We start from the raw sequence: 72,089 nt of genomic DNA on the forward strand, positions 1-72,089 counted from the left end.
CTCAAATCTCATTACAAACTCTACCAAATAACTAAAGAACAAGTGTAATCAGTAGTTACATGATATAACTCACAATGTACCGCTTTTGATACTTGAACTTCACCAATTCGACCATCTTAATACATACTAAAACCGTCTCATCAACTTCCCCACACTTAGATCTTTACTTGTCCTCGAGTAAACTCAAAGGACCCAATAAAATCAAACCAACACCGATCCATAGAAGTATGGAAAAATCAACAAGAGTTACAATGAAACTTTTAAAGACTCCAATAATGTAAATGGACATCTTTTTTTTTTTTTTGCCTAGATCCCTCATTTTGCCTAGAGCGCCCGCCCATGCGGGTTTTCGCTCTAGCTATTCATTCTTGTTTTTCAATCTCACCTCTACTCTCAGTGGCACGCAAGTCGATTCTTCATTTTACCCAGAGCGCCCTTTCGGGTTTTCACACCGTCCTCAGCCACATCCCAATCTTGCCTAGGCGCCCTTTCGGGTTTTCGCCTAACCGGAATACTTTTTCTTTTCTTTTTCATTTTCACTTTTTTCCATTTTTTTTATAACAGAAATAAATCACTCCACACAAGTACAAATAAGTTACAATCGGAACGATTCTCCTCCCCACACTTGAATTAAACATTGTCCTCAATGTTGCATAGGACACAATAAAATGAGAAGGAGAAATACCTCGTGGAAAATAGCATCAGCCGACTTCACAAGTAGAATCATCCTGCAATCCTCAAACCACATAAACATGTCTACCACTTACCACACCTCCTCCCCACACTTGGCCATTAGCATCCACCATAAAGCACAAGAACAACATGGCCAACAAAACAAGAGTAATCAAAGAACACTAACGCCCCTTATTACTCCAATCCTAAAAAGTGACCAAGTGAAGTTAACACAATAAAAGCTCAAATGGTTTGTCTTAGTCTCCTATATACTCCAACATCTCACCATAGACCAACAAATCACAATAAGAAGGTTCTCTCAACGTCACACTGCGATTTCTCCTTTCCTTAACCACTAACTTACCCAGCCACCCTTTTATGTTGCCCTTCTTATGACGCCACTCTATTAAATAAGCAATGAATTCTTGAGGTGTTGTCCGATTTTTTTTTTTCCTTTTTTCCTTTTTTTTTCCCGACTTTTTTTTTATTCTTTTTTTTTGGATTTTCGTTTTTTTTCGTTTGTTTGCGAAAATAGCTCACACAAATCTACGAGTTGCCTCGCGAGAGCGCTTTTGTTTAACGTCTTGGCTCGACATCTCGCGGAATGGTATACCACCCGACTTAAGCTGAGAAATGAAGACTTACCTTACCTTACTAATTGGAATGCAAGAAGAAGAACGAAAGCGAGATTTGACTTGGATGATTTGCACACCTTTTCAAGACCCCTTCTGGTGGATTAGCTTATCAAACCAAGCTTTCTTCTTACCTCTAGATGCTTCCACATCCTCACGACGATCCCATAAGATGACATATTTCTGCTCCTTAGGAGAAGATCTCTGCAAAACATTGGACACATTGCTCGGGAGAGGAGGCTCCCGACACTTAGATAACACATGGTTAGAAGAAGTTTCTATAATACACACTGAGTGAATTATAGGAGAACGAGAAGATGGTTTATTGATTTCAAATTTAACAACCGTCCCATCAAATTCCATGGTGAGAGAACCTTTAGGAACATCAATCTTAGTTCCGGCAGTCCTCAAGAATGATCTTCCTAATAAGACTGGTATAGCACCTGCCTCATTTTTCATGTCCATATTAGAAAAGTAAGACCTGTAAGGTTCATATACCTATTATTAAACTCCTCTAATAGTGAACTAATTAACTTCTTAATTATTTGTTATTTAGATCTAGTGCATGCATAACAAAATAAGAGATTTATAAGAAAAACAATGTCCCTTACATTGTAGGATGGTTCGAATTTTTGGGTACAAATAAGATCACCTTCCTGATTTGTTCTTGAGCTTAAAATGTTGGATGATCCTCCAAAATCCCAATGTAGAGATTCTCCTCTTGATTGCACCCAAGATTTAACCCTTATCACTACTAAATGATATTTGCTAGTTATTAATTTAGTAGTCTACCTTAAAATTGATTACTAATACTCATATATTACACTAATACTATTAGTAATCTTATTGAACAATTTGAATCGAAATTTCTCAAGTTTTGATAGAAAAAGATGAACATGTGTGAGAGAGTTTGCATTTGATGTAAATGGTAGTGTGTAGTAGTAGAAAAATGAGAACAACTTCTCATAATAGAGGAGATGGAGCCGGGTAGAAGAGGCTAAAATGGCATCTTCTTTTGCCTTTTTCTCTTACCCAAAATGTAGGCTTGTAAGACTAGTGTAGTTTAGGCATAATTAACTTATTTTATCTCATAAAATAATTCACCCACTAACACCTATCATCCTCAATTTTTCGGTCCATATACATAAAATGGACTACCATTTTATTTTGTTAATTTGTCACTTGTCACACAATATGTCACATGTAGTATGTTACATGTTATTAATTAATTTAATGCATATTTATCAAATATCATTTTATAAATTAATTAAATTACATATAACAAATTGACTAGTGATACTTGATCACATAAATAAAATGGGTCATATAATTATAATTCATAACATATTTTAATTATAATTAATCATTCATTCTCATTTCTATTGTTTCACAAATAATAAACAATTTTAATAAAGCATTTCAATTACTAAAATAAATCTTATTTAATCCCATTACAATAAGATATGAATATACTCTCTCACAAATGAATTGTTCAATTTTAAGAAATTGATCAACTTGTATCGTCATACAATTAATCAATTTTACTGATAAGGGCATCATCCTTTAGGTGTGACCTTAAGGGATCAACTGACCACCACCGTCCTACGACAGTAACGTCAAACTCTAGCAAGCCAATCGTTACCGATTAATGTTGATCAGTTGACTATTTAATTTATCATCCCTTTCGTATTCTTATTATGAGATTTAATTATGATATTAAATCATGTGATCGCACTATTGTTGAGGACACATATTCCAACAATCTCCCACTTGTCCGAGACAAGTGTGCGTCACCAATTCTCTTGTCCTATTACAATTTCCCACTCAATACAAGGTGTCTCGCATGTCGTACTTGCATTTGATCATATCTTGAGTGGTTTTCTCAATCTGGAGAGTAACTGTCTGACCAGCATTATCTACCGGAGATACCTTCCAAGCGTGGCCACGCATTTCCAGTTCACTACTCCTCGAGTGGCCTTGAGATTTCAAACAACCATGACAAGGGGGTGGACAATTCCTATCGCACTATTCCCTTTGTTTAGCCACAGTTCATCATGACCCAAAATATACCTATTTGACCTCAGTTACGACAGTCGTAGAGCATAAATCAAAGCCAATCAGAAATTTGTGCCAACTTGGGCGAATAGTCTCTAGTCAAAAGAATTGACTCGTAAGAATACTATAGTAGCTCTTGTCACGACCAGGCTTTATGAATTACCAGAACTCCATAAGCGGTCACTGCCCGACAGAGTGTTCCATACAGTCTGCCTATGTGATCGACTAGTCATCCCATATGACTCTATGGCACTTGAACTTGCCATCAATCGCATCACACTCTAGTCACTTCGAGACATCATCTCTTCTAAGTGACTAGAGGCGAATACTATGTCAACCCAGTTCACTTTAATGGGGTTCAATTTGTCTCTACAACCCATTTGGATTTAACAAAGTAAAAGTTGAGTTTAAAGAAACTCAAACGATAAATGCGATTATCATATATGAATAGTCAATACACTATTACTACTTCATATCTTATAATATTTAGTGTACCTTTTACACTAGTTGAAATGCAATAAAAGTTTGGCAAGTGGATATATCATATATCCATGTATTCCAACTTTATTAATTGTTATTTCCTTCTTTTCGATGTTATTTCTAATAACATGAATTTATCTAAGTATATGTCTAGTTTTCTTACTAGACCTGGGCTCTTTAACTTGAAAGATGCTCTCACTGTTATCACATAACTTGTGATAAAGTCTTTGGTAGAGGAATCTACTTTCATTCCTTACGTTGACCATCTTATCACAATTTACTTAGATTCCTTTTGTAGAATTTACAATATACAAAACTAAAACACTTCTCTAGTTTCTTACTCCTTAGTCAATAAAATCATCCTAGGATTTCGACAAATCCTTCTCGGTTTGGAAACTAAAGTTTGTGTAACCCTTCAACACATAACTTAGTTTATCATCCAAACAATTGAACAAATCCTCAATTGTTCTTTAAAGGTTTCACAAGACCATCTTATGAATTAAACTGTTATTGACTTATTATGCTCCTAGCATATACTTCATCATGGCATGTGCGTCTGTTGGCATACATGATCATTCTAATGGCGGAAACATTAGCAAACGATTTCATGTAATCAACAACTTAGTAGGTTCAGTGAACGACTATGACTCCATCATAGTAATTCCACTTTCATCACCATGAATAACCTATTCAACCTTGTTGATTTTAAACAGATTTGAAAGATCTTATCATCATAAGACTCTTAATTCTATGCGAATATTCTCTCACATAGATTCAGAATCTTAGAATATATCGCACCTTTTCCTAGTCTCCCAATGACTCTTTTACAGAAGAGAGCATTGGTACATTATTCTCAATAAGTAATATGTTATCAGCATATAAGACATGGAAAAATAATTCTTGCTCCCACTTAACTTCATGTATAATCATGATTCTTCAATCATGTAAATGATTCCATTCTCAATTATCACATGAACGAAAAGTATAATCCTTTAATGCTTGCTTAAGACCATTTTAGGATCACTTAAGAAAGCTACGCATAATATGTTAGGATTCTTAGATCTATCTAAGGTTTTGTGTTCCAAACACATTCCTTTTCTAAATTCCCATTTTAGAAAGGCGAATTTTAATTACCATTTGCCATTCTTCATTAAAATGAATTGTAGCAATTCCTAACATAATTTATCTTGAATCAACATCTTCATGTCAATCTATGCTTTTAAGTACTCTAAAGCTCTATTTACTTTTAAGGAGACCCTCGCCTTAAAGTAAATCTACTCTTGAGTAACAATTTTTGGATTGTAATGCTATGGCTCGTATGTAACAAAGTCGATATGGGATAATACCATTACTTTCGCAAACCAACATTTTAACAACAAGACATGTGTGCTAAACTCCCACTGAGCTATACTCCCACTCTATCTTTATAGATTATAGTTCCATTACTTTGACAAAGTAACACATTAACTATAAGACATGTTTGTGGTGATCTACTCCCACTCTATCTCTTAGAAATACCCCTATTTTCTTAAGAGATAGCTTTGTGAGCCACAAACATATATGGTGGAGTAATAGTAGTTTGTCTAGATTGACATGTTAGTACATAAAAGACCAACTCTTTTATGGCAGTTTGCTTCACGTAATATGCAAATCTGATCCATGTCATTTGTTAAATAGACTCTCTATTTTAGGTATCTCCAGGTTGACCCTCCAGATTAATATAAAATCCCTAAAAGTGAGTTCAACAACTCAAACCGACTCATATTAGTTGATCTTATGGGTAGTGACACAAGATCATAATCCATATATAATAAATCAAATTCATTACTTAGATCTTTGCTACCACGATCGGATCGTAATGCTAATCCCTTTTGTACAATTGATTCTCTACTTCATTTTAGAAATTCTTTAAATTTCCCAAAAGCTTCACTTAATATTTGATCAAGTAAATATACCCATATCTACTTAAATCATCGGTAAAAGTGACGAAGTAGTCATAACTTCTCCTTGCGGTGATGCTCATATGACCACATACATCGACATGTATTAGTCCTAACAAATCACTTGCTCGTGTTCCTTTACCACTAAAGGGAGTACGAATCATTTTTCGAAGGAGACAAGATTCGCATATTCCATATGATTGACAAATCAAATGGTTCAATAAATCTAGTCAACACTAGCCTTTAAATGCGTTTCTCATTTATGTAACCTAATCGAAAAAGGCCAAATGCACAAATCATTTGAATCACTTGTCATGAGTCTTTTGGATTGTATGTTATAGATATCTTTAGATGAGTTGGAAGTGTCTAGAACATGAATACCATTGATAGAAGTGACTTGGCTCACAGCCAAATCATATTCAACAAAATACAACAATTGTTTTTGATTGTAAAAGAACAATCCTTCCATGTCTAACATGGAATAAATGTTTTTAGACAAAGTGGGTACATAATAAACATTATGTAGATTATAACTCAAAGCTATTAGCTAAAACTAGTACATAAGTCCCTCTTGAAGTGGTGGCTACCCTAGCTCCATTTCCTCGTCGGCGATCCACATCACCCTTGTTTCGCTTTTCCACATTTCCAAGTCCCACTTGGAGTGATAAGTCCAACTTTGATATCTTCCAAATACTTGGGGCAATTACGCTTCCAATGGCCCATGACATTAGAATAATGACATTCATGGTAGGATTGGGCACCCTTCTTGGTTTTGGTTGTGGTAGTCTCACTATCAACTTCCAATTCACAATTGGATTTGGGTTTCTTACCCTTCTTTGTCTTTCCTTTATTAATACAATTACCCCTTTCGGTTGCAAGGACATTCTTGCTAGAACTCCCACTCAATTTGATATTTATCCTTGCTTCATCAAACAAGGATACCTTGGAATTTGTGAGATTATCCTCATATGATTCACTTACCAAGGATGTGGTGGGCATGAGTATGGGAGTCGAAGGTGTAGAAGTGGTAAAATAGCAAATATTTCCATCCTTACCAATGCCAATGCGTAGTTCTCTAATCGGGTCATTGTCATACAAGGAGCATTTTTCTTTGAATGATTGAAGCCATGAATTAATGGTGATCGGTGTAGGATTATTAGATGAATACATTGCAAATAAATAACTACAAAAACGGAGATGAAGGAAATAATTAACATCTATCGTTTTAATAATACTTGTAAACATTTTAAACAAGTTTTAACATTTATATAGTGACCTCTACCCAACTATTATAAATGATCCCGAGATCCAAATTCATATTAATTCGGGCACGGTGAGCCGATTCATCCCTTATCAATATAATTCGGTGGATTAACTCTTTAATCGATTCTACTTCTAGAACTCTCGGTCGATAAAAATTACTTTAATATTTATCTTTAGCCCGGAACACATGCGACTACGGTCACGAATACATCTGTTGAGCTCAATCCAAATTTCGATGTAATAACATTTTATTACCCACTTACCTAACGTAACAAGTTTAGTACCCCGGTGAGCTGAGCCTACTTCCTTATGAAATTGGGACTCATGGTTTCTACTATTTGGTAAGGCTAATTCTCAATTATTATTTAGTGAGAGGTCTTGTCAATTTATTATCTATCACGTTTTAACTGAACTAAAGCGGTGAACTACGATAATTATAATTGACACGGTCGATGACTCGATATGATATGCATGTGTTGTTATGGTGATTTGGCAATGCATGCAACATGATACGTGCATTTTATATAGTCTTTTTAGCCTATTTTATGCACGTATTTCTATGCTTTTATCGTGGTTTCATGCTACGAAATGCCCCGAATTGCTACTTTGGGTTATTTTGTCTTATTAGCAGGAATGAACCAGGAAGTAGTGGAATCGAGCCTTTTACCGTCCTTTTAGCATGCATTTGGAGGAAGAGTGAATTTGGAGCGGGAAAGAAGCTATTTTGAGATGCGAATTGGAGTAAGGAAGTTAGGCGAGCCAAGAGAGTGCGTCAATTTGCTAGTTCCTTCTTATAAGAGCCATATCTCGAGTTCTACAACAGTTATTAAGGTGATTCCAGTTGGAGGTGAAAGCTTATCCTCTTAGCTTCCCAACGCCACCAACCACGCCTTATTTGTCCAAGTAACGAAGAAATGGCAGCCGTTTGAAGTTCAGTGCGCGAAGCAGGAATTACGCGCTGAGAAGTGCTCGATCGAGAACTACTTCTATTCGATCGAGAGCCAATTTGCTCCATCGAGAGCCACCTATTCTGGATCGAGTGATTAAAGGGAAAGAAGTCCTCGATCGAGAGGAATTGTTCTCGATCGAGAGGAATGCCAAGGAATATCACTCGATCGAGTGCTTTAGTTAGTCGATCGAGTGGATTTTTGCTTCGGGCTGGGCTTTTTAGGTTTAATTCCGCCATTAGGTTTAATAAGCCCTATTTTCTTATAAATAGGGAGTCAGTATGTCGATGTAAACGATCTCTCACACACACTTCACTACTCTCTTTTCTCCTCTCTTATTTGTTCCAATACACTGTTACCTTGTTCTCTTAATTCCGGATCATTAAATCAGTAACTTATTTCTTCCCTTTTATTCTTCCTTTTTCTTTTATTGCTTTTATTGTTTCTCCTTTTAGTTGCCATGTCTTATGTTATTAGATTAGCAATTGCTAGTGTAGTACCCCGAGCCATGTGTAGCTAATTTCCCCTAGTATGTTAGGATTAGGGAAGCCGTGGTAGCATGCTTTAATTGTATTAAATAGATTAGTCTTGCGATAGGAATTGTATTAGGCAATTTAATTGTTATCCGGTCGAATGAATGCATGCAGGAGACCATAATTCTAGTTAACCCCGACCTAGATCGAAAGATTGGAAGGGAAGGCTTGCTTAATTACAATAGGGTATTGCAGTGAGGGCGAAAGTTAAGCTGTTTACGCTCTAGGGCGGTTTAAGGACCGAAAGGTGACGACCATAGCTCTTCTTGTCAATAGTCTAATCGCCTTAGTATTCCCGATAGTATGAGATCTGATAGCTGCCACGGTGGACCGACTCCTAGCATACTACCCTTCTCCTTTTGTTAATTTCTCTTTTTCATTTCCCTCGCTTTAGTCTCTAGTTAGTTCACAATCAATTCAACCCTCATCGTGACATCAGACGGATAGAATAGACAAATAGATAGTACACCGCCTCCCTGTGGAGATCGACCCTACTTGCCGCTGACTTCTGTTAGCAGTAATCTAGGTATTTTATTTTTGGTACGAAACGACAAAGATCAAATTTTGGCGCCGTTGCCAGGGAGGCAATCTATTTATTTATTTGTTTAATTTTATCTGTTTTTAGCTTCAGGGGATTTTTCCCTTGAGGCCGTTTTAATCTTTTGTTTAGTGCTGTTTTGATAGGCCTTACAGGTACTACCTAGACAGTTCTAGGTGAAAGACCGTCAAAGGGAAGGCTTGAGTACCTTTGACCCATCACCGATGTCCCATTACATGGAACAAGGTGATCTCAGCGGAGATGTGGTTCTGCACGAGCACAATGCACCGTAGTTGTGCCGCCACATCCACCCTATCAATGGCCACCGCAACAAGATCCTCCTGACATACAAGAAGAAGAGATTGCGGAGCTGAAATCCTTATTGCGAACACTTGCATCTCAATTGCAAGATCGTGACCGAGAGAGGCAATATCATGATAGACGCACTTCTTCGCGACTTGAAAAGCTCGAAATCGACATTGCTCGATTAACGGTGAGATACAAGAAGAAGAGGTTGCGAACCGAGGTCTTTAATGGAGATACTTGCGTCTCAAGTGCAGAATTATGATCGAGTGAGGCAAGAGAGTGATAGACGTGCGGATGCTCAAATCCTTGAGCTCGAGTCCGTAGTTGCTCGATTAGCGGTGAGATGCAAGAAGAAGAGGTATACCTTGTTGAGAGCGGTTTCTTCCCTGAGAAAACCGTGTTGCCCAATAATGAGGATGACTTCTATGACTCGGGGCGACGAGTTCCTATCTTATTTCACTACCCCACGCGAAGATTTCAGCTCTATGCAGAAGAATCACTCGATCGAGTGACTTATAATAGTCGATCGAGTGAATTTCCAGAAACAGACATCCTCGATCGAGTAATATCCCTTCTCGATCGAGTGACATGCGGGAGGATAGTTCTCGATCGAGTGATGTTGTTACTCGATCGAGTGAGATGCGGGAGGAAGTTGGTCGATCGAGTGATTACTCGCTCGATCGATCGAAATGGCCATTGGGAGCTTTGGTTCGTCATTTTGGTTTGATTTGGATGACGAGTCCGACGATGATGAAGGTTACGGTAAACCTCCCTTATTCACAGTAAGTCGGATACACTTGAAGTCTGCGATTTACGGGATGGATTCCACTCGAGGAGGTTGATGAAGAAGCGATTGAGACGGCAATTGCTCCTAGCACGGAAGAGGTAATAAACTCTTTTACCTATGATTCCGTCATTGAGAGCGACCAATCCGAGGTAGTAAACGATAATTTTATTATTGTTTGTTCTAATAGTATTTTGCCTCGTTTGACTCATGTTTTTTTTTAAAGTTATACCTCCTCTCATATGGTCGATTAATTTAAAGAATTTCCACCGCCCTTATCATGTCAAAACTGTTAATCTGAATCGAAACCCCCATATATTGACAATTGCTCCCGCGCTCCTATATTTTGTGGATAAATTTAGGAGCGCTCATAGGAAATTTGTTAGACTTAAATGTTTACATATTTTTATTTCCTATTTCTGTATTCCACTTTGGTGCTACTTACTCTTTTGTGTAGCACATGCGCAGCTTTTTGACAGGTTGCTGCGCGCTTTGAGCTGTTTTGATTGTGATCAATTATAGAGGCTCGAAGAAAAAGAAGGTCGAGCTGGGACCTGACTGAAGCTAGCGCTACCCGGGAGGCAACCCGGCGATTTTATTTTGCATTTCATTTAATTTCAGTTGTAATAAATGGTTTTATACCATAGACTATCTCAGTATGCTTGTTTTTGTCAGTTGCGGGCTGTTTTTCATTATGTTTTGCAGGTACACGCTGAGGATCGCTCGATCGAGTGGTTTTTCCACTCGATCGAGTACTTTTTCTGAGAATTCCTCTCGATCGAGCTACCATTCCTTTCGATCGAGTACCTGCAGAAAGAAATCCACTCGATCGATCCCTGTTCAGTCGATCGAGCAGTTTTTGAGCGCCCATGATTACTCGATCAGCTACTATTCCTCTTGATCGAGTATTATTGACTTGTATCGGCTTCCTGAGACGGTTTTCCGGGCCTTTAGCAACCTCCCATGTTCATGGTCGGTTTGGGGAGGTCCCCTTATTCGCGCTATCTTGTAAGTTTTCCGCTTTTACTCTCTTTCTCCTTCAGTTTGCATTTCCTTTCCATGTTTTGGTACAATGGGGGCATTGTACAGTTTGGTTTGGGGAGGTTATGCATCCATATCTGTGTCTGCATATTGTTTTTATTGCATTTCAGTAATCACGTTTATTTTCCGTTTGCATTATTATTTATTTCATAAAAATTCATAAAAATTCCATAAAAATTGAAAAATTGTAAAAATTCAAAAAATTTCACGTTTACTTTAGCATATAGGTTGAGTCGGAACGGTAGATTTCAATGATGATATTGCACTGCAACTGTCTTTTTGCTTAAGCCTTGCATTAAACTATATATTCTTTTAGCATTGTCTTATCGCATAATCTACGAGTTAATGTTGAATTTAGCTGAACATATAGACTTGACCTTAAATTTTGGCAACCTACTTATAATTTCTAAGATTTAGAGCCTTATAAACTGGTGTCATTTATGACCGGTTTCATGTAGGATTGTGAGTAGTTACTCCTTGCATAATATGTAACATTAATTTGCACATATATGAAATTCAATTGCTCTTTGCCTTCATACATTCGGGTTAGTGGTTGGTATCACATGCAGGGAGGTGCTTACAAATTCCCTTTCTTTCATTTTCACCCATAAACTCCACATTAGCCAAATTTGCCTGTTGACCCTTAGCTACATCCAAATTTAGCCTGCCTTGTCAAGCTAGTTTAGATTGTTTTGCGGTATATTTTCTATTGTATCAAATATTGGCGCATAATCTATTGATTTGGAGTTGGTAATTTATGAAGAAAAGGAGGAGGATGAAAAAAAAAAAAAACGTGATGAAAAAGAAAGAAAAAAGAATCGAAAAAAAAAAAAAAAGAAAATGAAAAAAAAAAGAAAAGAAAAGAAGGAAACCGAAAAAAATAGAAAGAAAGAAAAAAAAAGATGTTGTTTGGTTGACGGTTTCTACTCCTATGTTCTATCTTATTTCATATGAGGAGTATGTTTGGTTCGGTTTGGTGAGTTTTATGCCAAGTGAAGGGCATGTGCTTATTCCATAATTGAGTTGAGAATTGGATGTTGTCATATGGTTCTGTTTAGGTACTAGCTTGATCACCTATACCTCCACATTCCCATAAATGTTTTGCCTTTTCTTACCCATTGCCTCACTTTACCATATCTTTGTAAGCCCTCGGCTGTGACGGACCTTGTTTGGTTGGAATGTATGAACGGTAGCTAGAATTGTCTATCATATTAGTTGCATGCATGTTTATGTGGGTCGTAGTCTAGGTGAGTGACTATTTTTCTTCCTCTCTTACATATATATGCTTGCCTTTGCTTCATGAGAGAAGAGTGACCCGTGAGAGTCCATTGTTAAAGGTCTTGCAAGGTCGACGGTTCAGCTTTATTTACAAACATCTTATAACTCGTTTGCATTTGGTCATTTGTCTTGCTATAAGTGTTAGTTTGCTTGCATTAAATTGGCTTAAGTGGGCATTTGTAGCTAGCTCTGAGTTATCTTTTTCCGTTCCATTAGCGTATAGTTTTGAGTTTACTCGGGGACGAGTAAAGGTTTGGTTTGGGGAGATTTGATACGTGCATTTTATATAGTCTTTTTAGCCTATTTTATGCACGTATTTCTATGCTTTTATCGTGGTTTCATGCTACGAAATGCCCCGAATTGCTACTTTGGGTTATTTTGTCTTATTAGCAGGAATGAACCAGGAAGTAGTGGAATCGAGCCTTTTACCGTCCTTTTAGCATGCATTTGGAGGAAGAGTGAATTTGGAGCGGGAAAGAAGCTATTTTGAGATGCGAATTGGAGTAAGGAAGTTAGGCGAGCCAAGAGAGTGCGTCAATTTGCTAGTTCCTTCTTATAAGAGCCATATCTCGAGTTCTACAACAGTTATTAAGGTGATTCCAGTTGGAGGTGAAAGCTTATCCTCTTAGCTTCCCAACGCCACCAACCACGCCTTATTTGTCCAAGTAACGAAGAAATGGCAGCCGTTTGAAGTTCAGTGCGCGAAGCAGGAATTACGCGCTGAGAAGTGCTCGATCGAGAACTACTTCTATTCGATCGAGAGCCAATTTGCTCCATCGAGAGCCACCTATTCTGGATCGAGTGATTAAAGGGAAAGAAGTCCTCGATCGAGAGGAATTGTTCTCGATCGAGAGGAATGCCAAGGAATATCACTCGATCGAGTGCTTTAGTTAGTCGATCGAGTGGATTTTTGCTTCGGGCTGGGCTTTTTAGGTTTAATTCCGCCATTAGGTTTAATAAGCCCTATTTTCTTATAAATAGGGAGTCAGTATGTCGATGTAAACGATCTCTCACACACACTTCACTACTCTCTTTTCTCCTCTCTTATTTGTTCCAATACACTCGTTACCTTGTTCTCTTAATTCCTGGATCATTAAATCAAGAAACTTATTTCTTCCCTTTTATTCTTCCTTTTTCTTTTATTGCTTTTATTGTTTCTCCTTTTAGTTGCCATGTCTTATGTTATTAGATTAGCAATTGCTAGTGTAGTACCCCGAGCCATGTGTAGCTAATTTCCCCTAGTATGTTAGGATTAGGGAAGCCGTGGTAGCATGCTTTAATTGTATTAAATAGATTAGTCTTGCGATAGGAATTGTATTAGGCAATTTAATTGTTATCCGGTCGAATGAATGCATGCAGGAGACCATAATTCTAGTTAACCCCAACCTAGATCGAAAGATTGGAAGGGAAGGCTTGCTTAATTACAATAGGGTATTGCAGTGAGGGCGAAAGTTAAGTCACATTTACGCTCTAGGGCGGTTTAAGGACCGAAAGGTGACGACCATAGCTCTTCTTGTCAATAGTCTAATCGCCTTAGTATTCCCGATAGTATGAGATCTGATAGCTGCCACGGTGGACCGACTCCTAGCATACTACCCTTCTCCTTTTGTTAATTTCTCTTTTTCATTTCCCTCGCTTTAGTCTCTAGTTAGTTCACAATCAATTCAACCCTCATCGTGACATCAGACGGATAGAATAGACAAATAGATAGTACACCGCCTCCCTGTGGAGATCGACCCTACTTGCCGCTGACTTCTGTTAGCAGTAATCTAGGTATTTTATTTTTGGTACGAAACGACAGTATCACAACATATTAAAATAAATGCAAAACAATAATAAAAATTCCTAGTATGGCCTTCCTAAAATAGAAAATCAAATAATCTATTACATATTCGGAAACCAACTCCTTTGGTCCCTTGAATCTTCAAGTGGCACGCCTCCCAAGAACAACGTCTTTGCCGGAATGCCTTTCCAAATGGCACCGTTGATGCGTGTCCTAAATATGATATTTTATACCCTATTTTACACGCATTTCAGAGCTTAATTATGTAGTATATGCTACAATTTTCCCTCTTTCCGTCTACTTTCGTGTTTTTGTGTAATATTGCAGAAATGGGAAGAATGCAGCGGAAAATGAGCTGAATCCGTCCCCGAGTACTAGGCAAAGGATCTGACGTGAAGTAAAGACTCCGGAAGCAAACTTGGTGCGCGTATCGAGGCCTGAAAGACAAATTTACGAGGCTTTTGGAGCAAAGTACCTGTTGAAGCAGTCGATCGACTGATGCCCTTAGTCTATCGACCAGAGCACGATTCCTAAATTAAATCAGAAGCTACTGTTCAACGAAGCTTGGTCGATCGACTGGGCCTAGTGGTCGATCGACCATATAGCGACTCTGACGCAAATTAAAGACGAGAGCTAGAAGCCCAATTGTAATTAGGTTTTTAGGAATAAGAGTCACGCTATACTCCTATATAACGTGAACCTAGGTTTCAGAACAAATATCGAATTTTTAGGATTCAATATCGAGTTTTTAGGATTCAATATCGAGTTTTTAGGATTCAATATCGAATTTTTAGGATTCAATATCGAGTTTTTAGCATCAGATTTCATAGATTAGAATTTAGTTAATAGATATTCAATACAATTAGCTTTATTTTCGTTAATAAAGTTCGCTTTCAGATTCTTCTTCATGCTTTCATTCGGTAATTCTGATTCCTTGATTTCAGTTTGCTTTTATTCATTCATAGATTAGGATTGCATAGAGTAGTTTCCCAAAGCCTTATTTCGTTTATGCATCTTATTTGCTTAGTTTATTTAATCATGCATCCAATTTCATTAATTGTTAATTTCGTTGTTGTTATAAATTCTAACATGAGTAGCTAAACCCTTCATGCTAAGATGTAGGGGACCTGTAGTGTAGGCGGCGTAGATTTCGTAGACCTGATTCGGGTCTTGGTCGATCGACTGATGTCAATAGTCGACCGACTGAGCCCGTTGGTCGATCGACCGGCTTAGATGGTCGATCGACCGCTTCACGTAAGATCAGCTCCGTTTTAATTGATTAAATTGCTTAATTTGACAAATCGAGTGCACGCGACTAGTTGAATAATTAGTAATTGACCGACCCATTAGATCGAAGATAGGGGAGGGAATTAGACTACCAATTGAAACGACTAAATTATACTGAGATCGAAAGATAGGTAAAAATTTAGGCTTTTAAGAATCAGTTTTCAGGGCGAGAGTCAGTACTAGTGATACTTAGGGACCCGTAGCTAGATCGAAATATGCTACCAGTTAAGAATGGACCCAGAGGACTTCTTATTTTCCCGTCTTACGTGATTATTTCGGACTTACCTAGGATAACTGCCGTCGAAACTACAGTGAACCGACCATCTTAGCATCCTTTTAATATTTGACTTCGTCTATTTTCTTTAATTGCTCATTTATTTGCTTTATTTTTGTTTTAATTTTATTGCCTTTAGTTATAGAATCATTCAAATAAAACCCCCCAAAATTGTTACTTTAGACTTAAATTGGACAACTTTAAATTGTTTGCCTCCTTGTGCTTCGACCCTGACTGCCACTATCTATAGTAGTAGTTTGAATTATAAATTTTATTTTTGATACTCTACGGCGGTATCAAATTTTGGCGCCGTTGCTGGGGAGGCAATTGTTTAATTTTTAGTTGTTTTTATTTTAGTCTTTTTTTTTTAGTTTAAGGGACATCTGTTCCTTAAACAGTTCTCATATTCTACTTGTAGTTTCCTCTTATGCGCATGTCATAGGGTGGTGAATTACTACCGTTAGATCCTGAGATCAAGAAGACTTTGCGTGAGTTGAGACGATCATCTAGAGTATTTCCGACAGAGGAAGAGCTGAGTACTCTGTCCAGTTATTACGAGAACGAGTTATTTGAGGAGGATCCACCTTCATCTCCTATTTATACTTCTTCAGCTGAGACCGTTACATCTCCAGATATGGCTGAAGAAGCAAGTATAGCCAGTCACTCCGAGCCAAAAGCTGAGAATCTCTATAAGGGATTCGCGTTGCCAGCTGGGACGGATAGAAAATTCGAAGCGAAACCGTCCTACATTAACTTGGTTGAGAGAAACCAATTTGGGAGAGCTGCAAATGAAGATGCAGCTAAACATATGGAGATATTCATTGACTACTGTTGTTCCATACCCCCACCCGCAGGTGTGAACCAGGACTAGATAAAAGAGACGATGTTCATATTCTCGCTCCGTGATGCTGCTAGGGAGTGGTACCGAGATCTGGATCGAGCTGCTAATGGGATTACTGATTGGAATTCGCTGGCCCTAGCATTTATAAAAAATATTTCTCTGCATCGAAGACCAATGCGATTAGAGCTCAGATCACAAGCTTTAAACAGGGTTCTGATGAGGATTTTCTTAAGGCATGGGTTCGTTTCAAGAGACTGGTGCGATCTATTCCGCACCACGGGTTCGAGCAATGGTTCCTGTGTAATCAATTCTATAATGGGCTTTATGATGATCAGAGGGCTATCCTGGATGCTGTAGCTAATGGAAGATTCCAGGAAAATAGTGGAGAGACTAAGGGGTGGAAGATTATTGAAGATATGGCCACCCATAAAGCTGAGCATGGGAATTCTAGAGGGAATCAGAGAAGAGCAAATTTGAATCTCCTACTACAAATGCAATAGAGGCCCTTATCATGCGAGATTCGACAAGTTAGATTTTGGGGGATCCCAAAAAGGTGGGATATATAAAGTTAATGCAGTTTCAGACGGTCCCTTTACATGCAAAAGATGTGGAGGAGAGGGACATGTTTCGGAGTTTTGTACCAGTTCGAATGAAACATGTGCTGCCTTTCAACATTTTAGGCAGACTGGTGCTTATCCCAATCCCTCTAATGTCCACCCCAATTTGAGGTGGACTAACCATAATGTTCTTAATCAAGGTCCACCACAGCAGCAGCAACATCAGAACTATGTGCCCCCTCATAAGCAGCAGCAGCAGTATCAAAAGCCTCCCTATGTGCCTCAACAGCAGCAATTTCAAAGTTCTGATATTTCTGAATTGAAAATCATGGTTCGAATTTGTCGGGTTTTCTGCAAAAGGAGTCTCTAGCTAGAGAGACTTCTACAAAAATGTTGGAGAGCCAAATTACCCAATTGGCAAGCAAAAGTGCAACTAGAGCTCCGGGGCAATTACCGTCGCAGCCGGATCAAAAAGAGACTTTAAATGCGATGACTTTGAGGAGTGGGTCTACCCTTGATGGGCCCACTTTGGTCGAAGATGTTACTGAAAAAGATGAGGCAGAACCGAGTAAGAAAAAGGCTGAAATGAACAGTAGCAAGAAAAAGACGATCAGCAGGTGCATCAGTCGATCGACTGACACACCTGGTCGATCGACCGCATCTGGTGAACAGTGGCGAGTCTGTAACAAAACAGAAACTTTGAGAAATAGTGCAGTTGGTCGATCGACTGACCACTCTGGTCGATCGACTGAAGATACGTCTGATTGTGAACCTTTTCGTCCTCCAATGCCAGATAAATTGAGGGACTACTTATTTCGGGGTACGACGACTCCGAAGTTATTGAGGCAAGACCCAAATGCTGATGGGTCAGTTCCGGTTCAAAAGTATGACAGTACGACGGTTAATGGTTCATTCCTGAGACGGTCTGAAGAAGGTTCGAGCTACAACAAGGACAAAGTAGTGGATTTTCAGCCTAAGTCCACTGATGCCGGTATGAGAGACCTAGAGGAGAGGGCTAAGTTGCTTCTTACAGCCCCTTATCCAGAGAGATTGGTGCCGACAAAGGAACAGGTATCCTTTAACAAGTTTAAAGATGTTATTCGTAGTTTAAATGTGCAAGTTCCTTTCCTAGAATTAGTTAATCAAGTGCCTTCTTAAATGAAATTTATGAAGCGACTTTTGTCTAAGAAGAAGTCACTTGAAACTGTGCATACTGTCGCACTAACTGAGGAGTCATGTTCTTATTTGACCCACACTGCACCTCATAAGCTAGAAGACCCAGGTAGCTTTTCCGTCCCTTGTAACATTGGTACCTTCTCAATTGAGAAGGCATTATGTGACCTAGGAGCCAGTATTAATGTCATGCCTTTGAGTCTTGCTAGAAAGCTGAAATTGACTAGGTTTGCAGTTACCAAAATGACAGTACAGATGGCTGATCGTTCTGCGGTCCAGCCTATAGGAGTCTTAGAGGACATTCCTGTGCAAATAGGAAAGTTCTTTTTCCCAATTGACTTCATTGTGCTAGATATACCCGAGGATGCTCACATTCCTATCATTTTGGGTTGACCATTTCTGCAAACTGCTGGTGCAGTTATAGATGTTGGCTCAGGGACATTGACTTTTAAAGTGGGAAAACAGTCCATTGTATTTGCCCAGACCTATAAGAAAAAGGATGCTATGTATCCAGTAACTTGCAATGTAGTTAAATCTTATGTTGTGTTGCCTGATATGCCTGCCCCTATGCCTAATTCTGCTATGACACCTCCGCCCCAGATTGGGAGCAAATTGGAGGAAGATCCTTCTGTTTTGACTTTTGCAGGAGCTGGTTTGGGGAATTTAGAGCCGCATGTTGCTCCAGTTATGAGAGAGCCCATCGTGCAGAGAGGCGGTCTAGGGTGTCTGAGCTATGCAACTGATGAGGAGCCGGATGAGGAGCCAGTCAAAGTGACGGAGTCCGATTTGGATTTTGACGAGCCAGACGAGGTCAGTGATTGGGAAGATGTTAGAGATGTTGATCCGTTGAGTTCTGCGGATATTGGAGTTGTTAGGAGTGCAGCTGAGAGGATGAGCACTGTAGAGGCTACTTCTTGTAGCCATAACCCGAGCAAGTGGGTCATTCCGTGGCCATTCTTGATCAAGTATTAGTTGATCAAATCCGTTTAAAATAATTTGTTTACTATTTTTTTTGTTAGACTATTTATTGTTTTGGTGTGCGCGAAACTTCGATTTATTTGGTTTGCATAGGATTTTATAAGACTATAGACTGTTATTTTTGGGTTTACGCAATTTTGGGCGCTGTATTTATGTGCAACTGCAGGTTATTAGACCATATAAACTCAATTCATTGAGTTAATTCGAAGAAAAGAGGCAGAATCGTCAGGTATGCCAGTCGATCGACTGGACCCCCTGGTCGATCGACTGATGCGGAGGACTCCGAGGGCACTTTGTTCCCAGTGTGCTGCGTCGATCGACTGATACCTTTGGTCGATCGACCACCTCCTGTGTTGATTCCCTTTTCATCTATTTTTATTCTTTTGCACATATTTCTCGTTCCTTAGTTGTTTTCTCGGAATTATGCACGGTACTTTTGTGTTTTTCGGTACCTTATGGTAGCACTACTGGCTACTGAAACCTCCTAGCTCACGCTGGTTTGGGGAGGTTTCCTTTTTCTGCGCTTAAAGTCTTGTGAGTTCCCCATGTCTCCCTCATGTCTTTTTAGTTAATATTATCGCAAATTCCTATTTCCCTTGATTATTTTCTTATATGATTTTGCACAATGAGGGCATTGTGTGATTTGGTTTGGGGAAGGGTTTTGCGTTGCATTCATTCTGTTTTGCATTCACGTTTACATTTTTGTCTTGCATTGTTGTTTATTTTCCTCTTATATATAGAAAATCCAAAAAAATTGAAAAATTTCAAAAAATTCAAAAAAATTGCACTTTTATTTTAGCATGTAAGTCGAGTCGGAACGGTAGTAGTTCAACGATGACATTGCATTTTCATCTGTTTACGCCTAAGCCGTACTCATTAACATGTTATTAGTAGAGTCTTATTGCATATCTACGAGTTTTCGTTAATTTATTCGCTGAATCTTGAGACTTGACTTAGATTTTTGGCAAACTACATTATATTCTGAGTTTTAGAGCCTTATAACTGGTGACATTCATGATCGGTTTATTTAGGAATGGGAGTAGTACTCCTTATGAGACATGTTATATCAATATGCATAAATATGAAATTAATCTGCTTAATACCTGTATGCATTCGGGTTTGTGGTCAGTTGACACATGTGGAAGAGGCCACCCCTTTATTCATTTTTCCCATAAGCCACACACTGCCAAAAATAGCCTTTTTGTCCTATTAACTACATCCTATATTTAGCCTGCCCTTGTCCAGCTAGTAGTTTTAGTTTTTGGGATTGTTACTTCATTTTTGGTTGCATATGCTCTTATTGAGATGATATTAGGAAGATAAAAAAAAAGAGAAAAAAAAAAGAAAAAAATCACATGATTGAATCTTCATTAGTTGGTGATTTTATATTCCCATGTTGCAATTAATATCATTTGGGGAATTACGTTTGTATGAAGAATGTGAGATTTGTGCTTACTATTAGCACCGCTTTATCGTTTAATCTTGAGCAAGAAGTTGGAATGATTTATTAATTTGGTTCCCTTAATTACTAGCTTGGCTTATAACTCTGTTTTTACCAAATTCGTCTTAGCCCCTTCTTACCCATAACCTCACATATCCAAATTGTACCCTCGGCATGTGTCAATGGTCTTTAATGGTTGGAATGCATATGTACGGTTGTAGAGATTATTTTCATATTAGACTGCATGCATGTTTTATACGTCGTAGTTAGGTGAGAGTCTTTACAAATATTACTTCTTTCTATCTTTACATATATTCACCTGTATTTATTGAGTGATTTGAGCGACCCGTGAGAGTCCAATATGATAAGTCTCTGTAGTTTAAAGTTCACCAATTTTTAACGACTACATAACTCGTTTGCATGATTCATATTACTAATTGATTGTTGATTTTTAGCATTAAACTGGTTTAGGCTTTGCAGTTTGCATTTAGCTCTGAGAATGAACGCGTTCCATTAAGGCTTTAAGATCGAGTCTAGTTCTTGCTTGGGGACAAGCAAGGGTTTGGTTTGGGGAAGTTTGATGTGTGTCCTAAATATGATGTTCTACACCCTATTTTACACGCATTTCAGAGCTCAATTATGTAGTATATGCTGCTATTGTCCCTCTTTCAGTATACTTTCGTGTTTTTGTGTAATATTGCAGAAATGGGAAGAATGCAGCGGAAAATGAGCTGAATCCGTCCCCGAGTATTAGGCATAGGACCTGACGTGAAGTAAAGACTCGGGAAGCAAACTTGGTGCGCGTATCGAGGCCTGAAAGACAAATTTACGAGGCTTTTGGAGGAAAGTACCTGTTGAAGCAGTCGATCGACTGATGCCCTTAGTCTATCGACCAGAGCACGATTCCTAAATCAAATCAGAAGCTATTGTTCAGCGAAGCTTGGTCGATCGACTGGGCCTAGTGGTCGATCGATCATACAACGACTCTGACGCAAATTAAAGACGAGAGTTAGAAGCCCAATTTTAATTAGGTTTTTAGTAATAAGAGTCACGCTATACTCCTATATAACGTGAACCTATGTTTCAGAACAAATATCAAATTTTTAGGATTCAATATCGAATTTTTAGGATTCAATATCGAATTTTTAGGATTCAATATCGAGTTTTTAGCATTCAATATCGAGTTTTTAGCATCAGATTTCATAGATTAGAATTTAGTTAATAGACATTCAATACAATTAGCTTTATTTTCGTTAATAAAGTTCGTGCTTTCGGATTCTTCTTCCTGCTTTCATTCGGTAATTCTGATTCCTTGATTTCAGTTTGCTTTTATTCATTCATAGATTAGGATTGCATAGAGTAGTTTCCCAAAGCCTTATTTCGTTTATGCATCTTATTTGCTTAGTTTATTTAATCATGCATCCAATTTCATTAATTGTTAATTTTGTTGTTGTTATAAATTCTAACATGAGTAGCTAAACCCTTCGTGCTAAGATGTAGGGGACCTGTAGTGTAGGCGGCGTAGATTTCGTAGACCTGATTCGGGTCTTGGTCGATCGACTGATGTCAATAGTCGACCGACTGAGCCCGTTGGTCGATCGACCGGCTTAGATGGTCGATCGACCGCTTCACGTAAGATCAGCTCCGTTTTACTTGATTAAATTGTTTAATTTGACAAATCAAGTGCACGCGACTAGTTGAATACTTAGTAATTGACCGACCCATTTGATCGAAAGATAGGGGAGGGAATTAGACTACCAATTGAAACGACTAAATTATACTGAGATCGAAAGATAGGCAAAAATTTTGGCTTTTAAGAATCACTTTTCAGGGCGAGAGTCAGTACTAGTGATACTTAGGGACCCGTAGCTAGATCTAAAGATGCTACCTGTTAAGAATGGACTGAGAGGACTTCTTATTTTCCCGTCTTACGTGATTATTTCGGACTTACCTAGGATACTGCCGTCGAAACTACAGTGAACCGACCATCTTAGCATCCTTTTAATATTTGACTTCATCTATTTTCTTTAATTGCTCATTTATTTGCTTTTGTTTAGTTTTAATTTTATTGCCTTTAGTTATAGAATCATTCAAATAAAACCCCCCAAAATTGTTACTTTAGACTTAAATTGCACAACTTTAAATTGCTTGCCTCCTTGTGGTTCGACCCTGACTGCCACTATCTATAGTAGTAGTTTGGATTATAAATTTTATTTTTGATACTCTACGGCGGTATCAACCGTCTTGAAGAAACTCCATGATTACAATTAATAATAAAAATACAAAGTTATTCCTATTATACATTTATAATATGAAAAACAAGTAAAATAAAAGTGATATGAGATCACATTAAATTACAACCGGATCAATATTCTCTTTCATTACGGGTAATATTGATTAAAACTAAGACCATACTAAGATAAAATTACAAAATTCAAAATTATATAAATAAAAACATTCAAAAATTGAAATATGCAGCATTATAATATGTGTCTATCATGCCAAATTATGCGCCAAATCGCCCTATTTAACTTGTATTGTTTATATATAACCCGGTTTTATGGAAATGCGTGATCATAACTTCTTAAAATTAAATTAACACTTAAATCACATTTAAACTCAAGTTAAATATCCTAACACTCTTAGGACTCAAAAATTAGTCATCACTCAATTTTTGACAATAATTCAGCTTGATTTAATTTTATGCTCATTTTTTACCTTAAAATCATAACATTTATGAAATAAATCCAAATTAAATTACAATAATTTCAAAATTTGAATTTTAAATTTTTGAACATTCTGGAATAATTTTATGACACTCATAATGCCAAAAATCATGGTTAACATTTTTGAATTTATTTCGAGAAAATATAGTTGCAATTTATCGGTTTTATCTCATAAAACATCTAAAGTATCCAAAACTTAATCCAATCAATTTTACAACTTTAGATCTGCTAAGTGGGATATTTATGCAACCTAAAATAATTTTCTCATGCCATGTAATTTGTTTTAGCTATTTATGCTAAAATAGTCACTATTTATGCCATTTTTACTCTAAAAATTCATAAATCATGCAAAATGAAATCATATCATCTCAAAATTTACATACAGTGTGTAAATCATGCATGTGCATGGCCTGGTTCGAAGTTTAACTATATTTAACCATTTTACCTCTTTTAATCATTTTACCTCTTTTAATCCATTTTTATCTCATAAAAATCATAAATCATGCAATCTTAATCAAATTAACACGAGACTTTACACACAATTTGTAAAATATGCATGTGAGATCATAAAAAATTTTAAAGGTCAGAGACTAAGTTTAACCATTTTTAGTCATTTAACCTCCATTTATGCCATTTTTATCACATAAAAATCATAAATCATGAAATATTAATCACATAAATATAAAATTTTATATACAATACATAAAATATTCATGTGAGGTCATACTAAAAAATAATGGGCAGTAGTGAAGGTTAACTTATTTTAGTGAATAAAAGTTCAGTTTACTCAGAAAAATGTAATTATTTCAGTAAAAATCATTAAAATGAGCAATAAATTACCATAAATCATAAAAATGACCTAAAACCATTTTAGGACCATAATATATAACATGCATTATGATTCGTGAATTACTCCTATAACTCACAAATTTTTAGTTTTATATGTTAACATTTTAACTCGGAAAAACAATAACCGATTATGCATGCAACATCCCATGCTCTGATACCACTTGTAAGGTTCATATACCTATTATTAGACTCCTCTAATAGTGAACTAATTAACTTCTTAATTATTTGTTCTTTAGATCTAGTGCATGTATAACAAAATAAGAGATTTATAAGAAAAACAATGTCCCTTACATTGTAGGATGGTTCAAAAATTTTGTCACAAATAAGTTCACCTTCCTTATTTGTTCTTGAGCTTAAAATGTTGGATGATCCTCCAAAATCCCAATGTAGAGATTCTCCTCTTGATTGCACCCAAGATTTAACTTTTATCACTACTAAATGATATTTGCTAGATATTAATTTAGTAGTCTACCTTAAAATTGATTACTAATACTCATATATTACACTAATAATATTAGTAATCTCATTGAACAATTTGATTTAAAATTTCTCAAGTTTTGATAGAAAAAGATGAACATGTGTGAGAGAGTTTGCATGTGATGTAAATGGTAGTGTGTAGTAGTAGAAAAATGAGAACAACTTCTCATTATAGAGGAGATGGAGCAGGGTAGAGAGGCCAAAATGGAATCTTCTTTTGCCTTTTTCTCTTACCCAAAATGTAGGCTTGTAAGACTAGTGTAGCTTAGGCATAATTAACTTATTTTATCTCATAAAATAATTCACCCACTAACACCTATCATCCTCAATTTTTCGGTCCATATACATAAAATGGACTACCATTTTATTTTGTCAATTTGTCACTTATCACACAATATGTCACATGTAGTATGTTACATGTTATTAATTAATTTAATGCATATTTATCAAATAAATATCATTTTATAAATTAATTAAATTACATATAACAAATTGACTAGTGATACTTGATCACATAAATAAAATGGGTCATATAAATATAATTCACAACATATTGTAATTATAATTAACCATTCATTCTCATTTCTATTGTTTCACAAACAATAAACAATTTTAGTAATAAAGCATTTCAATTACTAAAATAAATCTTATTTAATCCCATTACAATAAGATATGAATATACTCTCTCACAAATGAATTGTTCAATTTTAAGGAATTGATCAACTTGTATCGTCATACAATTATTCAATTTTACTGATAAAGGCATCATCCTTTAGGTGTGACCTTAAGGGATCAACTGACCACCACTGTCCTACGACAGTAACGTCAAACTCTAGCAAGCCAATCGTTACCGATTAATGTTGATCAGTTGACTATTTAATTTATCATCCCTTTTGTATTCTTATTATGAGATTTAATTATGATATTAAATCATGTGATCGCACTATTGTTGAGGACACATATTCCAACAAGACCAACGTACCAAGCCCTACCATGACATTCTCCACAATCCCCTTAGGGTAGACACTAGACCTATCAGCCAACTGAACTATGACACTAATGTCTTTTAAAGGTCCAAGTTTTAGTGTCTCATAAATAGCATAAGGAATGACATTAATAGATGCCCCTAAATCTAACATTGCCTTCTCAAATCTAAGGTCTCCTATGGTACAAGGGATAGCAAATATACCAGGGTCACCACATTTAGGGGGTAGCTTCTTTTGAAATAGAGCAGACACATACTCACTAATCTTCCCTTTAAGACCCTTACCTTTTACTTTCTTCATCCCTTTCAATTTTTTATTCCTTTTAATAGTGCATAATTTTTTAAAAACATAGCATATTTAGGAACACACTTTAAAAGATAAAGAAGAGGGATGTTTACCTCGCACTTTTGAAATACCTCATAAATGTCTTTGTCATGCTCAAAGTGATGGGTTCTCTTCAGTGCATCGGGAAATGGTACATCCTGTTCCACCACCGGTATGGAAGAAGGAATCGACTCTTTCTCCTCGACAATAGAATCTTTTTCACCTTCCTCGATCACTATCTCCTCTTCTTCTTCCCGAATCATAGGTTGCTTCTCTTTTCTTTTCACCTTCCCGACCTCCTCCAATTGTCTTCCATTTCTCAATGATACGACACTCACATTCTCCCTACGATTTGGGACTGTTTGAGACGGTAAAGCACCCGATTGTTTAGCTTCCAAATGATTCACCGCGGTAGCTGGTTGACCAACTTGATTCTCAAGATTCTTAAAATTCTGCTTATTTTTTTGCTCTATCTTGAGTGACGCTGATGATAAGAACCCGAATCATGTCATCAGTAGACATTGATGAATTTGGTGTAGCTTTTGGTGGTGCCTGAAGTATGGAAGGTTGCTCTTGTGGTCGTGGAATAAACTGACCTATAGGAGGGCCAGATGATGGGCTAGCTTGAGAATTTCCCCAACGGAAGTTAGGATGAGCCTTCCATCCTTCATTATGGGTTTTGGAATATGGATCCCATTTTGTGTTGTTTGGAGTACTCTTCCAAACACCATTCACCTCTTCAGGACCAATTCCTTGTACATAAGGGCATAAATCGTTAGGATGACCCTCAGTACAACATATACCACAAATAGTAGCCATCTGTCTTCCAGATAACATAACACGGAGGGTAGAAGCAATGTTATCAACCTTTTCCTCCAAGCCAAGACTAACACCCATAACACTCACTCGTCTTCGAGATGGTGTCCTCTCAAGCTGTCTAGAGGTCTCAGCTGTTGTTGGAATATGTGTCCTCCGACAATAATGCGATCGCAACTGTCGATCATAATGATCACATGTTTAAACCTCATTTTAAGAATACATGTGGGAAGTAATATTTTACTGTCAACTGGTCCACATATATCGGTAATGATTGGCTGACTAGAGTTTGACATTACTGTCGTGCGACGGTGGTGACCAGTTGATCCCCTTAGGTCATACCTAAAGGGTGACACTCTTAATTGTTTATTTAATTGATCGTATGTCGATACGAGTTAATTAAATTGCTTAAAATTGACGGATTATTTTGGAAGTAATATTTACGTGTCTTATTGTAATTTGATTATAATAAGATACGGTCTAAGTAATCGAATTGTTTTATTACTTAGATGAAATTATTGTTTACGGAAACAATTGAAACGGAATGAATAAATTATTATAAATACAGAATGTTGTAGTTTATAATTCGGAAACACTTTTGGTACAAGTAATTATGAATTACTATGTTAATTTTTATAAGTGACATATTTTATTAATATGTTGATTTTTAATTGTTAAAAATACATTTTATATATAAGATGACATATTGACAAAATCACAAATAAAATGGACTCATCCATTTTATGTGTGTGTACCGAAATGGAGGGAGTATTAGGATAAAAATTGTGTTGATTATTTATAAGTGGAAAACATAATTATAAAACCTACACCTAGCCTTGCATGCATAGCTTTCTTTTGGGAAGAAAAGGAGAGCATGCACTGGGCTTTTTCCCCTCCCCATTTCCGGTTTTCCCAAAAGAAAAGAGCAAAAGTTTTTGCTTAATTTTTCACTCTTACACTACATACAAACTAGTGTAACATTCATTCAAAATCTCTAATAAAAACTTATAGAAAGATAAGAGAGAAAATCTTCAAAATCTTCCCTTACTCTTGGCCGAATAAACAAGAGTACAAACAAATATTTTGGGTCAATTTTAGCTAGATTGATATTGTTCTAGTACAAATAATATTAATCTATTAAGAGGTCATCTTGGGTATAAGTCTTTGGGAGGGATTCTAAGCTTGAATCCTTGTTCATACAATATTAGGAAGCTCAAGAACAAGTAAGAAGGAGATCTTACTTGTGCCCAAAAATCTGAAATTATCATAGTAAGGATTGATAATTTCTTCTCTTTTAATTTAAGTTTGCATGCATAAGATCTAGGTTTAATTTTATGACTAAATGAAAATGTCACATATATGAATATGTAAATTAATTAGATTTATTTTTCTAACAAGCGGTATCATGAGCCTTAGGTTGTTTGAATGCAAATCGGTTATTGTTTTTCCGAGTTATAAGATTAACAAACAAAACTTATAAATTTGTGTTTATTATGACATATCATGAAATTTATTTGCATGTTAAAGTTTCTGGTCTTAAAATTTATTTAGGATACTTTGGTTTATTTATGGATTTTTATTGTTCATTTTATATAATAATGGCATTAAAATGTGATTTTTATGATAAAAATGTTAGTTTTGGACTAAAAATAGCTAAATTTCTAATTTTTCAGTGATTTTTGGATATGTTTTCGCATATATTATCTACTTATGGTCTGTAAATTTTCATAATAAAATGAGTTATATTGCTCGAAATATGGATTTTTCAAATTAAAATCGTATTTAAATGGTTAAATAGGTTAATATGAGTTATATTTCGAATCTGGTCATAGAAATTTAGTATGTTATCACATGCAAGTTTACAAGATGTGTGTAAAATATTTGGCTATAATGAAGTCTTTATGCATGATTTATGAATTTTTGATGAAAAATCACATAAATAGTGACTTTAATTAGTAAAAATTGGTAAAACATACTTCATGACTAAGGAAAAACGTCAAATGTTTCATTTTATCACATATTTCAGATCTAAAAGTGAAAAATTGATAAAAATAATTTTTCTCATATTTTTATGGTTATAATTGATAAATCCGATAAACCGCAACATTGTTTTTCTCGATAAATTTTCGAATTTTTTAACCTAAGTTTTGAACATTATGAGTGTTATGGTATTTTTTCAGAATATTCATGAGTTTAAATTTCAAATTTTGAAATTATTTGAAATTTTTAAGATTTAATTTGAAGTTTATGACATAAATTTGTTTTTTAAGTCCATTCATGAACAATATTAAGAAATCTAGGTTAATTATTGTCAAATGTTAGTGGAGACTAATTTTGAGTCCTAAGATGGTTAGGGTAATTAACTTGTACATAAATATGATTTTATGTAATTATTGTGATTATAAGAGGTTAAATCACGCAAATCCGTAAAAACCGATTAATATACGATATTGGCTCCTTAAAGGCGATTTAGCATAAAATTGGGCATGTTCATACATATTATAATGTTGCATTTTATTTATGATTGTCATATTATAATTTTATGTAATTTTTGAATTATGTAATTTTACTTAGTATGGCCTTAGTTTTAATTGGTATTACCCGAAATGTATGGGAATATCGATTCGGTTATAATTTATTGTGATCTCGTATCACCGTTTTGTAATTTAATAGATTTATTTTATTTTATTTACAAATGTATAATAGGAAATTATGTAATTCATTTATAATTTTATTTATTACTTTGTAATTTCCCGGAGTTTCCATGAAGACGGTGTTGCCTCGAGATGCGTGCCAAGACCGAAGTACAAGGGACCAAAGGAGTTGGTTTCCGAATTTGTAATAGTTTATTAGATTTAATATTTTAGGAAGGCCATACTAGGATTTTATATATGCTTTGCATTTTATTTATATGTTGCATGCATCGCTAAATCGCCATAACTAAAACATGCATTATCATTAAATCGAGTATATCGACCGTGTCAATTACAATTATCGTAGTTCACCGCTTTAGTTCACTTAAAACGTGATAGATAATAAATTGACATGACCTCTCGCTAAAAATAAACAATTGAGACTTAGCCTTACCAAAAAGTAGAAACCATGAAAACCTATTTCGTGAGGGAGTGCACTCGGCCACACCGGGGCACAAACCTTGTTACGTAGGGGAAGTGGTTGATAAATGTCTATCCACCGAATTTATGTTAACGAAGGGTATTTTGGCACACCGTGCCCTAAGTTGATATGAGTTTGGATCATGGACACATTTACTCGAAATTTGGGTTGAACTCAACGAATGTATTCACGACGATTTCCGGATGTGTTTCGGGCTAGAGATAAATATTAATGTAATTTTATCGACCAAGAGTTCTAAAAGTAGAATCGATTAAAAAGTTAATCCACCGAGTTATGTTAATAAGGGGTATTTCGGCACACCGTGCCCTAAGTTAATATGAATTTGGGTCTTGGAATCATTTATTATAGTTGGGTAGAGGTCACTATATAAATGTTCATATCTTGTTAAAATTATTTACAAGTATGATTAAAAATGACAAATGTTAATATTTCCTTTTCCTCCACACTTGTAGTTCATTACAATGAATCCATCAAACGCTACTACACCGATAACTATTGAGTCTTGCCACAATGTTTTTGACGACGTTCGCTTCAACAATGATTTCAACACTACTAGAGAACTTTATTTTGGGATAGGTTCGGATGGAAACATAAACTTCATCACTTCTTCTAAACCTCCTACTACTACAAGATCTCTTGTGAGCCGGTCTCAGGAAGACAGCCTCATAAAATCTATAGGATCTTTGTCTTTGGAAGAGAAAGATGCCAAAACTAGTGGGAGCTCAAGCAATCAAGTTCTTGCTTCCAAGGGCAAAAAGTTTAAGAAGAAGGAAAAGAAAGGGAAAAACTTCAAGCAAGTTGAAGATGAGTGCCATTATTGCTATGGCATGGGACATTGGCTTAGGAATTGTCCCGTATATTTGCGAAATATAAGGGAAGGAATCATCGTTCCAAAAGGTAAAATTCCTACGGAAATTTATGTTATTGATGTAAATTATACTTCCACTACGACATGGGTACTGGATACCGGTTGTGGTTCTCACCTTTGTAATCATTTACAGGGGTTAAGAGACGTGAAGAGGCTTAGCAAAGGAGATGTGGATCTACGCCTTGGAAATGGAGCTCGAGTAGCGGCCGAATCCAAGGGAACTTATGTATTAGCTTTGCCTAATGGATTTGAGTTGTATTTACATAATTGTTTTTATGTGCCTACACTTTCTAAAAACATTATTTCTATCGCTATGTTAGACATGGACGGTTTTTGTTTTGTCATTAAGAACAATCGTTGTACTATTTCAAGGAACGACTTGGTTATAGGCCAAGCTCCTTCCATTAATGGCATTTACATTTTAGAAACATCGAATCCGACTAATGACATCTACAACATTCAATCAAAGAAACTCAAATCAAGTGATTCAAATGAATCGTTCATTTGGCATTGTCGATTAGGTCACATAAACGAGAATCGCATCAAAAGATTAATTTCGACTAATGTGATTACACCATTTGATTATCAATCATATGGAACATGCGAATATTGCCTTCTTGGCAAAATGACTCGAAATCCTTTTAGTGGTAAAGGGACACGAGCAAGTGAACTATTGGAACTCATACATACCGATGTATGTGGACCAATGAGTATCACCGCTCGAGGAAATTATGACTACTTCATAACCTTCACCGATGACTTGAGTATATATGGGTATATCTATTTAATGAAGCATAAAAGTGAAGCTTTTGAGAAATTCAAGGAATTTCAAAACGAAGTAGAGAACCAATTGAACAAAAGGATAAAGGCACTACGATCCGATCATGGTGGAGAATATGTTAGCCTTGAATTCGATTCACACTTGAAAGGTTGTGGTATTATATCACAACTTACTCCACCCGGAACACCACAACTCAATGATGTTGCCGAAAGGAGAAATCGAACCCTACTTGATATGGTTCGATCCATGATGAGTCAAACCGAGTTACCGAACTCGTTTTGGGGATTTGCGATTCAAACCGCAATAAAATCTTTGAACGTAAGTCCAACCAAAGCAACTGAAAAGACTCCATATGAGATATGGAGAGGAAAGGTTCGAGTTCTATCCCATATGAAAATTTGGGGTTGTGATGCTTATGTCAAGATTAAAAATGACAATAAGTTGGCACCACGATCCGAAAAATGCATTTTTGTAGGATATCCTATGGCCTCCCGAGGCTATTACTTCTATAAACCTCAAGAAAACAAAGTGTTTGTGTCTCGAGATGCTGTCTTCCTAGAAAGTGACTTTATTTCTAGGGGAAAGAGTGGGAGAAATTTTGAACTTGATGAAGTTCAAGAGCCACAAACCGAGGTAGAGACGCAAGAAGATGTTCATTCATCGTCTAAAACGGTTGTCCCTCCTCCACTTAGAAGAACGGGCCGAGTTATTCGCCATCCCGATCGATATATGGGACTTATCGAAGAAGATGGACCACTCGATGTGTTGCTTTTAGAAAGTGACGAGCCCGCCACCTACAAAGCCGCAATCTCTAGTCCAAATTCTTACTTATGGCTTGAAGCCATGAAGTCCGAGATGGATTCTATGCATGAAAACCAAGTTTGGAACTTGGTGGATTTGCCTAAAGGGGCAAGACCTCTTCAATGCAAATGGATTTTCAAGGTCAAGAATGGCATAGAAGGACATGATGATGTCTACAAAGCTAGGCTAGTGCCAAAAGGATTTACCCAAGTCCAAGGTCTCCATTATGATGAAACCTTCACCCCCGTAGCCATGCTAAGATCCATACGGATTTTGTTACCGATTTCCGCATTTCATGATTATGAAATATGGCAAATGGATATCAAAACCGCTTTTCTAAATGGGAATTTAGAAGAGGAGGTGTACATGATACAACCCGAAGGTTTTGTCGATTCTAAAAATCCTAACAAAGTGTGAAAACTTAAGAGATCCATTTATGGTCTTAAGCAAGCATCTAGAAGTCGGAATCATCGATTCGATCATGTGATAAAAGAGAATGGTTTCACTCGAAGTGTTGAGGAACCATGTTTATACATGAAATTTAGTGGGAGCAATGTTGTGTTCCTAATCTTGTATGTCGATGACATACTACTCATTGGAAATGATATTCTGATGTTGTCTTCCGTTAAGAAGTGGTTAGGTAACCATTTCCAAATGAAGGATTTAGGAGAGGCACAACGCATATTAGGTATCCGGATCCATAGAGGTAGATCCAAGAGGATATTGGCACTAAGTCAAGAATCTTATGTTGATAAGATTCTTCGACGTTTCAGCATGGACAAATCAAAAAGGGGATTGGTGCCTATGGTAACTGGGACAATATTGAGCAAGTCTCAATCTCCCTCCGAACCCCATGATGTTGAACGCATGAAGATGATCCATTATACTTCCGTTGTTGGATCAATCATGTACGCCATGATATGCACACGTCCTCATGTCTCGTTGATACCCGTCGTAAGGTGTCAAAAATAATATTTATAATTCCTAACTACAACTATAGATAGTGGTAGCAGGGTCGAACCACAGAGAGGCAGATGTAATTATTAGATGTCTTATTTTAGTCTCACGTAACAAAAGTGGGGGTTTGAGTTGAGCTGGTCTATAGTTAAAGACAAATAAAAGACAATAAACTAAATAAACGGATGAAAACAAATATTTAAAGGGTGCTAAGATGGTCGGTTCACTATAGTTTCGGCGGCAAAATACTAGGTAGGTCTAAAACAAACACGTGAGACGGGAAAATAAGAAGCCCTCTCGGTCCAGTCTTAACAGGTAGCATCTTTCGATCTCGCTACAGGTCCCTAATATCACTAGTACTGACTCTCGTCCTGAAAAGTGACTAAAAGCCTAAACTTTACCTATCTTTCGATCTTAGTATAGTTTAGTCATTTTAATTGGTAGTATAACAACCTTCCCTATCTTTCGATCTAATGGGTCAGTCATTTATTAAACATTCAACTAGTCGCGTGCACTCGATTCGTCAAACATAACAATTAAATCAATTAAAACGAAGGCAATCTCAGCGTGGCCAGTCGATCGACCAGGGAACCCAGTCGATCGACCGGCGTGCGATTTCAGGTCACTATTCTAATGCCGCCTAACCTACAGATTCCCTACATCCTAGCACAAGATATTTAGCTACTCATGACTATGATGAAAACAACAATAAAATTAAGGAATGAAACTACCGAATTCATGATTGAAATAATTAAAAAACAAACAGACAACATAAAACGATAATTTTGACTTCGGGAAATTAATCTAGCAATTCTATCTATGAACAAATAAAGTAATAAAACCGAAATAAGAGCAGAAGAATACCGAATAGAGGAATTGCAGAAGAAAGATCCAAAAACCGAATGCAAAAGTAAATTGTATTAAACAGTATTGAGAACCCTAATTATTTCCTAAAAACTGATTAAAACTGGATTAAAAACTGAATGATAAAACTGAATGATTATTCTGAATAACCTAGGTTACGTTATATAGGAATATACGTAACTTTATTCCAAAACCTAATACACAATGGGCTTCTAAATTCTCGATCTTCTTATTCACGTCAGAATAGCGGCTTGGTCGATCGACCACACAAGGCAGTCGATCGACCGCTCTTCGCTAAACAGCAGCTACTGGAACTCGTTGTCTGGTCGATCGACTGCTTTAGCTGATACATGGCTTCTAATTCTTCATAAAATTATCTTTGGCCTCGAAATGCGCACCAAGCTCGTTCCTTGAGTAAATACTTCACGTCAAAAGTAATGCAAGGTACTCGGGGATGGATTCGGCTCGATTGCTACTCATTTCCGCATAAATCTACAATATTACATAAAAATACGAAAGTAGACGAAATGGGGCAAATAGTAGCATAAAACTACATAGTTGAGCTCTGAAATGCATGTAAAATAGGGTGTAAAACATCATATATAAGTCACACATCAAACTTCCCCAAACCAAACCCTTGCTTGTCCCCAAGCAAGAACTAGACTCGATCCTAAAACTTAATGGAACGAGTTCAATCTCAGAGCGAAATGCAAACTGTAAAGCCTAAACCAATTTAATGCAACAACTAACAATCAATTAGCAATATGAATCATGCAAACGAGTTATGTAGTGGTCAAAAACTTGCTGAACTGTCAACTGTAGAGACTTATCATTATGGACTCTCACGGGTCGCTCATATCACACATAAGCACAGGTGAATATATGTAAAAGATAGAAATAATTCATTTTGTAGTGACTCTCACCTAACTACGACCTATAAGAACATGCATGCAATCTAATATGAAAATAATCTCTACAACCGTACATATGCATTCCAACCAAACAAATGACCATGACACATGCCGAGGTAAATATGGAATATGTGAGGTATGGGTAAGAAGAGGCAAAACATAATTATGGGAGTGTGGAGGTACAGGTGATCAAGCTAGTGCCTAAACAAAGCCATATGACAACATCCACCTTCTTGCTCATAATCAACACGAAACCGGTGCTATTAGCGAGCACAAATCTCACAATCTCCAATATAATTAATCAATCAACTCCCCATAAGATAGAAATGCAACATGGGAGCAAAAATCGCCATAAAATGAAGACTTTGAATCATGCGAATTGATTTTCTTTCTTTTCTTCTCGGGCTGCAGTCGATCGACTAATGATGCCAGTCGATCGACCGTCCTCTACAGTACACATGCGTTCTTTTTTTTCTCTTTTTCGAAACATTTTTTTTTTATTTTTTTTTCCTTCTTTCCTTCATTCCTTTTTCCATCTTCCCAATCATCATCTCAAAATGAGCAAATGCCACCAAAAATATAGTAACAATCCCAAAACTAAACTACTAGCTTGACAAGGGCAGACTAAATGTAGGATGTAGTTAACGGGACAAAAAGGCTATTTTTGGCAGTGTGGAGCTTATGGGAAAAATGAATAAGAGGGTGACCTCTGCCACATGTGTCAACAAACCACAAACCGAATGCATACAGGTATTAAGCAGATTAAGTTCATATTTATGCATATTGATGTAACATGTCTCATAAGGAGTAACTACTCACATTCCTAGATAAACTGGTCATGAATGACACCAGTTATAGGCTCTAATACTCAGAATATGATGTAGTTTGCCAAAAATCTAAGTCAAGTCTCAAGTTCAGCAAGAAATTTAACGAAAACTCGTAGATTTGCATATATGATTCTATTAATAACATGTCAATTCAGCACGGCTTAGGCATAAACAGCTGAAAATGCAATGTCATCATTGAAATACTACCGTTCCGACTCAACCTATATGCTAAAATAAACGTGCATTTTTTTGAATTTTTCGAAATTTTTCAATTTTTTTTTGAATTTTTGTATATAAGGGAAAATAAACAACAATGCAAGACAAAATGTAAACGTGAATGCAAGCAAATGAAATGAAATGCAACGCAAAACCCTTCCCCAAACCAAATCACACAATGTCCCCATTGTGCAAAATCATGTATAAAGAAGCAAAAGGAAATGGGATTTTGCGAAAATTAACTACATAAGACATGAAGTAAAAACTCGGAAACTCACAAGACTTTAAGCGCAGAAAAGGAAAGCTCCCCAAACAAGCGTGAGCTAGGAGGTTTCAGTAGCCAGCAGTGCTACCAATAAGTACCTGGAAAAAAAAAAAAAAAAAAAAAAAAAACAATACCACGCGTAATTCCGAGAAAGCAAAAATTGAGACGGTAAAATTATGTGCGAAAATGAGAAAATGGAAGGAAACAGAAATTAAGCGGAGAATAAAGCGGAGAAAAGACCCCCTCAATTCCGCAAATCGATCAAACGCAGCAGGGGAATGATCGAGAACAGGTACATCAGCGTTGGGTGGTCGATCGACCACATCACACAGTCGATCGACCAAGGTGAACAGGAACAGAAGCTCCTGGAACTCGCAGCTCAGTCGATCGACCATACTGGCCAGTCGATCGACTGAAATACCTGCTGTAACTTTCTGATTTCTTCGAATTAGCTCAATGAATTGAGATAATATGGTCTATAAACCTGCAAAAGCACATAATAACGCGCCCAAAATTGCGCAAAACCCAAATGTAAAGTCTAAAGTATATAAAATCCTAGGCAAAGTTATTAAAATGGGAAGTCTCGCGCACACAAAAACAATAAAAAGTCTTAAAAAAGCAATAAAATGAAAGTTTGAAAAAGCATGTGATCAACTAATAGTTGATCAAGAACGGCCACGGAATGGCCCACTTGCTCGGCTTCTGGCTACAAGAAGTAGCCTCCACAGTGCTCATCTTCTCAGCTGCACTCCTCTTAGCTCCAACATCCGCAGAACTCAACGGATCAACAGCTTCAACATCTCCCCAATCAATAACTTCGTCTGGCTCATCAGAATCCAAGTCGGACTCCGTTACTTTGACTGGATCATCATCAAGCTCCTCATCAGTGCCATAGCTAAGACATCCTAAGCCGCCTCTTGAGACGATTGGCTCCTTCACAGCTGGAGCAACATGCGGCTCTTCCTTCCCCAAACCAGCTCCTGCAAAATCCAAAACAGAAGAATCTTCCTCCAATTTGCTCCCAGTCTGGGGCGGAGGTGTTATAGCAGAAACAGGCATAGAGATAGGTATATCAAGAAGCACAAAATAAGATTTCTTTTCAGAAACCGTATTACAAGTGACTGGCCACATGGGGTCTTTCTTCTTAGCCGTCTGGGCAAAGACAATAGAATGCTTCCCTACTTTGAAGGTCAAAGTCCCTGAGCCAACATCTATAACTGCACCAGCAGTGTGCAGAAATGGTCTACCCAAAATGATAGGAATGTGGGCATCCTCGGGCATATCTAGTACAACGAAGTCAACGGGGAAAAAAAACTTTCCTATTTGCACAGGAATGTCCTCTAAGACTCCTATAGGCTGGACCGCAGAACGATCAGCCATCTGTACTGTCATTTTGGTAACTGCAAACCTAGTCAATTTCAGCTTTCTAGCAAGACTCAAAGGCATGACACTAATACTGGCTCCTAGGTCACATAATGCCTTCTCAATTGAGAAGGTACCAATGTTACAAGGGACGGAAAAGCTACCTGGGTCTTCTAGCTTATGAGGTGCAGTGTGGGTCAAATAAGAACATGACTCCTCAGTTAGTGCGACAGTATGCACAGTTTCAAGTGACTTCTTCTTAGACAAAAGTCGCTTCATAAATTTCATTTAAGAAGGCACTTGATTAACTAATTCAAGAAAAGGAACTTGTACGTTTAAGCTACGAATAACATTTTCAAATTTGTTAAATGATACCTGTTCCTTTGTCGGCACTAATCTCTCTGGATAAGAGGCTGTAAGAAGTAACTTAGCCCTCTCCTCTAAATCTCTCATGCCGGCGCCGGTGCATTTAGGCTGAAAATCCACCACCTTGTCCTTGTTGAAGCTCGAACCCTCTTCAGACCCTCTCAAAAATGACCCATTAATCGTCATTGGGTCATATTTCGGAATTGGGACTGACCCATCAGCACTCGGGTCTTCTCTCAATATTTTCGGAGTCGTCGTACCCCGAAACAAGTGGTCCCTCAAGTTATTAGGCATCGGAGGACGAAAAGGTTCATAATCAGCAGCGCTGTCAGTCGATTGACTGACATCTACAGGACCAGAAGCTACTGTTTCTCGCGGACTGGTCGATCAACTAGGTATGTCAGTCGATAGGGTTTTGCGTTGCATTTCATTTGCTTGCATTCACGTTTACATTTTGTCTTGCATTGTTGTTTATTTTCCCTTATATACAAAAATTCAAACAAATTGAAAAATTTCGAAAAATTCAAAAAAATGTGTAACACCCCCTCATACCAAGGTACCTTACCAGGACTACCCAAGCATGAAAGGCTGTTACCATCTCGGTTGCCCGAGGTTAGTATAGATCAAAAGCGTCCGTCCTAAACACATTTATTAGAAGTACTATAAAGTATTAATGTTTACAACAATTCAAAACCAAACCAAAACCAATAAAGTGAATACAACTGAGGACAACTACAAAATCATAGCTAAGACTCGTGGATCGTGATACTACAACCGTGATGACGACTTCCCCATGACCGCTCAAGCTCACCAAAAGCAATACCACAAATCTGCTCACCATCCCCGAATGGATCACCGCAGTTTTACAAAACAACAACAACGGGTCGACTACTCAATCAATCTAAGACAACAAACAATACCACCACCGATCATCGATCTCACACAAGAATCGACTACACACCGAAGTGTGTAGCCCTGCCAGATTACCCATCGCAACAGGTAATCCTCGCCGCCAGTGGGTGACCGCAGCCCATCCCCACCTAGTCCAGCTCATCAATGAGCGACTAACAATCCCTGTCCCTTAATGTGCACATCCCCTCCCGTGACGGGTTCCACGGAGGGCGAACTAGGGTGTGAAGCCACTCCCGCAAGTGACTCCACCACAATCACACACACAAAGATCACAAAATTTGTCACAACACTACAACCGTCACAACACAACCACACCAACACCGTCTCCACAACACCCATCCTCCGATGATCAGCAGATAACAACAATTATAAACATATGCAATCTCAATCAATTAACAGTACTTGAGTAGGAGAAACCCTACCTTTTCGCAATCCGCTTACGCTGCAATCAACCATACAAATGCATAACAAATACCACATCGTCACCTACAACAACAATTACATGATTCCAATCACTAACTGCAAAACCCCATTTCCCCCAATTCATGATCAAAGACAAACCCTAAATATCAATCATTGAATATAAGGATAGGGACTTACCGAAGATGAATCAAAGGAAAGAATACAATTGCTATGATCACCCAAAGGAGAGAATCAGAGATGATTAGAGCGTCGTAGGATGTTTTAGGTTTTGTAAATTGTAAATAGAAACTGTTTATCGTAATATATAACGCCCTAACCATTCCCAAATAAAACTGCAGAAATAATACTCGACGGACCGGGTACTCGGTCGAGTATAAAGCATACTCGGCCGAGTATCCTCTACTCGGTCGAGTATTCCTCATACTCGGCCGAGTATTCCTCGGCAGAAGCCAAACAGAATACACTTTTAACATTACTCGGCCGAGTAGGCACTACTCGGTCGAGTACTTAACTTATAAAAATCCGTAGTGTTACAATCTTCCCCCCTTAAAAAGAACTTCGTCCCGAAGTTCACACTCTACTATAAAACAAAGCACAACACTACGCCACAAGACTATACCAACCACATATAACAACACCAAGGAACTATACAAGTCACCACAAACACGACCGCGAAGTTCCAACCCAACCTATAAAACATGGACACTTAACACCAACTCCACAAACCACTCTTCCTTCCACAACATGGCTCACGATATCGTCTCAACTATAGCATAGGCTCTCAATACTGACTCCATAACATTACCCAATAACCACAATATAATGTTGCCAACCTTGTATTACTTCCATAACACTCAATAGCACTCAATCCACAAAAGAAGATCAATCATCAAAACGGAATGTTACATTCTACCACTCTTAAAAGGAACTTCGTCCTCGAAGTTTACTCACACTCATCCACATCATCATCCAGCTGCCAAAACTCTCGAACTCATAAATATCATCATCCACTTTTATCAACACTATCAAAAATTCTCACACTCCTAAACATCGAACTACTACAAGCATAGCCATGGCCTTTTAACACTATCAACCACTATATGTACCCATCCATTCCTTATGCTACACCAACACTCTACGTCCAATAATATTACGACATGCACAACCCTCAAACGCTCTTTGCCGCATCCTACTCCTCTTAAGACACATGTTACGTCCTCGTAACTCACTAATACTAGATCTTTAGCTATACCTCTCATTATTTTCAGCACCACCACATGTGAAAGATACCCACTTATAATCTAACACTTACTATATCCAAGGCTCTCTTACTTAAACAGTTCTCATACCTCAACTCATTCTGCACTCCATCTAACCAATGCCACACAATCCTGATCATAACAAACACTCTAACTCTTCCACATTACCGCAACACGACATACCTCTCTATATAAACTATATAAAACTCTTATCGCCAAAAGCATAATTCACGATCCACACTTGTTACGTACACTCACACTAGATCCTCAAGTTCCTTTCTTTCATTACCGCAAGACTCATACATAACTTAACACGACCCTAAATACCCAACACCCTACACTCACTGTCTCAACAAAGGATTATGAACCATCTGCATATATCAGATCATTACCACACATGTTCTACGAATCACTTGCCATTACCATGTCTACCAAAGCCTCATCTAGAACAAGATCAAAATTACTGTGACAACCTATCACAACTGTGTCCCATCAACATAATATCACTATACCATAATAACAACGAAAACATATACAACTCTCTTTCATATCATACTCTACCCTCATTCCCAAACTGAAACTGGTAAGAAACATCAACAAACAAAACAACGGTCTACATGTCTAACCGAAATTCACAAGAAACAACAGCAACAAAACAACAATCTATGCATAACCGGTCTGTACTTTCAAAACTCAAATCGTAACCGCCCCGTATACTCCACCACAACCGGTGACGGCCAGAACACCGCCAAAGAATACAGCCGCACCGCAACGCGAAAATGCCCGCATCACAACACAAAGTACCGTGCCCGGATCACCACCCGAGGCACAACACCCACATCGATAAACATCACACCCACATATAATTCCCATAAACACTGACTCAGTATGACATTTCGAACAAGAAAACTCTTTCAAAACCGTTTTACTAGATTATAACACAACATATTATACGGAATAAACATACAAGAATCTCATGCCTATCATCCATACCTTTTCACGGAATAAACATGTATCATCAATACACATACGATTTTAACTATCCATGCCAGATCAACCGAATTATTACCTTTTGAACCTCATTCCATTAGATTGTCGTACCCAACATCTATCACAACCATTCATATAACAACTTAAAGACTATCACACCCTACCGCTTCTGTGAGGTCGAACCTCACACAAACATTTATACACATCATAGACCCATAATCACATCCAACTAGTCAATCCTGATCACATAAGTTACCACTTGACAATGAATATATCTTATCCAGACTTAACTCAGGTGCCCTTCATAACATATCTTCGTTTACACACAATTATCACCACCCGGCGAACGTAGCCATATCATCTGTACCCAACTACCAACGAATACCTCATATATCCATACCTTAAACTCCCTCATAACCAAACATTAATCACCTTCACAAAATCAACCTCATTAGAACAACTAACTTCCCAAAATAACATCATCCTCAACCACTAGTGACAATACTATGACACCAACATTTTTCATGTGACTACTCTCTTACTATCACTTCTTAATATAACAATCCTTTTCCTCCCTTTGTTCTCATCCCAAACAACAAACATCAAATATATCAACAAAAATTACCTCAACACTATTTCCAATTCCATCCGTAATTGTATCGTCACCCGACTCACCACCAAAATCTCATATCGTGCAAATTCTTTACCCAACTTTTGCTTTCTTTAATTCCTCGAAACTCATGATTATCATGTTGTCCTGGAACTTCTATATAACTGTAAACTCAAATCCTCATGATAGTATCATACATCTCGACGATTCCTTACTTTTATATCACATAACCTCGGTGAACATGTTCCTAGTTTTACTCCCCTTATTCTTTTCTTTTACCCTCGACAAACTCCCTTAATAATTCAACTCTTCATTATTTCTATCTAACTCTCTAGTGCTCTGGTTACCTTCACATTGCTCCAAACTCAAATCCCATTATTTTATGTCGATATCGTCTCACTCTTTCTTACCATGGGTCTTCTCTCATTATACTATAACTCCCAATTGTCACTAATCTATCCATAAAATCAACGTTTAAAGTTCAAACAATTGCATCTCCCTTTTTACATCACTAGGAAACCAAAATTCATCTCATACCGTTAGTTGCCCAAAGAATTACTCACTAGGCTCACATCGTGAAAATTCCAAATTCCCAAACTTGGTCACTATCTACAAATCCACGTCGCGACATAACTCTATCTAAGTTCACTATATACCCCTCTTCTCCATCCCTCTAAAGCAACCTTTCATTACATATATCCTTAAGCAACACAATGCTAACCGTCTCCCTCTATAAGTCTTTACACATCCCGAAATGTCACACTTACTTTTATACTACTCAATACACGACTATATCACTCATCGTATCTCACAAAACATGCTCTTTACCTCGATTAGCTCATCATTCTTCCCTTTTCTTTTTCCACTATCCTTCACAACCACATTAACACATGTCTTCCTTACCCAACACATGTCCATCATAAGCCATCATTCTCCATGTCATACCTTCCGGTAACTTACGTATCAAGACCGTCTCACATATAAAAGAATGCGTTAAGACTCAAAACATACATGTGTATATACCCTACGACTCAAAACAATGAAAAACATAGCCACCGGCTCAAAACAAAAGTAAAAACATAGCCACCGACTCAAAACAAAAGTAAGAACATAGCCACCGACTCAAAGTGGCCGCCCAACGAGGTACTCGGTCGAGTACATAACATACTAGGTCGAGTACAAGGTACTCGGTCGAGTAACTATATTACTAGGTCGAGTTTTTCGACTCCGAAAGCAACTCAATTGCCGCGGAGAGGATTACTCGGTCGAGTATTGGGAATACTCGGCCGAGTAGACCTTACTCGGTCGAGTATAAGACTACTCGGCCGAGTCCACGACTCCAGACGCTAAACAGTATTATCACAGAGAGATTACTCGGCTGAATATGGAATACTCGGTCGAGTATAAAAGACACTCGGCCGAGTAGGGACTACTCGGTCGAGTATAAAAGACACTCGGCCGAGTAGGGACTACTCGGTCGAGTATAGGCGCAGTTCTCAGCACCGTCCAGTTTTCGTAAAACAGTCATATCTCACTCGTTACTTGGTCATTCTGGGCGTGTGACCTATCGTTAGAATCGTAAGAGGACAAGCTATCACCTCAACTTGGAATCACAGCAATATAATTTCTCGAACTCGACTTATAACAGTTTTAAGACAACCCTTCCGTAATCGGTATTCAGATAAATCAAGCTTTCTAATGCCAAAACAACTTGAACATGCATAAGGCAACAAAAACAACTTAATACTTCTAAATACCAGTACATGGATGAACTTTTATCATTCTCACATGAAAATTAAACACGACATTTAGGTATATAGACGCTTGACCTTAATCACATGCTTATACCAACAAATAAAACACTATCATTATCATGATCATATACACATGTACCACTACCCTTTTGAAAGCCACGTATTAAACAGGTAACATGCTCAACATATTTCATGTTCAAGATATATCGTATACAAATTCACAATTCACCTTTCATATTTTACCATGTCCCAACACTTAACATGCCAACATATTCCATGCTCAAAGTTTCAACATCAACAAATCGTCGATACATCTTTCAACAACTATCACATTCCACTTCTTTCATCATTTAATCCAACCATGCACAAGATTCAAACTATAGATATCAAACACACATAACTCAAACATATAACAGTTTTCCCCCATGTGACCGGCTTGAGATCGTAAGGGCCTAAGTGCGACTCCGGACGTCTCCCCAAGTCTTTGCGGTAGCTCCAAACAACTCTCCCGGGTTCATTTTATTTAGACTCCCTAAGTTCATTGAGTTCATTAGTTTTAGGTGCCGGAATCGTCGGCTCGATATACCACTTTGTAACACCCCCTCATACCAAGGTACCTTACCAGGACTACCCAAGCATGAAAGGTCATTACCATCTCGGTTGCCCGAGGTTAGTATAGATCAAAAGCGTCCGTCCTAAACACATTTATTAGAAGTACTGTAAAGTATTAATGTTTACAACAATTCAAAACCAAACCAAAACCAATAAAGTGAATACAACTGAGGACAACTACAAAATCATAGCTAAGACTCGTGACTGTGATACTACAACTGGTGATGACGACTTCCCCATGACCGCTCAAGCTCACCAAAAGCAATACCTGTCAAATCTGCTCACCATTCCCGAATGGATCACCGCAGGTTTTACAAAACAACAACAACGGGTCGAGATTACTCAATCAATCTAAGACAACAAACAATACCACCAAACGATCATCGATCTCACACAGTAACCGACTACACACCGAAGTGTGTAGCCCTGCCAGATTACCCATCGCAACAGGTAATCCTCGCCGCCAGTGGGTGACCGCAGCCCATCCCCACCTAGTCCAGCTCATCAATGAGCGACTAACAATCCCTGTCCCTTAATGTGCACATCCCCTCCCGTGACGGGTTCCACGGAGGGCGAACTAGGGTGTGAAGCCACTCCCGCAAGTGACTCCACCACAATCACACACACAGCATCACAGCTGTCACAACACTACAACCGTCACAACACAACCACACCAACACCGTCTCCACAACACCCATCCTCCGATGATCAGCAGATAACAACAATTATAAACATATGCAATCTCAATCAATTAACAGTACTGAGTAGGAGAAACCCTACCTTTTCGCAATCCGCTTACGCTGCAATCAACCATACAAATGCATAACAAATACCACATCGTCACCTACAACAACAATTACATGATTCCAATCACTAACTGCAAAACCCCATTTCCCCCAATTCATGATCAAAGACAAACCCTAAATATCAATCATTGAATATAAGGATGGGGACTTACCGAAGATGAATCAAAGGAAAGAATACAATTGCTATGATCACCCAAAGGAGAGAATCAGAGATGATTAGAGCGTCGTAGGATGTTTTAGGTTTTGTAAATTGTAAATAGAAACTGTTTATCGTAATATATAACGCCCTAACCATTCCCAAATAAAACTGCAGAAATAATACTCGACGGACCGGGTACTCGGTCGAGTATAAAGCATACTCGGCCGAGTATCCTCTACTCGGTCGAGTATTCCTCATACTCGGCCGAGTATTCCTCGGCAGAAGCCAAACAGAATACACTTTTAACATTACTCGGCCGAGTAGGCACTACTCGGTCGAGTACTTAACTTATAAAAATCCGTAGTGTTACAAAATGCACGTTTATTTTATCATATAGGTTGAGTCGGAACGGTAGTATTTCAATGATGACATTGCATTTTCAGCTGTTTATGCCTAAGCCGTGCTGAATTGACATGTTATTAGTAGAATCATATATGCAAATCTACGAGTTTTCGTTAAATTTCTTGCTGAACTTGAGACTTGATTTAGATTTTTGGCAAACTACATCATATTCTGAGTATTAGAGCCTATAACTGGTGTCATTCATGACCAGTTTATCTAGGAATGTGAGTAGTTACTCCTTATGAGACATGTTACATCAATATGCATAAATATGAACTTAATATGCTTAATACCTGTATGCATTCGGTCTGTGGTTTGTTGACACATGTGGCAGAGGTCACCCTCTTATTCATTTTTCCCATAAGCTCCACACTGCCAAAAATAGCCTTTTTGTCCCGTTAACTACATCCTACATTTAGTCTGCCCTTGTCAAGCTAGTAGTTTAGTTTTTGGGATTGTTACTATATTTTTGGTGGCATTTGCTCATTCTGAGATGATGATTGGGAAGATGGAAAAAGGAATGAAGGAAAGAAGGAAAAAAAAAAAGAAAAAAAATGTTTCGAAAAAGAGAAAAAAAAGAACGCATGTGTACTGTAGAGGACGGTCGATCGACTGCCATCATTAGTCGATCGACTGCAGCCCGAGAAGAAAAGAAAGAAAATCAATTCGCATGATTCAAAGTCTTCATTTTATGGCGATTTTTGCTCCCATGTTGCATTTCTATCTTATGGGGAGTTGATTGATTAATTATATTAGAGATTGTGAGATTTGTGCTCGCTAATAGCACCGGTTTCATGTTGATTATGAGCAAGAAGGTGGATGTTGTCATATGGCTTTGTTTAGGCACTAGCTTGATCACCTGTACCTCCACACTCCCATAATTATGTTTTGCCTCTTCTTACCCATACCTCACATATTCCGTATTTACCTCGGCATGTGTCATGGTCATTTGTTTGGTTGGAATGCATATGTACGGTTGTAGAGATTATTTTCATATTAGATTGCAGGCATGTTCTTATAGGTCGTAGTTAGGTGAGAGTCACTACAAAATGAATTCTTTCTATCTTTTACATATATTCACCTGTGCTTATGTGTGATATGAGCGACCCGTGAGAGTCCATAATGATAAGTCTCTACAGTTGACAGTTCAACAAGTTTTTGACCACTACATAACTCGTTTGCATGATTCATAATGCTAATTGATTGTTAGTTGTTGCATTAAATTGGTTTAGGCTTTACAGTTTGCATTTCGCTCTGAGATTGAACTCGTTCCATTAAGTTTTAGGATCGAGTCTAGTTCTTGCTTGGGGACAAGCAAGGGTTTGGTTTGGGGAAGTTTGATGCGTGTCTTATATATGATGTTTTACACCCTATTTTACACGCATTTCAGAGCTCAATTATGTAGTTTTATGCTACTATTTGCCCCATTTCGTCTACTTTCGTATTTTTATGTAATATTGCAGATTTATGCGGAAATGAGTAGAAATCGAGCCGAATCCGTCCCCGAGTACCTTGCATTACTTTTGACGTGAAGTATTTACTCAAGGAATGAGCTTGGTGCGCATTTCGAGGCCTGAAAGATAATTTTATGAAGAATTAGAAGCCATGTATCAGCTAAAGCAGTCGATCGACCGCTGACTTTAGTCGATCGACCAGACCACGTTTTCCAGTAGCTGCTGTTTAGCGAAGAGCGGTCGATCGACTGCCTTGTGTGGTCGATCGACCAAGCCGTTATTCTGACGTGAATAAGAAGATCGAGAATTTAGAAGCCCATTGTGTATTAGGTTTTGGAATAAAGTTACGTATATTCCTATATAACGTAACCTAGGTTATTCAGAATAATCATTCGGTTTTATCATTCAGTTTTTAATCCAGTTTTAATCAGTTTTTAGGAAATAATTAGGGTTCTCAATACTGTTTAATACAATTTACTTTTGAATTCGGTTTTTGGATCTTTCTTCTGCAATTCCTCTATTCGGTATTCTTCTGCTCTTATTTCGGTTTTATTACTTTATTTGTTCATAGATAGAATTGCTAGATTAATTTCCCGAAGCCAAAATTATCGTTTTATGTTGTTTGTTTGTTTTTTTAATTATTTCAATCATGAATTCGGTAGTTTCATTCCTTAATTTTATTGTTGTTTTCATCATAGTCATGAGTAGCTAAATATCTTGTGCTAGGATGTAGGGAATCTGTAGGTTAGGCGGCATTAGAATAGTGACCTGAAATCGCACGCCGATCGATCGACTGGGTTCCCTGGTCGATCGACTGGCCATACTGAGATTGCCTTCGTTTGAATTGATTTAATTGTTATGTTTGACGAATCGAGTGCACGCGACTAGTTGAATGTTTAAGAAATGACTGACCCATTAGATCGAAAGATAGGGAAGGTTGTTAGACTACCAATTAAAATGACTAAACTATGCTAAGATCGAAAGATAGGTAAAGTTAAGGCTTTTACTCACTTTTCAGGACGAGAGACAGTACTAGTGATATTAGGGACCTGTAGCGAGATCGAAAGATGCTACCTGTTAAGACTGGACCGAGAGGGCTTCTTATTTTCCCGTCTCACGTGTTTGTTTTAGACCTACCTAGTATTTTGCCGCCGAAACTATAGTGAACCGACCATCTTAGCACCCTTTAAATATTTGTTTTCATCCGTTTATTTAGTTTATTGTCTTTTATTTGCCTTTAGCTATAGACCAGCTCAACTCAAACCCCCACTTTTGTTACTTGAGACTAAAATCAGACAGCTAATAATTACATCTGCCTCTCTGTGATTCAACCCTGCTACCACTATCTATAGTTGTAGTTAGGAATTATAAATATTATTTTTTACACCTTACGACGGGTATCAAATTTTGACATACCTGGTAATCGTCTTTTTCTTTCCACTGTTCGTTCCAGCTTTCTTCTGACTCGGTTCCGCCTCATCTTTTTCAGCAATGTCGTCGACCATAGCGGGCCCATCAAGGGTAGACCCACTCCTCAAGGTGATGGCATTAAGGGTCTCCTTTTGATCCGTCTGCGTCGGTAAATGTCCCGGAGCTCGAGTTGTATTCTTGCTTGCCAATTGAGCAATTTGGCTCTCTAACATCTTCATCCCGGCCTCTCTAGCTTGAGACTCTTTGAGCAACAAATTCTTCAATTCGGAAAATTTGGAACCTTGGGACTGTTGCTGCTGCTGAGGGACATACGGAGGCTTTTGGAACTATTGTTGCTTATGAGGGGGCACATAATTCTGCTGCTGCTGCTGCTGCTGCGGAGGTGGAGTTGGATTTAGGACATTTTGGCTACTCCATCTCAAGTTAGGATGGGTATTCGGCTCAAAATAAGTGTTTGTCTGCCTATAATGTTGAAAGGCAGCACAAGACTCATTGGGACTAGGACAATTATCTGAAACATGTCCCTCAGCTCCACATCTTTTACAGACGAAAGGACCGTCTGAAACAGCATTCACATGATAGATCCCTCCTTTTAAAGCTCCTCCCAACTCGTACTTATCAAATCTCGCCGTAAGAGCCTCTAATGCAGCTACAGAAGGGGATTCAACAGCTCTCCTTCGATTTCCCCTGGAATTTCCATACTCAGCTTTATGGGTGGCCAAGTCATCAATGATTTTCCACCCCTTAGTCTCTCCCATATTCTCCTGGAATCTGCCACTAGCTGCTGCATCCAGGATAGCCCTCTGATCGTCATAGAGCCCATTATAAAACTGATTGCATAGGCTCCATTTCTCAAACCCATGATGCGGAATGGTTCGCACTAGCTTCTTGAAACGGACCCATGCCTCATGAAAGTTCTCGTCAGGACCTTGTTTAAAGCTCGTGATCTGAGCTCTAATGGCATTAGTCTTCGAGGCAGAGAAATACTTCTTATAGAATGCTAAGGCCAGAGAATTCCAGTCAGTGATCCCATTAGCAGCTCGGTCCAGGTCTCTATACCACTCCCTAGCAGCATCACGGAGTGAGAATATAAACATAGTCTCCTTTACCTGGTCCTGGGTCACACCGGTCGGCGGGGGTATAGAGCAGCAATAGTCAATAAATATCTCCATATGCTTGGCTGCATCTTCATTTGCAGCTCCCCCGAATTGGTTCCTCTCAACCAAGTTAATATAAGAAGGCTTCGGTTCGAATTTCCTATCTGCTCCCGGTAATTCGAATCCCTTATATAGATTCGCAGCTATCGGCTCAGAGTGACTTGCTATACTCGCTTCTTCAGCCATGACTGGAAAATCTGGAGATGTGACGGTCTCGACTGAAGAAGTGGAAACAGGAGATGAAGGTGGATCCTCCTCGAACAACTCGTTCTCGTAAAAACTAGACAGAGTACTCAGCTCTTCCTCTGTCGGCAATATCCTAGATGATCGTCTCAACCTGCGCATAAGAAGAAACTACAAAAAGAATATGACAACAGTTTAAGGAACGAATGTCCCTTAAACTAAGAAACAGACTAAAATAAAACAACTAAAAATTTGAACAATTGCCTCCCCGGCAACGGCGCCAAAATTTGATACCCGTCGTAAGGTGTCAAAAATAATATTTATAATTCCTAACTACAACTATAGATAGTGGTAGCAGGGTCAAACCACAGAGAGGCAGATGTAATTATTAGCTGTCTGATTTTAGTCTCAAGTAACAAAAGTCGGGGTTTGAGTTGAGCTGGTCTATAGCTAAAGGCAAATAAAAGACAATAAACTAAATAAACGGTTGAAAACAAATATTTAAAGGGTGCTAAGATGGTCGGTTCACTATAGTTTCGGCGGCAAAATACTAGGTAGGTCTAAAACAAACACGTGAGACGGGAAAATAAGAAGCCCTCTCGGTCCAGTCTTAACAGGTAGCATCTTTCGATCTCGCTACAGGTCCCTAATATCACTAGTAGTGACTCTCGTCCTGAAAAGTGACTAAAAGCCTAAACTTTACCTATCTTTCGATCTTAGCATAGTTTAGTCATTTTAATTGGTAGTCTAACAACCTTCCCTATCTTTCGATCTAAAGGGTCAGTCATTTCTTAAAAATTCAACTAGTCGCGTGCACTCGATTCGTCAAACATAACAATTAAATCAATTAAAACGAAGGCAATCTCAGCGTGGCCAGTCGTTCGACCAGGGAACCCAGTCGATCGACCGGCGTGCGATTTCAGGTCACTATTCTAATGCCGCCTAACCTACAGATTCCATACATTCTAGCACAAGATATTTAGCTACTCATGACTATGATGAAAACAACAATAAAATTAAGGAATGAAACTACCGAATTCATGATTGAAATAACTAAACAAACAAACAACATAAAACGATAATTTTGGCTTCGGGAAATTAATCTAGCAATTCTATCTATGAACAAATAAAGTAATAAAACCGAAATAAGAGCAGAAGAATACCGAATATAGGAATTGCAAAAGAAAGATCCAAAAACCGAATGCAAAAGTAAATTGTATTAAACAGTATTGAGAACCCTAATTATTTCCTAAAAACTGATTAAAACTGGATTAAAAACTGAATGATAAAACTGAATGATTATTCTGAATAACCTAGGTTACGTTATATAGGAATATACGTAACTTTTTTCCAAAACCTAACACACAATGGGCTTCAAAATTCTCGATCTTCTTATTCATGTCAGAATAGCGGCTTGGTCGATCGACCACACAAGGCAGTCGATCGACCGCTCTTCGCTAAACAACAGCTACTGAAACTCGTGGTCTGGTCGATCGACTAAAGTCAGCGGTCGATCGACTGCTTTAGCTGATACATGGCTTCTAATTCTTCATAAAATTATCTTTTAGGCCTCGAAATGCGCACCAAGCTCGTTCCTTGAGTAAATACTTCACGTCAAAAGTAATGCAAGGTACTCGGGGACGGATTCGGCTCGATTTCTACTCATTTCCGCATAAATCTCCAATATTACATAAAAATACGAAAGTAGACGAAATTGGGTAAATAGTAGCATAAAACTACATAATTGAGCTCTGAAATGCGTGTAAAATAGGGTGTAAAACATCATATATAAGACACGCATCACTCGTATGCCTTGAGCATGACGATTAGATATCAAGGAAATCTAGGTGAGAGTCACTGGATAGCCGTCAAGAACATCCTTAAGTACTTGAGAAGAACTAAGGATTCTATCTTAGTGTTTGGAGGAGACACTGAGCTCCGTGTTAATGGTTACACGGACTCAAGTTTCCAAACGGATAGAGATGACATGAAATCACAAGCTGGTTTCGTTTTCATGCTCAATGGTGGTGCCGTTAGCTGGAGAAGCTTCAAGGAAGCTGTGATTGCGGATTCAACAACGGAGGTGAGTACATTGCAAAGATCGAAGTCGCCAAGGAAGTCTGTGTGGATCAGGCAATTCACGGAAGGTCTAAGAGTAGTACCTACCGCCAATGATCCCATCACTCTCTATTGTAATAATAGTGGGACAATCTTCCAAGCTAAAGAGCCAAAGTCTAGTAATAGATCTAGACATGTACTTAGAAAATATCATGTAATTAGAGATTTCATTGAAAGAAAGAAAATTGTGATATGTAAGGTTGGGACGGATGATAACATAGCTGATCCGCTCACCAAGCCTTTATCGCAGGCTAAGCATGATGGACATGTTGCGTCCATGGGACTTAAACGTGTACCAAGTTTGTGTTCATTATGAAATGAAATAAAAAGTGTTGTTTTTGTTCATGTTCATAATCACATTTGTCTTTTATCTTTTCTTTATACATTGTTACATCCAAACGGGTTGTAATGACAATTGAACCCCGTTAAAGTGAACACGGATTAACATAGTATTCGCCCATAGTCACTTGTATGAGGTGACGTCTCGAAGTGACTAGAGTGTGATGCGATTGAGGGCAAGTTCAAGTGCCATGGAGTCATATGAAAATGGCTAGTCGATCACATAGGCAGACTGTTAGGAACACTTTGTCGGGCCTAATGACCGCTTATAGAGTTCTGGCAAATTTATATAGCCTGGTCCTGGCGAGCGCTACTATAGTATTCTAATGAGTCGATTCTTTTGACTAAAGACTGTTCGCCTAAGATGGCACAGTTTCAGATTAACTTTGATTTATGTTACTACGACCTTCGTAAATGGGGTCAAATGGGCATATTTTGGGTTATGATGGCTGTGGCTAGTCGAAGGGAATGAGTGCGATAGGAATTGTCCACCCCTTGTCAGGGTTATAACAATATCTCAGGGCCACTCGAGGAGTAATGAACTGGAAATGCGTGGCCACGCTCGGAAGGTATCTATGGTAGATAATTCCGGTCAATCAGTTATTCTCCAGATCGAGGAAACCACTATCGATATGATCACTTGCAAGTACGACCTGAAAGACACCTTGTATTGCGTGGGAGATAGTAATGGGACAAGAGAATTGGTGACGCACACTTGTCGAGGACAAGTGGGAGATTGTTGGAATATGTGTCCTCCGACAATAATGCGATCACAATTGTCGATCATAATGATCACATGTTTAAATCTCATTTTAAGAATACATGTGGAAAGTAATATTTTACTGTCAACTGGTCCACACATATCGGTAATGATTGGCTGACTAGAGTTTGACATTACTGTCGTGCGACGGTGGTGACCAGTTGATCCCCTTAGGTCATACCTAAAGGGTGACACTCTTAATTGTTTATTTAATTGATCGTATGTCGATACGAGTTAATTAAATTGCTTAAAATTGACGGATGATTTTGGAAGTAATATTTACGTGTCTTATTGTAATTTGATTATAATAAGATACGGTCTAAGTAATCGAATTGTTTTATTACTTAGATGAAATTATTGTTTACGGAAACAATTGAAACGGAATGAATAAATTATTATAAATACAGAATGTTGTAGTTTATAATTCGGAAACACTTTTGGTACAAGTAATTATGAATTACTATGTTAATTTTTATAAGTGACATATTTTATTAATATGTTGATTTTTAATTGTTAAAAATACATTTTATATATAAGATGACATATTGACAAAATCACAAATAAAATGGACTCATCCATTTTATGTGTCTGTACCGAAATGGAGGGAGTATTAAGATAAAAATTGTGTTGATTATTTATAAGTGGAAAACATAATTATAAAACCTACACCTAGCCTTGCATGCATAGCTTTCTCTTGGGAAGAAAAGGAGAGCATGCATTGGGCTTTTTCCCCTCCCCATTTTCGGTTTTCCCATAAGAAAAGAGCAAAAGTTTTTGCTTAATTTTTCACTCTTACACTACATACAAACTAGTGTAACATTCATTCAAAATCTCTAATAAAAACTTATAGAAAGATAAGAGAGAAAATCTCCAAAATGTTCCCTTACTCTTGGCCGAATAAACAAGAGTACAAACAAATATTTTGGGTCAATTTTAGCTAGATTGATATTGTTCTAGTACAAATAATATTAATCTATTAAGAGGTCATCTTGGGTATAAGTCTTTGGGAGGGATTCTAAGCTTGAATCCTTGTTCATCCAATATTAGGAAGCTCAAGAACAAGTAAGAAGGAGATCTTACTTGTGCCCAAAAATCCGAAATTATCATAGTAAGGATTGATGATTTCTTCTCTTTTAATTTAAGTTTGCATGCATAAGATCTAGGTTTAGTTTTATGACTAAATTAAAATGTCACATATATGAATATGTAAATTAATTAGATTTATTTTTCTAACAGTTGTAACACCCCCATACACCAAGGGGCCTTACCAAGATCACCTAATGCATGGAAGTGCTACCATCTCGGTTACCTGAGGCAATGTATATCAAATTGACCATAAAGAAACATGCTTTATTAAATAAATGAGTTTAAGTGATTACAACATCAAAATCCCAAACTTTAAAAGAAATACAAATGTTCCAAACCAAATGTCAAACCAACTGAAACAAACTAAGCCAAAGACACAACGGAAGACTCTAGTGTCAAGTGGTGACTCCATACAAGCTATTCCTCGCGCAATCCATCTCATACCTGCTCAATAACTGCTCACCATCCCCGAATGGATCACCACAGTTTTCAAAACATTTAAACGGGGCAGTTACTGATTACATAAAACAAGATACACAAGATACAACACACAAAACTCCCAACTCCATTATATCTTCACACACCTGACTACACACTAAAGTGTGTAGTCCTGCCAGAATACCCATCGCGACAGATTTTCCACGCCGCCAGTGGGGGACCGCAACCGTACCCACCAAATCCCCGCTCATCTATTCCGAGCGAAAACCCAAGTTCCTTAATGTGCACATCCCTTCCAGTGGCGGATTCCACAGAGGGCGAATCAAGGGCGTGAAGCCACTCCTGCAAGTGACTCCACGCAGCCGAGGACGGGCCTCGCGAAACACAGACAAACACATCTAACCAACTATACAACAACAATTACCAATTACGATACCAATATGATAAAGACCATCACCAAACAACCATCAAATACTATGTAATCAATAACCAAGTAGGGAAACCCTACCTGGAATAAGCAAATCACCAGATCGTCACAAATCCGCTATTCAATACTCGTCCTCTATGAAACCACCTCCTATAATCACAAAACCTTAGAATCACTATCTAATACACATCATACTCCCAACATCCCCCAAAAATACCCAATTAGGGCTTTAAACAAAATCAATAAAATGGCATAAAAACTATACAAGGATCTTACCCACAATACGACGAACTCAACGGTGTAAATAATGCGACGATCCGACAACAATAGCCTTTAGGATTTGGTAGCAATGCGAAGAAGAGAGCAACGTCCTTTGTTCAGGTTTTGTGAGTTTTTAGAAAAGATAAAAAGTGAAAAAGAGACTGACGGAAAAATTTATATATCATTCTCGCATTGCTAACAAAACCCGACAGAAATAACCCGTATAACCGACTTACTCGATCGAGTGACCCTTACTCGATCGAGTGCCATACTTACTCGATCGAGTACCCATCAGGAGTACACTATTTTGAAATCCAAACTCACTTACTCGACAGAGTAAGCCCCACTCGATAGAGTACCCAACATCACATAAAACCGTAGTATTACAGTCTTCCTTAAAAGGAACTTCGTCCCCGAAGTTCAACTCATACTCAAAAACTAAACATACTAACTCAACCATGACACAACAACGCAACCAAGAACTCAAAACAAAACCCCAAACCACAACTCAAACTGACTCAAAACAACTATTAACTGTGCAAAGACTAATATAAACCCATACCAAAACCTTATGCGATCATTTCCTACCCCCCTTAAAAGAAACATGGTTACATCCCCGTAACCACACATACCTGATAAAAAAGAGACAGATAACGCTCTCTCATAGCCTTTTCCGCCTCCCAAGTCGCTTCCTCAACCTCATGATTAGACCATAGGACCTTAAGCAACACCGTTTCCCCGGACCTAGTTTTCCGAACCTTGCGATCAAGAATCTGTTTTGGCCCCTCAAGATAAGACAAGGACTCATCCAACTCTATGTTCTCCACCACTAGCACATGGGATGGATAACTCAAATACTTAGGTAACTGAGACACATGAAACACATTATGCACACGTCCAAAGCTGCTGGTAACGCTAACCGGTAAGCAACCTCTCCCACACGATCCAAAATTTCATATGGTCCAATGAACTTCTGGCTCAGCTTTCCTTTCTTACAAACCTCATAACCTCACGCATAGGAGATACTTTCAGAAGAACTTTATCCCCAACCTGAAACTCTATGTCACGGCGATGTAGGTCTGTATAACTCTTTTGTCGATCATGGGCCGCTTTCATCTTTTATCGAATCACCTTTACTTGTTCTATCATCTCCTGTACCATCCGTGCTCCTAACACCACTACCTCAGCTCTATCATCCCAGCAAATCGTACTCCTACACCTCCTCCCATGCAAAGCCTCAAACGGTGCCATCCCAATACTCGTGTGATAGCTGTTGTTATAACAAAACTCGATCAGATCCAACCTATCCTCCCAGCTACCACCAAACTCCATCACACAAGCTCGTAACATATCCTCCAAGGTCTTGATAGTTCTCTCTGTCTTCCCATCTGTTGTAGGATGTAACGCAGTACTCATCTTCAAGGTAGTTCCCATCATCCCCTGCAACTCTTGCCAGAACCGAGAAATAAACCTCGCATCCCGATCTGACACAATGTCTTTAGGGACTCCATGTAACCTCACCACATGTTTCCTGTACCCATTAGCCAACTGAACCTTACTCCATGTATCTTTCATAGGAATAAAGTGAGTGGACTTAGTCAAACGGTCAACTATCACCCATATCATGTTGTTATCCTGCTGGCTCCTCGGTAAACCCATTATAAAGTCCATAGAGATAGATTCCCATTTCCACCCAGGTACCTCAAGAGATTGTATCTTACCTTGTGGCCGTCGTTGCTCTCCCTTAATCCTCTGACATGTCAAACATCGAGCGATGAACTTAGTTGTTTCCCTCTTTATCCCAGGCCACCAGAAAGTCTTCTTCAAATCTTTATACAACTTGTCACCACCTGGATGTACGGAATACGGTGTGCAATGAGCCTCTGTCTTGATCACCTTTTTCAACTCCTCATCACTAGGTACACACCATCTCCCATCAAACTGAACACTCTCATCTGTATGAATAGAGAGCCGAGACACTGTCCCCTTCTCTACTCTAGCTCTCCACTCCGTAATCTTAGGATCAAGAGCCTGCTTCTGGCGAATATCATCATAAAGATCTGGCTCCACTGTCAAGTACCCTCTAGCATCCCCTTTTTGTATCACATGTATCCCCATCTTCCCCACCTCATCTCTCAACCTCATCAAGGACATAGCTCTGCATAGAGAATGCACACTCTTCCTGCTCAACGCGCCGACAACCACATTTGCTTTCCCTTCATGGTATATGATATCCATGTCATAGTCCCCTATCAACTCCATCCACCTCCTCTGTCTCAGGTTCAGCTCCTTTTGAGTAAAGATATACTTGAGACTCTTATGATTCGAAAACACTTTAAAGGTTGCTCCATAAAGATAGTGCCTCCAAATCTTGAGAGAAAACACAACTGCACCCAACTCTAGATCATGTGTAGGGTATTTCTCCTCATAAGGTTTCAATTGCCTAGAAGTATAGGCAATTAATTTCCCATTCTGCATCAACACACATCCTAACCCATTCTTTGAAGCATCTGTATATACCTCAAAGTTCTCACACCCTTCAGGTAAAGCTAAGACTGGAGCTGTTGTGAAACGATCCTTTAATGTTTGGAACGCCGTCTCACAACTTTCATCCTAACAAAACCCGTTCTCTTTCCTCATTAACGCTGTCATAGGTCTGGCAATCTATGAAAAGTCTTCCACGAACAGACGATAGTACCCTGCCAAACCCAAGAAACTCCTGATCTCTGTCACATTCTTCGGTGTTTCCCACTTAGACACTGCCTCTATCTTTGTAGGATCCACAGCTACACCATCCTTGGAAATCACATGCCCCAGAAAGGCAACTTCCTCATGCTATAACTCACACTTAGACAACTTTGCGTACAGCTGATTGTAATGCAAAGTCTGTAACACTAACCTCAAATGCTCCTCATGCTCCTCCTTAGTCTTAGAATAGACTAAGATATCATCTATAAACACCACCACAAACCGATCCAAAAACTGACTGAAGACCCGGTTCATCAAATCCATAAACAATGTTGGTGCATTAGATAACCCAAACGGCATCACCACGTACTCATAGTGACCATACTTCGATGTAAAAGCTGTATTTGTTATGTCCTCATCCTCACCTGATGGTAACCTGATCTCAAATCAATCTTGGAAAAGACTCCTGCCCCACTTAACTGGTCAAACAGATCATCTATCCTGGGCAAAGGATACATCTTCTTCACAAACAGAACTGGTGCTCCCCATGGCGATACACTAGGTCTAATGTATCCCTTATCAATCAAATCATCCAAATGTTTCTTCAGCTCCTCCAACTCTTTAGGACCCATGCGATACGGGGCCTTAGAGATTGGTCTTATTCCTAGTTTCATCTCTACACTGAAATCTATATCCCTCTTTGGTGGCACACCTGGTATCTCCTCCGGAAAAACATCTGGAAACTCTCCCACCATTGGTATCTGATCAGCTGTCGAACTCAACTTACTATGATCTTTCGCATGGCATAGAATCAAAAGACACCCCTTCCTTAGATAGAACTTGATACATGAGCATACCCGGAAAGAGCAAGATACACGGGTTAGTTGGTGAACAAGCAATGGAGTTGCATTACTTGGCAAACAAATAACACGGATTCCGAGTCCGAGCTATGGAGAAACGGTTTCCTAAACCGTGTGTAGTTAGTTTTCGCTTATTTTATTTAATTTCGAATAAGATTAGGAAAGGTTAGCTTATATCCTAATTCTAGTCAAGTTAGGAAAACTTGTTATTTCCTAATCCTAGTTTAATTAAATTACTTTAAATCTGATTGTATTTTAATTATTATTAGCTTAATAACTTTCCTAGTTAGTTTAGGAAAGGAGTAGATAGATTGAGGAGCAAGCTAAGGAATTAGATCTCGAGTCAGATTTGTGACATCGAGTAGGATTAGGAAATATAGCTTATTAGTCAAGCTAAGTAGGAGTATAAATAGGGCCTCTTGTAACCCTATTTTTTAGATTATGAGTTTTAATAAAAAACATTCCCTGTGTGAGAACAATTAAGTTCAAGGATTGCGAGTTTTGGCTTCCCCGTCTTCCTTGCGAGGATTGACCAGAGTGTTTCGTGTTCGTATCTTGCGAGGCGGAGAGCGAGATTCATCATACTATTCCTGTTACCATACAAATCCACGAAATCTACAGTATAACAAACACAATTCCGCTGCAATATTACCAATTACATAAACAAACAGACACGATTCTATCCTATTCTGCCAACGAACAGTCTGGCAAACTGTTCAATCACGTTTGTTCATATAATTTTACATCAAATTGGTATCAGAGCTTCGGCTCTTGATTTCTTAAAACCAAGACGGTCCTTAGGGCTGTCTTTTATCTACATCAACATGTCTCGAAAAAAAACTCAGGCAAGCACTGAAGATGTTGGAGGAATATGAGGAAGAATTGTTATCTGAGGACAAAACAAGGAGAATTGATAATCTTTCATCAAAATACGAGAAGTGGGAGCGCAAACTTAATCAATCTTGTGGTTCGAAGGAATAAGAGATAAAGATTGAACCTTTTAATTATATTCACGAAGAGGAAGCAGGAAAGGATGGGGAGACGTCACAGAACAGTCCAAACGACTGTCAGATTGTAGAGACGTCTGGTCTTGTCCAAACGAACAGTCCAGAAGACTGTCAGATTCTGAATGATGAAGCAGAGGAAGACGAGATTGGCACTTACATTGTCGAACCATTAGATGAAGGTGATTCTTTTTTCAATCTTGATTTACCGCCTATCTTTGATGATTATGGAGATGAGGAAGGGTTGTTACAAGTTTCAAGGAGCCGTGTTGTCCAATCAATTATGTCTATAAGTTTGATTTGATTTCTAAGGTTTACAAGAGCACGATCAGTTCTGTTAGGTTACAAGATCAATCACCTTGTTATTTGGCCGATTGTGCAGCAGCTATGAAAGAATCGTCATGTTCGACTTACTTTTTCATCTGTGAACATGAGTCCGGGTTAAATTCTGAATCCAACAAGAGTACAATTTATCCTATTAAATTTCAAGAACAATCCAATTGTTATTTCGTTGATTTCCCAACAGAAAAGGGTGCTGCAATTATGAAAGGGTCTTCTTGTTTGTATTATTTGTTCACCGATGAGTTTGTACTTGTGCACGGTAGGAGGAGGAGTGGAAGGCACAAACTGTTAAGACACGAGACGAATGAGTTTGAAGTTTGCATCGAGGATGATGAGCTCAAGGATGATTCGAGTGCATTGCTATTCCTTATCAACGATCTTGCGTCCAGATTTATAAGGTTCATATTTGATCCAGAAGGTCGTGGTCCAAGAATCGGGTCGATTCTTTTTTGAAGAAGGGGAGTATGATGCATGAGCATACCCGGAAAGAGCAAGATACACTGGTTACTTGGGGAACAAGCAATGGAGTCGCATTACTTGGCAAGCAAGTAACACGGATTCCGAGTCCGAACTGTGGAGACACGGTTTCCTAAACCATGTGGAGTTAGTTTTAGCTTATTTTATTTAATTTCGAATAAGATTAGGAAAGGTTAGCTTATATCCTAATTCTAGTCAAGTTAGGAAAACTTGTTATTTCCTAATCCTACTTTAATTAGATTACTTTAAATCTGATTGTATTTTAATTATTATTAGTTTAATAACTTTCCTAGTTAGTTTAGGAAAGGAGTAGATAGCTTGAGGAGCAAGCTAAGGAATTAGATCTCGAGTTAGATTTTTGACATCGAGTAGGATTAGAAAAGATAGCTTATTAGTCAAGCTAAGTAGGAGTATAAATAGGGCCTTTTGTAACCCTATTTTTCAGATTATGAGTTTTAATAAAAAAAACGTTCCCTGTGTGAAAACAATTAAGTTCGCTTGCGAGTTTTGGCTTCCCCGTCTTCCTTGTGAGGATTGACCTGAGTGTTTCGTGTTCGTACCTTGCGAGGCGGAGAGCAAGATTCACCATACCATCCCTGTTACCATACAAATCCACGAAATCTACAGTACAACAAACATAATTCGGCTGCAAAATTACCAATTACATCAACAAACAGGCACGATTCTATCCTAATCTGCCAACGAACATACGACAAACTGTTCAATCACGTTTGTTCATATAATTTTACATCGGGACTTCAACGTTACCGCTGCAATAACTTTGACTTTGGGTTTGAAAACAAACCCACGATAAGACACACTAACTCCCTTAGGACCTCTCAAAGAGACTCTCTTTTGGTGACAATCTATTCTAGCCTTATACTTACCCAGCGAATCCATACCAACTATCATCTCAAAACCATCCATAGGAAACTCTAACAAATCCACTAGAAGGTCAACTTGCCCAACTATCATAGATACACCCATATACAACCTCCCACAAGACACTGACTCACCTGACGGTATAAAAACCTTATCTTTTATAGACTCAAACTCTCTCAAACCCAAAAGCTTAGCATGACTCGACGATACAAAAGAGTGTGACGCCCTCGAATCAAACAAAAGAAAGGTAAAAACACCATTAACAAGAAAGATACCCGTGATCACGTGAGCATCACCCTCAGCAGCTTTCTTGTCCATCATGAATAACTTGCCACTAGTCTTCTGTCCACCTCCCACTAGTAGAAAAAGCCCATATCATGATGCCTTTATCGTGGTGGTGCTAATAGAAACGACGCAAAAAGCCCAAAAAATTAGCGGGAGCGAATTTTTAATGTTGTAGGATATCTATTGTGGCGGTTTAAAGTAAGAACCGCCGTGATAGTAAAAGTTATTTATGGCGGTTGCATATAGAAAACACCACTATAAGTCAATTGTGGCGGTTTTATTAACAACCGACGTTAATAACGACGTTGAAGGTAATAATAAGTGATAATACATTTTTAATAAAAAATCCGCCATCATATATTTTATGGCAGTTTTAATGACAATCGACTTAAATAGCCACCCATAAAAAACCCTTTTTTTTGTTTATCAAAACTCTTTAGAATTCCATAGTTATTAACTGATCAGGAATTCAAGATCATTTACAATTTCTTTGTCTTCATCTTCCCCCTACCGCCAAACCCTCGAACATCATTACTCACCGCCGCTGTCCTCTGTCCGACGCCACCGTTGTCCGCAACCATTTCATATATCCTAATAAGTTTTCAAACTCAATCAGTTTTCGAATGAAGCAATCTCAATGTCGCCCTCCCGACGTTCATTGATGTCTCCGTTGAGAGTCTTGCTTCAGCTACTGTTATGCCGCCATCGATGACCACCAGTAACTTTATGGGTACAACTCTCTACTCTCATACTTCCTTAATTATAGTTTGGAGAGGAATAAGATGCAAAGTTAAGTGCCTAATTTTGTGTGCTTGTGCAGATTGTCTTGTTTATGTGTGAATGCCGTATAACTACTGCAAATCTCTCTCACCAGTAACAAACCAAAAACTTTGGTTTCATGCTCGAAGCTTTACGAGTCTTTAAAGTAGCGTGATGGTAGGTAATCCAAGTTGGTTTAGTAAGACAATTAACCAAATGATTGGCCAATCATTTATTCGTCATGGTTTCAAATTAGAGAATTGCTTTTTGATAACTTGGTGAATTCTATCGTATTACTCTCTTAGCTTTGAATCTTGGTTGAGTTCGTCTCTGAAATGTATGTAGGAAAAACACTAGTTATTGGCTCTACAGGATCAGCAGCTTAGGTGGACACAGCCAAAGAGGACCGCGTGTATTAACGACCTCGTTGAATCCTTGCTGAGTTTGTTATATGCCATGAGTTTCAAATTCCTTTAAAATTGTTGACAACCGAAACACTGGTTTTATTTGCTAAAGGTAAGTTCTGCAATGTGTGTATTAGCTTTTTTAGTAATTTGTAAAGTCATATGCTGCAATTTTTTTTTTGCTCTTTCTTTTCAAACACTGCTCGACACCCTCACTGACACCTGATGCCGTCTGCGGCACCTTTACAATTTTCAACCCACCAGAAGATATAATGAAGTCTTTTAGCAATATTGGGTAATTAGTCCAATCTGTTGATTTAATCAGAACCAAAGGCCGGTTGTTGAACGGATTGACTATGATATTGAGTGTTGGCCTTCGCGTGATAAGAAGAAGACCAAGGTTGTTGTCAAGAAGATATATGACATCCAAGCCAAGAAAGTTATCACATTGATTAGGTACATCCTTTAATTTTTATTTGTGCTTAATAATTGCCGTTGTTTGCTTTTCTCATTAAAGTAGTATTAGTTTACTTGTGTCAAGGCGATGACATTGCAACATGGTTATCTAGTAAAGATCATTGCTACTAGACTTTACCGCATATCGATTGCATTTAGCAAGCTTCGATTGTTAGAGCGAAAAAACTTAAATTATTGAGATCGAGATCGATACTATGATCAACTGTATTCTGGAACTTTTGCTGTGACCATAGGGTCCTTGATGACAAAGAAATGGATTGTTGAACCATATAGTATATATGTTTATGTTTTGATGATGTCAAGAGTGCTTTTTATTTTATATACTCGTTGCGTGTAATCGTTTGTTTAGTCCTTTCAGATTAGACTTACTTTTTGTCAAGCTTAGAAAATTGTGATGAACGTATACAAGACTATATTATGATCAAGCCCTCAATTATGGATCAAGATTATAGAAGAATTATTCAAGCATTATGAGAAGACGAAGCTCGTCTAAAATATTAATCAAGCTTGGATGATGAAGTAGCCTATGCTCGAAGATCTCCTAAGAAGATTAGAATAGTATAGGTGATTATCTCGTAATGATAACATAAGAATGAATTTCTTATACTAGTAAAGTTATAGCTTGACAGCTATAACATTACTTGTGAAAGAGCTCAATGTTATAGCTCTTCTACTATAACATTAACATGCTGAGTTTATACTACACGACCTAAAATGCTTTCAAAATTGTTTTTTTCGAAAAATGTTTTTGTCTCTTTTAATTGTTCTAGCAAAAGTATTTATTAACGAAGCCTATATTAATATGAAAATGGTTTTATTTTAATCTTATAATTAGTAATCACGTTGGATCAACTTATGAGTTGAGCCATATTACTAATTAGGGTTTTAACATAGCATACTGTTAAACCCTAAAAATCTAACCTAATTTCAAGCTAGGGTTTTTCACGGAAATGAGGCATATGGGCCGTTGTTATTTCGCGTAACCTAATGTATAAAAGATTATTATTGTTAAGATTTTATTCTCTAGAATTATCTTAACATATCTTTTATATTTAGTTTGATATAGTTATTTATGATAAAGATATTCTTGTTATGAAAAATCTTATCATATCTTTAGATTTAAGGAAAGAATAATATGAGAATATCTTATAAATTATCTTTTGGAATATTCTCTATTATCTCTTAGGGTTTAAGGAAAGAAATAATAAAAGATATGATTTGTTTACATATCCATATTTCGGCTATTAGGGTTTCGGGCAAACCGTGAGCCATGTTCTTTCCTTCCCTATAAAGACTTTGCTTTTGCAACATTTGAAAGTAAGACCTTCAAGCATAAATTGATTTTATGTTTAAGAGAAAAAAAAAAGCAGTGTGTTTCAAAACAAGAAAACCGTTTTTGCAATTTTCGAAAAGGTCGTGTATTATTAACTTGTGCATTTGTTCTTTAGTTATTGTTATAAGATAATAGTGCTCAATTGATTTCTTACTCGTTCATTAACGTGAAATTTTAGTAGAATCATTAGTGCTTTCTTATTAGCATAAGTTAGTCACTCGAGTATTTAACGGTACTCACTTGAGTTACAAATAGGGTTAGTTGTACGAGTTGGGTTAGTAAATTTGTAATTCGTACAAAGGTACTAAATTTATTAATCGAGAATAGTGGACGTAGATTTCGATTTGTGAAACTGAACCACTTCAAAAACCGTGCGTCTCTCTCTTTTGTTCGTTTGTTTATTTCGTTCTTGTTCGTTCATTTGTTAATTAGTTAAAGTTTAATCAATAAACTTTAAATAATTAATTATACATATACAATCGAAAAAGTAGGTAAAAGTTTTAATCCTCAATTCACCCCCCCTCCCTCTTGAGTATTTCGGATCGATAGACTCTTCAATTGGTATCAGAGCCTCGTGCTCTTGATTGCCTAACCGCAAAGAGGCTGATCTGTCTCTCTCTATTTATTTTATCGTTTTATATTCCGCTGCCTATCACGTGATAAAAGGATTCCAAATACCTCAAGTGTCCCGTCTTTGATGGGAAGAATTATGGGTTATGGAAAAACATGATGACTCACTATGTGAAAGGTCATGATTGGTAATGCCGGAGGATTATCCAAAACGGACCGCACAAAATCCTAGTTGCATTCGCTGAAGGTACTTCATATGAGAAGAAAGAAGAGGATTATGTCGAGGCCGACTACAAGAAGGCCAAAAAGAATTCTAAAGCCATAAGTCTATTACAGAACGGCATGACCACTACTGAATTCGATCGGTTCTCTTCGTGCTCCACGGCCAAGGAGATATGGGATGGCCTGGAACTAGCTTATGAGGGTACTTCCATTGTTAGGAAGCACCGCATAGATCTGCTAATGCAGAAATATGTGCTATTCAGTATGGATCCTAATGAGTCCTTGGATATTATGTCCGCACATTTATCAAGCATCATAAACGAGTTGAAAAACCTAGGAAGAAAGTTCAATACCGAGGACACTGCAAGGAAGGTTCTTAGGAGCCTAACTAAAAAGTAGCGTGCCAAGGTCACAGCAATGGAGGAATCGCGAGATCTTGAGAATATATTCTACCAAGAACTCATTGGTGCTCTCATGGCCCATGAACTCACTCTAAATGCTGATGAAGCAGAACCGAGTAGAGGCAAAAGTATGGCCTTAAAAAGCGAAGATGTTAGCTCCGACATAGAAGATGAGACCGTCTTGTTTGCACGATGTTTTAAGAATAGAATCTTTCGAAATAAACAATCAAAATCTTCTTCTAACAATAACAAGTCCTTTAACAAGAAAGCAACAAAATCAAAATCATCATTTGCTAACAGAGGTTGCTTCAAGTGTGGAGAATCTGATCACATGATTAAGGATTGTCCAAGATGGGAGAAGATTAAGGACAAGGCAAAACGCGAGAAGACAAAGAAGGAGTCCAAGCAATTAATGATGGCTTCGTGTTGGGGAGATCTTGACTCAGAAGATGATGAAGGATCTGAAGATGACGAAGTAGCCAATCTTTGTCTCAGCAGCGTCAGTCTTGACCTAATCGCTGACAGCGATAATGATAGTACGACTTCTCATTCAAATTACTACTTTCTTGGAGAATCAGATGAAGATGACGATGATGAGCTTAATTATCTTGAACTCAAAAAACGTGTTAAGAAATTATCTAAAAATGCCTTAATCGAATTTTTTGAGCAATCTCTAGATAAATGCCATGAACAGGAGTTGGAAATAAAGGATCTAAAGGAACAGATTCTTGATATTGCTGAAGAGAATTATATTCTAAAGGCAAAAGCTAAGAAGCTGAAATCTAAAGTTACAGCTGATAAAGCTACAACATTAGAGAGTGCTAATGCTGAAAAGAAGGAATTAGAATCTAAAGTTATAGCTAATAAAGCTATAACTTCAGATCTAAAGCTTAACATTAAGCACCTTCAAGCCAAAGTTATAGCTAATGAAGCTATAACTTTAGAACTTAGAAAGGCCGAAGAACTCTTAGTATCTAAAACCACGGCTAATGAAGCTGTGATCCTAGATCAGAAAAAAGAAATAGATTCTCTCGCAAAGCAATTAAAGGAATCTGTAACTGAGTTGATCAATGTTAAGAAACAACATTCAGATGTTGTACTTATTCTTAACAAAAGGTTTCAAGACTTTCGTGACAATTATAAGAAGGATAATGACATAGATCACACGAAATGTCTTGAAGAAATTAAGAACCTAAAAAACTTACTTCTTCACGCAAGAAAAGTCCATGATAAGTGGGAAGGTAGCACAAAAGTCCTAAACTTCCTAACCGAACAATATGACAATAATATGAAGATGGGGTTAGGACGTGAGTGCTACAGCCGTAGAGATCACTCTAAATGCAAATCAACACCTTCGGATTATGATTTTAGAAAAAGAAAATATGCCGATCTTCCTGAATATCGGATTTGCAATTACTGTGGTCATACGGGTCACATCCAAGACAATTGTGTCAAACGTGTTGTAGATACCCAGTATCTGCACCTTCCAAAAACCACCCGATGATGATCGGACTATAACGTGTTTTTGATATGCGTGCGTAGATTGGCTATATATGAGACAGTTTAATGCACTACTCGGATATGAAAGATGATTTCAAAAGTTTTCTAACTTCATTTGTATTAAAATAACACTATTTAGAGTTAAAACCGTCTTCGGACCCAAAACCGACTCAGAAACCCGCAACTCGAGTCAACCTAAGTCAACCCGAGTCAAACCAAAATCTCGAATGTCAAAAATAATGCCATGAATGTTTTCATCATGCCATTTCCATTAAAATGACCCTAATTAGGGCCAAAATCGACACCGAGCCAAAAACCGACTCGAAATTCAAATCCCGACTCAAATATGAATAATGCATAACACGATTCAAATATAGGTTAGACGAGCCAAAACCGAGTTTTGGCCTGAGACAGAAGCTCCTTGCTATGCAGGGAAGCTCGCGCCTCTTATGGGTATCCAGGTCAGACTCAAATGTGTTTGAGTTCGTCTTTCCTCCAACACTTTCTTTTATTTTTACTTCTTTTGTTTTACGGTTTTTACCATTTTATTTCATTTTTATGACAAACTTTTTAACCATAAATTATAATCACCCTTGGTTCCATATACCATGACGGTTAAATCCGTGACTCGGTGATATTAATTGGTTAATTACATTTTAAAGGAAATCCTTTTCTTTTATTTATCATTTTAATTCATTTTTATGATAAACATATTTTGGCCATTACAAAAATCATCCTTGGTTCTTTATACGATGACGGTTTATTCCGTGACTCGATGATATTATTGGTTAATTACATTTTAATGGGTATTTTAACACCCTCTTCTTTTATTTACCATTTTTTTCATTTGTTTACATTTGTAAATATATAAGTCATAATTCATAATCATCCTTGGTTCTTTATACCATGTCGGTTTAATCCGAGTACGATGATTAACTTGACTAATTACAAAGAAATGAACTTAACATGATTAGTTCAAATCAAACATTTTACATTTTTATTTGTAAACTATACTTTTCAAATATGCAAATCCGAAAACGAATGTTATTAACACAATAGTAATTATTCCGAGTCATGCAAACAACATTTGCAAATCTTTCATCATAAATACGGTTTTAAATAACCTTTTCAAGAACTAGGAGACGTCGCTTTGGGTCGGCTCATTGCTCGCGCCCCAAGAGGCCGTCTGCTTTCTTATCTTAAAACCAGGGCAGAGCCCCTTCCCTCGCCAGTAGGCTCGCGTCCCAATGGGGCTGCCTGGCACTATTCTGTTTCGTTTTAGCACTTGTCTAGGACGATCCCGATTATGGTTAATCCGAATACATGACGGATCAGATTGACAAGTTTACGTGTTTTTACACTTTGTCATTTGACACCCTTTTTCAAAACAATGGAATCGCGTTAAGCATCGTAATCCGAATTTGGTAAATGGATGTTTAATTTCCGTTTTCACATGCAAATCAATCTAAATCAAACTTGACATCTTATGCTTGATATTTGGATTAAAAAACCGACTTAGAAAGCTCACATGTTAGGTTAACACTTTTGGATGTGCATTCATGCATTTACACCGTTTTATCAACTCTTGCACTCAAACAAACACGATCGATCAGTAGAGGCCGCTAACGCGGGCGGGATTGGGTGTCCGATTAAAGTGCTTCCCAATACGTACCCTCACCCTTACTCAAAACCTTTGGATAGTGGATGGCCTTATCCAGGGCGTACGAGAGTCATTTTAGGCATAAAATGCTAAAAGGGGGACGAGTCCTTATCTTTAGTACCTATGTCAAACAATGTTTTGTGCTTCCTTTGACCGAGGTATAAAGTGGATTTCGAACGGGTTCCAAGCATCCCACAAATGCTTGGTGGCGACTCCGAGCATCTCTAATCATTTCGAGACCTTTACCGAGACGAAACTGACCGATCAAAAACGATCCGGTCGAAAGCATTTTTACACCGCCGAGCGTGGCTTTCAAAAGACCGCTGCATGTCCATAGATTGGCTTGGCATGTAAGTGGCCCGTGACCGCAGATCGGTAGATGGCCCATGCCCACAGATTTGGCGACTCTGCTGGGGAGAACTAGGACACTTGTGTCTTTGTGATCCTTAGAGGTGAAACTCGAACGAGGTCGTGGTTAAAGTGCATTAATTGATATTACGGTCATAAGTCGGGTTCCTTGTCCGGGCCCACAACCTAACCCTTTTCGACCAATTGTCTCATCTCGTCGGCGTGAATTTTCTCATCCCCGCGTTTCGAATCCCGATTGAGTCAAGCATACCATTGACGATACACATTTCTGTTTCGTCAAAGAGCTCTCATCACTTTTGAGCACGAGGCTAGGGCACCCCCCTTACACATTTTGTTTGGATTGGTATCACTCTCGCAAATCGGGGGTTGATTGCTTGGTGTGTAACCCACCCTTTTAAGCCAAAACCCGTGTCAGCATTATGCATATTATAATAAACTGTGAGTGCTTATGTGTTATGTGATCATAAGTCCTTCCGTGACATTTCAAACTTTCAAAAACACCCTTTTGCGCCGGTATAATGGCCGTTTCAAACCTCGGTCTCTCGCCGACCGTTGGAACAACCCGGTTGTTTATAACCATTTCAAATACCCTTTTCATGCCGTCGTAATGACGATTTTCAAACCCGGTTTTCTACAACCATTTCAACACGCCTTTCTAGGCCGTCGTAATAACGATTTTCAATCCCGGTTTTTATAACCATTTCAAGTACACCTTTTTTATGCCGTTATAATGGCCATTTCAAAACCCGGTTTTTATAACCATTTCAATTGCACCTTTTCATGTCGTTGTAATAACGATTTCAAGCCTTGGTTTTTACAAAACATTTCAAAATACCCTTTTACATAGTCGTAATAGCCGTTTCAAACCTCGGTCCCTCGCTGACCGTTGCTTTCTCAAAGCACCTTTTTACGCCGTCATAATGACGGATCCTACCCTCGAATTTTCAAAATTCGAAATCAATTTTCAAACAAAAACATTTTTCAAACCGTCGTAATGACGATTTCAACCCATGCAACTTTCCAAATTTCGAATCTTGTTTTCTAAATCAAATTTGTTTTTTCTAAGCCGTCGTAATGACGATTTCAATTCTCACACTTTTTGATTAGCATACCGTCTTTCAAAGGTTAAACGGTTTTCTAACCCGTCGTAATGACGAATTCAATCCTCACGATTTCCAATTTCAAATTTTAAAAACGAATTTAACCGTTTTAAAATTCCATTCAAAATCAAATCATTGAAAACGAATTTAACCGTTTTCAAATTCCATTCAAAATCAAATCATATGAAGGCCAATTTAACCGCTTTCAAAATTCCAATCAAAAATCAAATCATTTGAAAACGAATTTAACCGTTTTCAAATTCCATTCAAAATCAAATCATATGAAGACCAATTTAACCGCTTTCAAATTCCAATCAAAAATCAAATCGTTTGAAAACGAATTTAACCGTTTTCAAATTTCAATTCAAAATCTAATCTTTGAAAACAAATTTAACCGTTTTCAGATTTCAATTCAAAATAAAATCTTTGAAAACAAATTTAACCGTTTTCAAATTTCAAATTCAAAATCAAATCGTTTGAAAACAAATTTAACCGTTTTCAAATTTTCAATTCAAAATCAAATCATTGAAAACAAATTTAACCGTTTTCAGATTTTAATTCAAAATCAAATCTTTGAAAACAAATTTAACCGTTTTCAAATTTCAAATTCAAATCAAATCTTTGAAAACAAATTTAACCGTTTTCAAATTTCAATTCGAAATCAATTCTTTGAAAACAAATTTAACCATTTTCAAATTTTCAATCTAATTTCAATCCTTTGAAAACAAATTTAACAGTTTTCATGGCCATTGTGATGATGATTCCAAATTCTTCAATTCTCGGTTTTCAAATCTATGATTCGGAATTTCAAAAACCGTCTTTGGAAACAACACACTGTTTTCGAGCCGCCGCAATTTCAAC

At 37.8% G+C, this 72,089-nt stretch overlaps 1 protein-coding gene and 1 non-coding gene across 2 annotated transcripts; one reads left to right on the forward strand and one right to left on the reverse strand.

Moving 5' to 3' along the window:
* Positions 1-1,388: 1,388 nt before the first annotated feature.
* LOC141607881 (uncharacterized) lies at positions 1,389-27,062 on the reverse strand. Its single transcript, XM_074427231.1, has 4 exons — positions 26,762-27,062; positions 26,247-26,649; positions 25,838-26,160; positions 1,389-1,747 (listed from the first exon to the last, which is right to left on the reverse strand). The coding sequence occupies exons 1-4, from the start codon at positions 27,060-27,062 to the stop codon at positions 1,389-1,391; spliced, it is 1,386 nt and encodes a 461-aa protein (XP_074283332.1).
* A 22,919-nt stretch (positions 27,063-49,981) lies between these two features.
* Positions 49,982-50,088, forward strand: LOC141609850 (small nucleolar RNA R71). Its single transcript, XR_012527756.1, has one exon. It is a non-coding gene; the product is annotated as a small nucleolar RNA R71 (small nucleolar RNA).
* The last annotated feature ends 22,001 nt before the right edge of the window (positions 50,089-72,089 follow it).

Source organism: Silene latifolia, chromosome 10, assembly GCF_048544455.1.
Source record: "Silene latifolia isolate original U9 population chromosome 10, ASM4854445v1, whole genome shotgun sequence".
Classification (NCBI taxonomy): Eukaryota; Viridiplantae; Streptophyta; class Magnoliopsida; order Caryophyllales; family Caryophyllaceae; genus Silene; species Silene latifolia.

Bases quoted from the DNA above. Each gene is read 5' to 3' on its own strand.
- LOC141607881 (XM_074427231.1), bottom strand. From the start codon at position 27,062: ATGGGTGTTAGTCTTGGCTTGGAGGAAAAGGTTGATAACATTGCTTCT. The intron at 26,650-26,761 runs GTCAGTTTATTC...TCTTATCATCAG, and splicing joins ATCATCTGGCCCTCCTATAG to CGTCACTCAAGATAGAGCAA. The intron at 26,161-26,246 runs GTGCGAGGTAAA...CACTATTAAAAG, and splicing joins ATTTATGAGGTATTTCAAAA to GAATAAAAAATTGAAAGGGA.